General features: G+C 45.9%; 1 protein-coding gene across 1 annotated transcript; it reads right to left on the reverse strand.

Moving 5' to 3' along the window:
* Positions 1 to 19,500: 19,500 nt before the first annotated feature.
* On the reverse strand, positions 19,501 to 39,852 carry LOC118834834 (trichoplein keratin filament binding). Its single transcript, XM_036742275.1, has 13 exons — positions 39,767 to 39,852; positions 29,287 to 29,477; positions 26,983 to 27,193; positions 26,375 to 26,431; positions 25,710 to 25,778; positions 24,715 to 24,888; positions 23,004 to 23,116; positions 22,794 to 22,860; positions 22,245 to 22,417; positions 21,149 to 21,230; positions 20,792 to 20,977; positions 20,568 to 20,711; positions 19,501 to 20,097 (listed from the first exon to the last, which is right to left on the reverse strand). The coding sequence occupies exons 2-13, from the start codon at positions 29,475 to 29,477 to the stop codon at positions 20,065 to 20,067; spliced, it is 1,500 nt and encodes a 499-aa protein (XP_036598170.1). The 5' UTR covers positions 39,767 to 39,852; the 3' UTR covers positions 19,501 to 20,064.
* Between the last annotated feature and the right edge of the window lie 12,984 nt (positions 39,853 to 52,836).

A 52,836-nucleotide genomic window follows, 5' to 3' on the forward strand; every position in this document is an offset into this window, starting at 1 on the left:
TTTTAGGTTTCATGGGACCTTTGGAGGTGGGCTGCTTCCAGATAGGACTGTACCTACACTCCTAAAACTGGAGTATGGGTTCAGGGTTCTAGATCAGACATCTAGAACTAGAAGGAACCTTAGAGCCTACAGAATCCAACTCGCTCTTTTTATAGATGAGGAACTGAGGCCAAGAGAGTTTTTATTTATTTGTTCATTTTTAGTTTACAACATTCAATTCCACAAGCTTTTGAGTTCCAAATTTTCTCCCCCTCCTTCCTCTCCCCCCTTCCCAAGACAGCATGCAATCTGATATAGGCTCTACATATATTCACATTAAACATATTTTCACATTAGTCATGTTGCGAAGAAGAATTATAACCAATGGAATGAATCACGAGAAAGAAGAAACAAAACAGAAAAGAGAGAGCAAACAGCATGCTTCGATCTGCATTCAGACCCTGTAATTCTTTCTCTGGATCTGGATAGCATTTTCCATCATGAGTCTTTTGGAGTTGTCTTAGAACCTTGCATTGTTGGGAAGAGCCAAGTCTATCAAAGTTGCTCATCGCACAGTGTGGCTGTAACTGCATACAATGTTCTCCTGGTTCTGCTCCCCTCACTTGGCGTCAGTGCATATAAGTCTTTCCAGGTTTTTCTGAAGTCCATCTGCTCCTCATTTCTTATACCACAGTAGCATTCCATCACAATCATATACCACAGCTTCTTCAGCCATTCCCTAATTGATGGGCATTCCCTCAATTTCCAGTTCTTTGCCACCACAAAAAGAGCTGCTATAAATATTTTTGTACATGTGGTTTCTTTTCCCATTTGTATGATCTCTTTGGGATATAGCCCTAGAAGTGGTATGCCAAGAGGGTCTGACATGCCCATGGTCACATAGCTAATAAGTGTATGAGGCTGGATTTGAATCCAGGTCCAGCGCTCTATCTACTAAGCTTTAATTAATCACCCAAAGCCCATGTCATGCTGGAAGTAGTTTTCACAGCTCTGATGTTGGAAGGTAGAGGGAAAAGGCCAAACATTTCACACTGTGGAGCATTGTGATGCGCTGAGCGCTTAGGAGAGAGCTTAGTTCAGATCCCACCACTGATATCACATGAAGCTATACAACTTTGCACTGATTTGGGCCTTAGCTTCCACACCTATAAAATAGGAATACGAATGATTACCTAAAGTGTGTCTGTCTCACCAAGGTGTTTGTAAAGCCCTAGAGAAATTATTATTCATATTATTGTTTCTTAGCATTTCCTGTGCTTGTCCCCAACACTAGACAGGGATTTTGATCATCATGCAGGGTATCCCAAAGGTTGCTGGACATGTGAGCTTCCTGGGGCAAGGTTAGCCCTATGGGCACCAGGTGACCTAGTGGATGGAGGGCTGGACTTGGAGTCAGGGAGATTGGAGTTTGAATTCTGTCTAGGAAGCTGTGTGACCTTGAGCAAGTCACTTAACCTCTGTAAACCATCTGTAAAATGAGGAAGTTGGCCTTGCTGACTTGTAACGTCTCTTCCATCTCTAAATCTATCCTGTGATGACACAGTGCATTGGCAGTCAAAATGGGCTCTTAGCACTAAATTCAACCAAGTGCCCTTGAAGAGTTTGGCCTTTGTTTCCTTGATTAAATTAAGAGTCCTTGACAACCTCCTTGCCTCAAGTGAAAGCCTAGTTTACATGGGTTTGAATGACATTTGACATCAGAGGCTTTTAGACCACGTGGGTTTAAGTCACATTTTTGTGACGATTTTAGGTCACGTGGGTGAGTCGCATGTGTGACTCACCCTTGACCCTGAAAAAGATATAAAACTAGAGGTCGGCTCTCTCTTTTTCTGGGGCTCTGACCCACAGCAGTAGTGGTGTACGTGACTCTGGGCCAGCTGTTGTTAGGAGCTCCCTGGCTGAACTCAGATGTTGGTAACTATGAATTGTACTTGGTCTGTCTGTCGATGTTTGTAATTTGTATTTGCTCTGAAGTTCAGGGTGCTGGCTTTTTCCCCTGAACTAAGTGAATGGTATTTGTACGTTGGATTAAAGTAAGATCGTCAACCCCTTAACGTTGCTTTCCTTAGTAAAGCAGATCAAAAGAACCTTAGCTTGCAGCGTTCTGTGAGCTGGTTGTTGTTGGTTTTTCACCCCCACAGCAGCTGCTAGCTGGATTGTTGAAACACACAGCCGAATCCACTCCAGTCCAGATGTACCACTTTGGGGTGAGAAACAAAGGAAAAGGAAGAAGCATTTATATAGTGCCTACTATGTGCTAGGCACTATGCTAAGAACTTTACAAATGTCATCATATTTAATCTTGCAAGGTAGGTCTGTTACCTCCATTTTACAATTGAGGAAACTGAGGCAGACAGATGTTAATGACTTGCCCACGGTCAAATAGCTAATACATCTCTGAGGCTGGATCTGAACTCAGGTCTTCCTGACTCCAGGCCTAGAGCTCTATCCACTGAGCAATCCAGCTGCCTTGGGTCTTGTCCACCCTGACAATGCATCCACAACTCCTCTGCCATCCACTCTGACCTACTGCTGGGAGTTCTGCCCTCACCACTCTCAACCCCAAGGCTGATGCTGTCCAGCTCATGGCAGCACAGAACCTGTACTGGAAGGGACCTCGGGGCTTCCCCATGTGGTTAGTACTGACTAAGAATGTCCTCTTGAGGGGCCATCCACGCTCCGCTTGGAGATGCCAGTGAGGAGGTGCCCCTACTTCCCAAGGCAGCGGATCTACTCCTTGTGGGAGTCCCTCCTAGCACCCAGACAACCACGGCCTCAGCAACATGCCCCTGGCAGCTTTCAGTTCTTCCTTCTAGGGCCAAGCCCAGCAATGCCTCTCCTACTCCCAGTCCTTCCAGTGCCTTAAGGCACAGCTCCTGCATCTCTCCTGAGTCTTCTCCAGGATGAACACCCCGAACTCTTTCAGGCAGTCTGGCAGCTAGGAGCCAAACAAAGAAGGCAACAAGCATTCATTAAGCACCGACTATGTGCCAAGCACTGTGCCAAACACTAGGGAGAAAGAGGGCGACAAGCATTTATTAAGCACCTACTATGTGCTGGGCACTGTGCTAAGTTCTGGGGATACAAAGAAAGACAAAAGCAGGGGGCCCTGCCCTCAAGGTGCTCATAGTCTAATAGGGAAGACAATGTGCCAGCAACTATGTTTGAACAAGATGAAGAGAAAATAGATGAGACATGGTCTCAGAGGAAAGGCAGGGAAGAGGAGTGAGTGTGGAGACTGTTTTCATTCTTGGGAAGTTTTTATATCAAGCTGAAATCTTCCTTTCTGCAACTTCCAACCATCATTACTGGTTTTTCCCTCAGGGGCCAACCAGAAAAAATTGAATCCCCGCTTCCAAATGAGTGTTCCGATATTTCAAGACAGCCGCTAGGTGGCGCCATGGTGCATGGGGCGCTGGGCAAGTCAGGAAGACTTCTCTTCTGAATTCAAATCAGACTTCAGACATTTACTAGCTGTATGACCCTGGGCAAGTCACTTCACCCTGTTTGCCTCAGTTTTCTCATCCGTAAAATGAGCTGAGCTGGAGAAGGAAATGGTAAAACACCCCAGCACCTTTGCCAAGAAAACCCCAACTGGGGTCATGAAGGGTCGGACACAACTGAAAAACATCGTGTCTCCCTCCCTATCACCCTAGCCCCAGAGAGTCATTTGCATATTGTCTTATTAGACTGTGAGCTCCTTAAAGACAGGAGCTTTTCTCTGCATCCCGAAGTCAGTGCCTGGCACATAGTAGGCAATCAATTAATCAATGCTTGTTGCCTGTATGTACCTAGTGATTTCCATGTTGTTTTCCCCCATGATAGTGTGAGCTCCTTGAGGGCTGGGACCACTGTTTTTTTCTTTCTTTGTATCTCCAAGGCTTAGCACAGTGCCCGGTACATAGTAGGTGCTTAATAAATGCTTGCTGAAGAATGCTTTCAGAAAAACCTAGAAAGACTTGCACACACTAATGCAAGGTGAAATGTACTGTGCACAAAGTAACCGCAAGACAACTCTGAAGGACTTATGATGAAAAACACGTCCATCCCCAGAGAAAGAACTGATGCTGTTTCAATACAGATTGAAGCACATATTTAAAAAAAGTAGTGAAGTGAGGAGAACCAGGAGAACATTGTACACAGTGGCAGTAATATTATAAGGATGACCAGCTGTCAAAGACTTGGTTACTCTGATCAAGCCCATGATTCAAGACAATTCCAAATGTCCCATGATGAAAATGCTATCTCCCTCCAAAGGGAGAAGTGATGAACTCTGAATGCAGAGTGAAACAGACTTTTTTTAGACTTTCTTTGTTTTTCTTGTTTTATTTTGGTGTTTTCTTTAGCAACATGACCAATATAATATGAATGACATATTCACCAATATGTGAATGACTTTATATATATAATCCGTGTCAGATTGTTTACCTTCTCAAGGAGAGGGGAGAGGCAGGAAGGAGGGAGAAAATATGGAATTCAAAAGTTTTTAAAATGACTGTTAAATTTTTTTTGCATGTAACTGGGAGATATTTAATGAAATATGTAACAATTTATTTAAAAAAAGAAAAAATAAATGCTAGCTCACTTTTTTGTATCCCCCAGTGCTTAGCACAGTGCCTGGCACATAGTAGGTGCTCAATAAATGTTTGTTGATTTATCCCCAGTGATTGGCACAGTGCCTAGCATATAGTCAGTGCTTAATAAATACTGCATTCTTTGTATCCTTGGTGCTTTGCACAGTGCCTGGCACATAGTAGATGCTTAATAAATGCTTATTGACTGACCAGCTGACTGAAAGGTTGAGCACGATGATTCCAATAAACATGGGAAGTGATATGCAAGGGAAGAAAAGAACCAAAGAAATCTTGGTGTGGCCCACAACCATGTTATAAAGACAACATGAAAAGGCAAAAATTCATGTGCTCCAACCAGGAACAAAGGCTGGAAAGGAATAGGAAAACAAGGATGGGGTGGGGGGACTGGCAGAGTCACATTCATGTACACATCTCTAGGGGGTGTAATGGACAATAGCTAAGTGGCAGCTGGTACAGACAGACACACACAGACACACAGACACACAGACACACAGACACACACACACACACACACACGTTTAGTCAGGTCCCAACCTGGTTTCTTCTTATTTTCTTTCCTTAGGCTCTTCTTTTCTTTTTTCTTTTTCTTTTCTTTTCTTAGTCTTCATTGATTCTTTTTTTTTTTTTTTGAGGGGGAGAAGGCAGGGCAATTGGGGTTAAGTGACTTGCCCAAAGTCATACAGCTAGTAAATGTGTCAAGTTTCTGAGGCCGAATTTGAACTCAGGTCCTCCTGATTCCAGGCGTAGTGTTCTACTCACTGCGCCACCTAGCTGCCCTGGCTCTTAGTCTTAAATGGATAAAAAAATAAAATTTACCTTTGACAAAATGAAGAGACTGGACAAAATGCCCTCTTTTGTTTCTGCCAATAGTAACGCAGAATTATGGAGAATGCTGGGCTTGGAGATAGGAGGAGCTGAGTTCAAATCTCACCTCTGACACTTACCGGCTGTGTGACCTTGGGCAAGACAATGAGCCTCCCTTGTGAGGAGACAGTCCTACCTGAACATGACTTCAATATAATAGGGACTGATTCAGAGGTAGAAAGAACTTCCAAGGCAGGTTGGCACCTTTTTCTCCACTTATAATTTCAGAGTGTTGTCTAGATCACTGAGAGGCTGTGACTTGTCCAGGGTCACACGGCCAGGATGTAGAGAGACAGGACTTGAACCCAGGTCCTCCTGGTTCTATGGCTCCCAATACACTGCCTCTGATGACTACAATAATGTAAAGGGCTGTTCTTCTTTTGGCTCATATTGGAACCCTTGAATGATGCCTGAGCATTGTCCAGTAGCACATTTATCATCTGATGCTCATGCCCATCCTGAGGGTTAGATATCATTATTATCACTATTTTACACATGAGGAAACTGAGGCACAGAGCAGTTAAGTGACTTGTCCTGGATCACACAGCTAGTAAATGTTCAAGGTAAGATTTGAATTCAAGTGTTCCTGACTTCACATCTGACACTCTATCCATTGCACCATGGCATATACTATTACTCGGTTTTAACTAGTTGCCTTTATTACAAAGGAAAGACCCCTAGGAATGAGGAGAGGGGCAGGGAAGGAAGTTGTATATTTGGAAATTACTGTCATGTGAAAACAAATTTTTGTTATTTGGGGTTTTCTTGGCAGAGATACTGGAGCGGTTTGCCATTTCCTTCTCCAGCTCATTTTACAGATGAGGAAACTGAGGCGAACAGGGTAAAGTGACTTGTCCAGGGTCACACATCTAGTTCATGTCTGAGATCACATTTGAACCTAGGAAGATGAGTTGGCCTGGTTCAAAGTCCAGGGCTCTGTGCACTATGGCGCCCCCTAGCAGCAAGGCATCAATAAACTATTTTGTTAAAAGGAAAAAAACAAAACCAAAAATACTTAGTCCCTATCTGAGAGGCTTCACTCTTTACTGTCTTTATCCCATAGCCAAGCTGGTGCCAAAGTCTCTAAATTTCACCTCTGCAGCATCTCTTGTCCGTTGCACCTTTGCCACATCTCTGGTCAATGTCACCTCTGCAGCATCTCTTGTCCGTTGCACCTTTGCAACATCTCTGGTCAATGTCACATGGCATCTCTTGTCCATTTCACCTTTGCAACATCTCTGGTCAAGTTCACCTCTGCAGCATCTCTCAGATGCTCCCCATTCTCTCATCCAGTGCTGCTATCACCCTGGTACAGGCCCTCATCACCTCATACCTGGATTGTTGCAATAGCTGCTGGTGGGTCTGCCTGCCTCCAGTCTCTCCCCACTCCAATACATCCTCTATTCAGTCACTAAAGGAATTTTCCTAAAGCACAGGGCTGATCATGTCACCCTCTCCTCAATAAACTCCAGTGATTTCCCTATCAGCCCCAGGAGCAAATACAAAATGCTCCCTGTTCAAAGCCCTTCATAAGCCACACCACCCCCAACCTTGTGGTCTTCTGATCCCACTGAAGCTGGCCGCCGTGCTCTTTATCTTGAACACCACCCTCTATCTCCTGTCATGGCTGACATCAGGCATGGCATTCTCTTCCTCCTTCTCATCTCAGTATCCTACATTCCCTGGCCTCCCCCAGAACCCAGTGAAAATCTCACTTTCTACAAGAAGCCTTTCTGGAGCCCCTTTATTCTGGTGCCTTCCCTCTGTTGATTGATTATCTCTAACTTATCCTCCGTGTAGCTTATAGTTGTTTGCATGTTATCTCCCCCATTAGACTGTGAGCTTCTTGAGGGCAGGGACTGGCTTTTGCTTTTCTTTGTATCTCCAGTGCCTAGCACAACATGGTACGTAGTAGGTATTTAAATGCTTCTCGACTTCTTTGTAATCCCAGTGTTTAGTATAGTACCTGGCACATTAGGTAGTTAATAAGTGTTTGTTGACTTCTTTGTAGCCTCAGTGCTTAGTACAGTGCCTGGCACATAGTAGGTATTAGTTTTGTTGATTTCTTTGTATCTTCAGAGCTCAGCAAACTGCTTGACAAATAGTAGGGACTCAATAAATGCTCGTTGACTTTGTACAGTTCCTGACACATAGTTGGTTGGCTTGTTGTCCTTTGTCCTCAAAGAGGACCAAAATTACATCACTATGTTAGAGTCAAGGTACAGTGTGTCTGACTGGCGGATCAGACTGATACGAGCTTGGAAGGTGGGGGGAGATGTCTTTAAATTTACACATCTCCTGTTTCATGTTTTTGAGCTACTGGTACTTAATAAATGTTTATTGATTGATTGACTCCTTCATTTGATACAGGAGGAAACAGATCTGGCAAAGTTAAATGACTTGCCCAAGGTCACATAGGTAGTAAGTGGCAAAGTCAGCATTCAAACCCAGGTCTTTTACCTTCAAAACCCAGTGTTCTTTCCAGGGCCCTTCCAAAAAAGAAAAACAAAGTCCAACATTTTCCCTGGTCCTCCTCTGAACTAGCTATTGAGGTACTCTGCCTCTGTTCAGAGGAAGTTACATCAGGAAACAGGAAAGCAGTTATTCAATTAGTGGCAGAATGTAACTAGGGCACAGGCCAATGTAACTTAAATATTGAAAATGAGCCACTAAACCTGGGATTCACCTTAGGACTTACAGCAGTCAGATCCCTCAGCCCTGGAGGCTGGAGAGTCCGGTGAAAACTTAGCAAAATAGGAATAGAAATAGGTTAACTATAGTTACTTTGCAAACCAAACCCTGTCCTGCCTCAGGACCATTCCTCTGCACATCATTGTCTTTCTGCCTTTTTTCAGGGACTTTTCCTAAATGGTTAGAATTATATGGGAAGAGATTTGTCACTTTTGGGCTTGTCAGAGCTTTAACAAGGGTAGGTTGGCTAGAGCTATGACCTAGGGATGCCAAAACTTAGAGGGCACTGTCAGCACTTGTATAGGACTAAAAGGGCTTAATGCCTGGGTAGCAAGAATAATGAGTTAAAGGGAGCTTCCTCTTCAGCCCAGCCCCACCCTGCATTCCCTGGTCAGCTGCCTCCATGGCTGCAGCTTTTCTGTGTTTTAGAATTTCTCTTTTCCCAATGAAAAGGGTCTCCCCAGACAGGGTCTTGTGTCCCAGGGCCTGAGGCTCTCCCCACTTTCAAAATGTAATTTACATTAAAACGTTGATTTGAGAGTTCCTTCCACATTGGTTGGACCAGTAGTGTTCTGTAGTATTTGTCCCAGGCACAAAAATCCTAGTTATATCTCTGGTGTTTCTTATACAGTCATCATAAAAGTTATCATTTTTTGACATGCGTGCCCTTACAAAATGTTACCATTTTCCTTGCAAACTATTAATAACCACATGGAAGTATGCTCCAAATCATTGTGTTTGTCCTTCATTTTCGAGGAGGACCATAGCATCAGGGAAATGATGACGTGACTTTGATTTGAGTAAGGGAGGGCTGTGCAAGGTCACCAGCCTCACTTTCTCCTCCTGAGTCATCGGGGTCCAGTGACCAGATATTCATCAGGATGACTGGAGATGGCCCAGGATGCATTGGGAGACCCTGGACCTTTTAGGCTAAGGCCTTTTGGTGTACTCACTTAGAGTGAGGTAACGCCCATTCGGTGAATAGGTCCAAATCATTTCTTTTTTCAAATCATTAATAATAAGAGAAACAACCCTGAGGTTTTGCCTCATCCCCAGCAGACTGGCAAAGATGACAAAAGATGGGCATAGTCGATTTTGGAGGAATTATAGAAATGGACAGTCACACAGTCAGTCCACCAGCTTTAATCAAGCATTTCCCATGTGCCAGGCACTGTGTTAAGTGCTGGGGATACAAAGAAAGACAAACACTAATTCGTGTTTTTACATTCTGGAAAGTAACTTGGAATTGTGCAGATAAAGTTACTAGACTGTCTACACCCTTTGACCCAGAAATTTTACTGTTAGGCACAGACCTCCCTGGACATAAGAACCAGAAAGTTCCCATGTGCCCATCGATTGAGAAGCAGCTAAACAAATTGTGGTCCGTGAATATCATGGAATGTGCCATAAGAATCGATGACTATGAACAATTCAGAGAAGCACAGGAGACTCGTGTGAACTGATTCATAGGGAAGTTAGTGGAATCAGGAAAACAATACATTGTATACGCTAATTACAACTATCAACTGAAACTATAGGATAAGGAAAGTGAAGGTCATGTAATTATAAGGACCAAGTTTTGACAGGGGGGGGGCGGGGAGAGGGGGGGGGAGTTGAAAAAACTCACCTCCGTCCCTTCTTTGCAATCAGCAGGGGACTTTGGGAGTGGAATATTATATATGCATATATACATGCTACCTATCACATAACATATATAACGCACATCTTTCTCTTTACATGTATATAGCAGTGTATCTCTGTGTCTAAGCTTATCCTCAGCCATTCCTTGTAACAAAGATTTAAAAATGAAGGGATTTCCCTTGGCTTGGCTCGTCCAAACTCAATATAGCATTTTGCTCTCAGGTTCTTAGAGGAGAATCCAGCCTGGTATTCTTGGTTCCTTGCCAAGCAGTTTTCTCCTCCTGTCTGGGGAGCATTTTGTGCCCATTTAAATCATTCTGGATGATTGGATAAGGTGTGCTTGTGCTATAGGCACATGGCTTGGCTTGTGCTATATGTGCATGGCTTGGCTTGTGCTATATGTACATGGCTAGGCTTGGCCCCACCATGGCAGTTGAGAGGGCAGGAGAGGGAGCAACTTGCTGAATGATGGGCACATTGTCCTGAAGAAGAGAATCAGGTAACAGAAGACCTGGCCTAGAAAGGAGAAATCCTCTGGGAAAAGGAGGATATGTAACTTCAACCGGAGGTAGTAACAGGGTTATCAGAAAGAGAAAGGAAGCAAGGCCTAGGGGCTTAGGCACTGGGGGCTGGGGTGGGAGGCTGGGCCATGAGGAGAACTTTGGATAATGAATTTGTTTCCAAATGTTGCCCTGGCTTAGCCTTACCTGAAAAGGGCTGAGGGATCCAAACTGAGGGAAAGTGTCTGGATTCCCAAGCTTCCCCTTTCACCTTTGGTAAAGGAGCATGTGGCTAGGAGAACCAGGAAGCCCTTAGTCAGTCAATAAGCATTTATTAAGTGCTTACTATGTGCCAGGCACTGGGCTAACAATAACAGCAATATTGTTATAATAATAATATAATAATAAAGAATAATAATAATATTATTTTTAGCACTCTCAAAGCACTTTACACGTTACCTGATTTTATCCTTATAAAAACCCTGAGAAATAGATGCTATTATTATCCCCATTTTGCAGATGTGGAAACTGAGGCTGAAGGAGGTTAGGTGATTTGCCCAAGGTCACACAGCTACAAACATAGGTAAAAACATGGTCCCTGCTCACAAGGAGCAGGGATGAATTCTAACAGGGAGGAAGCAATGTGTAAATAACCAGGTAGCTATAAGGCAGAAATAGAGAAGGTGGAAAGAACTCTGAGAAAGGAAGGCATTAGCTGCTGGGGGGGATGGGAAAGGGTTTCTGCAGAAAGTGGAGGTGGCCAGGGAAACTATTAGGTGGAGATGAGGGAACAGAGCATTTTATACACAAGAGCTACTTAGTGGAGGGGCTGGGGGTGGGGGTGGGGTCAAGTGTAAGAAGACTGGAAAGATAGGAAAGACTTTAAATGTCAAACAAGGATGTTTATCTCTGATTCTGGAAATATTTAGGAGCCAGTGGTGCTCATTATGGGGGAAGGGGGAGATGACACAGTCAGATCTATACTTTAGAAAAATCACTTCGGCAGCAATGGATCAGATGTGAGAGAGGGGCTATCGGGTGTGGGACAGTGGAGGTTTAGCCAGAGCTAGCGTCAGCACTGAGTCCTGAGCTGAAGTGGTGAGGATGACCTAAGCCTGGACTATGTCCTGGGTGAAATCTCACTGTTCATTGATGGAGAAGAAAGGACACACCCTCCCCATCTCCTCCTCCTTTCTCACTTTAGACTTCCTGCTTCCCTCTGGACTGGAGAAATGTGAGCCTCTTTTTTGTTTCCAAGCTTGTGTAATATGTGATTTAAAAAAAAAAAATGTTCATGTACCTAAACGTGAGCTCAGTTTCTCATATTTTATTTATTGATCATATTTAGAGATGAAAGGGAGAGAGAGCAAGCATTCCTTGCTTTCCACATGAAATATTTGATTTGCATTAAAAGGTCTGGATCTCAAGGCTGGTGCCATTAGGTCAAAGTGGAGAGGCCCATATTAGACTGTGGTCCAATGGCCACCATTTCCTCTCCTCTCATCCACTTTTCAACCCTTTTCACTCTGGCTTCCAACCTCATCATACAATGGAAACAGCTCCCTCCCAAGTTCCTGAGGAGCTCCTAATTTCCAAATCCAATGGCATTTTCTCAATTTTCTTTACTATTTGAAGGTAGTGACCCCCTTCTCCTAGCTTCTCTTTTCTCTCTGGGTTTCTGTGACACAACTCTCTCTTGGTCCTCCTAACTGTTCCTTTTCTAACTCATCATAACCTGTCCCCCCAACTGTGGCTATTCTCTAAGGCTGTCCTGGGCCCTCTAATTTCTTCTTTGTAACCTATGTATTCTATATTTCCTATTCTAGAGAATCTCATCAATCCCAGGCCTGGAGTTGGGAAGACTCATCTTCCCGAGTTCAAATCTGGCCTCAGACATTTACTAGCTGGGTGACCCTGGGCAAGTCACTTAACCCCTTTTGCCTCAGTTTCCTTATCTGTAAAATGAGTTGGAGAAGGAACTGGCAAATCACTCCAGTATCCCTGCCAAGAAAACCCCAAATGGGGTCATGAAGAGTTGAGCACGAAAGGACTGAATGACAAAATGCAGATGACTCCCAGATCACTGTCTGTTAGACATTTCAAACTGAATGTCCCAGTTATCTCAAATCCAATATATTTACAAGGCTCAGTGCCATGATCACCACCCAAGTTCACCTCTAGCCTTCTCATTAATCTCTTCGCCTCATCTTTCCCCTTGCTAAGCTAGCCTCTGTGCAACTGCCAGAGTGATTTTCCTAAAGCATAGGTCTGACCATGTTAATTATCTGCTCAAGAAACTTCAAGGCTCCCTCTTGTCTTTGGGATAAAATAAAAACTCCTCTGGTGTTTGTGTTTGAAACCCTTCACAACGTGGCCCCAGTCTGCCTTTTCAGACTTACTATGGCTAATTCCCTTTCCTGAATTCAATCAGAATGGCCTCACAAGACATGCCGATCATCCCCCTTTGCATGAGCTGTACTCCAACCCTGGGATGCCTTCCCTCACCTCAGTCTCCTTTAAGGCTCAGCTCAACTCAGAACCAGGAGAACATTATACACAGTACCAGCAATATTGTACGATGATCGACTGGGAATGACAGACATTCTCAGCAATACAATGATCCAAGACAATTCTGAAGGACCCATGATGAAAAATGCTATTCACCTCCAAAGAAAGAACTGATGGAGTCTGAAGGCAGATTGAAGCAACTTTTTTTTTTTACTTAATTTTTGTTTGTTTTTTTTGGGGGGGGGTCTGTTTCCTTTCAGAACATGACTAATATGGAAATGTTTTCCAAAACTGCACTTGTATAACCTATATCAAACTGCTTGCCTTCTTAATGAGGGGGGAGGGGAGGGAGGGAAATGTCCGGAGCAGAACAGAGGTCTGTACACAGCATTCGTTCACCTGACCAAGGCCTTTGATGCTGCCAGGCACAAGGGCTTGTGGAAAATGTCAAAATTTAGTTGCATAGAGAAACATGGTAACATGTTTGCATGGGTTCTGGCTAAAGGACAATGCTCTCATGATTTCCTAGTCACCAATGGAGTGAAGCAGGGCTTTTTAGCATGATGTTTTCAGCAATGCTGTCAGACACCTTCAACAAAGACTAAATGGCATTATGGTCAGGTACCCAACTGATGGTAAATTATTTAACTTCAAAAGGCTACAGGCCAAGACTGAAGTGGAGGGAGAGTTGGTGCATGACGTTTTGTTCGCAGTGCACTCAATGCAGTCTTTGAGGCTGAGATACAACCGAGTATGGATTGATTCTCCGGCTCACATGCTAATTTCAGCTTTAACAGTTAACGCCAAGAAAACACAAGCGCTCCACCAGCCAGCACCACACCTCCATATGTGTAAACATTGGTTACAGCAAATGGAAAAGTTTTGAATGCTGTGGATAAGTTCACTTATCTTGGTCGTATACTTTCCAGGGATGAACACACAGATGATGCGGTTGGTGCATGCATTGCCGGAGCTAGCTCAGTATGGGAGAGAAGAGGTATGAGACTGACTACAAGACTGAAGGTCTACAGAGCCATTGTGCTGACCTCATTGCTGGATGTCTGTGAAGCCTGGACACTTCCATTTGAATTGTCTTAGAAGTGATACAAGGATACTCTCAAGGTCTCCCTGCAGAACTGTGGAATTGATTGTGAAATATGGGAGACACTGGTACAGGACTGCCCAGCATGGGGTGCCCACATCAAAGAAGGTGCTCTATGAGCAAAGCAGAATTGTAGAAAATTGTAGAAAAAGAAATGCGAGATACACAAATTTAGAGACATCTCCACTCCAAATATTCACATGCACCATTTGTGCCCAACCTGTGGTAGAGCCTTCTGAGCTCATAGTAGTCTGATCGGCCATGGACGAGCACACTGTAACTTGACTTCAAACTAGTGGTGTCATTTTGGTCTTCATGAATGAAGGACAACCACCGCCAACATGGAAATGTTTGCTTGCCTTCTCAATGGAGGAAGGGGGGGAGATTTGGAACTCAAAATTTTAAAAAATGAATGTTAAAAAATTTAACATGTATTTGGGAAAAAAATAAAATGTTAAAAAGAAGCCTTAGTTCAGCCAACTTTCCTTTAAAATGAAGCTTTCTTTTCCTCATTCCCAGAGTTCTGGTACACATCCTGACTATCATTATTTATGTATGCGCTATCTCCTCCAACAGAGTGTAGGCTTCTCGAGGGCAATCACCATTCCTACTCGGTCTCTTACCTCCTTGCACCTAGCACAGTATCTGGCACATGATCTCATCACCCTTCATCATCCTCCAGATGCCAGAGCGCTCCACCTGGAGATAAACCAGAGTTCACCAATGTCCTTCCTCGAGTGTAGGCCGTGCTCCTGATGTAGCTTTCTAGGGGACAGTACAAGGAGACTCAAACTTCCCATAACCTTGGCAGACTTCTGGCTGCCATATATATCCTGATCGGTCCTGAGCTGGAGGTCCACTGACACCCCCAGATCATTTTTAAAAGGAACTGTCTGGTTATACCTCCCCTATCTCGTACTTAGGGAGTTTTGGAACACAAATGTACAATTTCACAAGTCTCTTGTTGAATTTCATCTAATCAGATTCGGCCCCAGCACTTTAGCCTGTCAAGGCGTTTTTGGCTGCTGTGTCATACAACGTGGCTTAGCTGTTACTTCTTTATTTTTTTTTAAATTTATTTTTATTATTAGTTTACAACAAACGGTTCTACATAATTTTGAGTTCCAGATTTTCTCCCCTCCCTCCCCCCTCCCTTCCCAAGATGGCATGGAAGCTCATATAACTACCACGAATAACTTCGCATTGAATTAATTTATACACTAGTCAAGTTGCGGAGAAGAATTATGACCAATGGAATGAATCATGAGAAAGAAGAAACAGAACCAAAAAAAAAAAACCAACCCAAAAACAAAAACAAAAGACAAGAGAAAAAGGCGAGCATGAAGTGTGCCTCTATCTGCATTCAAACCTCACAGTTCCTTCTCTGGACGTAGATAGCATTCTCCATCGTGAGTCCCCTGGAGTTGTGCCTGCACCTTGTGTTACCAAGAGGAGCGAAGTCTGTCAGGGTTGGTCCTCACGGAATCCATACATCTGTGGTTATGTACAGTGTTCTCCTGGCTCTGCTCCGCTCACTCAGCATTATGTTGTGTAGGTTTTTCCAGGTTGTTACGAAATCCTTATCATCCCCATTTCTTATGGCACAATAGTATTCCATTACCTTCATACACCACATTAGCTGTCACTTCTATCAGGAGGTAGGTAACATATTTTCTCATTAGTCCAATGGAACAGTGTGTCGATCGTGGTGCTGATGAGAAGTCAGCACAATAATATTCCATTGCATTTATATTTTTTTTATTGATGCCCCAATTTAAGGGCACTCCTCCCTCAGACCCTCTCTTTGCCACCTCAAAATAAGCTATAAATATTTTTGTACATACTTAAAAGAGTTTGTTTTTTACTTGGTACTAATAACTCCCTTAATCTACCTTTTCTGATTCCCCCACTTTCTCTCCTTTTCTTCCTATTTATTGTTCAGTGACATTGATTTCTGTACCCAACAATGTGTATTCCATTTTTTCGCTAGTTTATATGAGTGAGGTTCAAATGTCAGCCATTCCCCCTTCCCCCCATCCTTCCCTCTTCTAGGTAAAGATGTTTAACTTGTACACGAGGTTGTGTAAGATAATTCTCCCCAGCCTTCCTTTCCCCTCCTGCTCCGCCCTCCTCTCCGGTGTATTCCTCTTCCTTCTCTCTTTCCATTCTTTTAAGATCAAGATATAATAGAACCACTCCCAAGCTTTCTCTAATTGGACTCCCTCTATTGACTTCAGATGACGTTAGTTAGGGTTCAGAGGGAACACATGTATCTTCTCCCACTATTTCACTGTAAGCAATTTGTCTTTGTTTAATCCTTTATCATTGCTCATTCATGTTTATCTTTTTATGTTTTCTGCCGGCTCTTGTGTCTGAACTTCAAAGATTCTCTGGTCTTTTCATCAGGAATGCTTGGAAATACTTTATTTCATTAAGGATCCTTTTCCTCCCAGTAGAACCAAGTTTTGCTGGTTAAGTTATTGTTGTCTATAAGCCTACTTTTGCCTTCTGAAATACTCTGTATTCCAAGTTCTCTGCTCCTTTATAGTCATGGCTACTAAATTGTGTGACCCTGATTGTGGCTCCTGGGTAATTGAATTCTTTCTTTCTGGATGCTTAAGTATCTCAGAGTACTTTTCCTTTGACCTGGAAACTGTATTTTGGCTATGATATTCCTGGGAGTTTTCCTTTTGGGTTCCTTTTGGAAGGTGACCCGTGGATTCTTTCTATTTCCTCCTTGCGCTCTGGTTCTAAGGGATCTAGGCAGTTTTCTTTTAAGATATCTTGAAATAGGATGTCTAGGCTCTTTTTCTGGTCATGGCATTCAGACAGTCCAACAATTCTTAAATTTTTTCTCCTCAATCTGTTTTCCAGGTCACATCTTAAATTTTTTTCTATTTCAGTTCAGTCTTTTGACTTGGTTTTAATACTTCTTGTTGTCACATGGAATCACTGGCTCCTACTTGGTTCATTCTAAATTCCGGGAAGTTTGTTGCTTGGATAAGGTTTTGTGCCAAGGTGCTGACTGCATTTCTACTTCTTTCTTCCACAGCTCTCATTTCTTTTCCAATTTTTTTCCTCAAGTGCTTTCATTCCATTCATAAAAACATCTTATATTCAGGAAAAAAACCCTTTTAAAATAAAGTTTCATCTCTTTTGTAGACAGTCTAGTTGAGTTTGTGCCCAAACTGTTTTTCCCTGAGGCTTTGCTCGTAGATATTTTGGAGTCATTCTCTTCTTCGGGGTTTTTATCTTGAGCTTCCCTGCCACCAGAACAGCTCTTCATGGTGGGTTCTATTTTGTTTGCTCATTTCCCCAGCCAGTTCTTGGCTTTGTACACTTGATTTAAGGGCTGAACTCTGCAGCACTTGTGGAGGGAAGGTCGGGGCTGGTCCTGTGGTTTTCTTGGGGGTAGAGTGTTGGGTTATTATAAGATGTCAGAAACAACTCAGGTTAGGGATCTGCAAGATTTCAGCGCTCCCAGAGGGATCTAGAGCAAAGTCTGACTGCTGCTGCCCTAGTCCGACCCAGGTTTGGGTCTGAGCAAGAGTAAGTGGAGCCAGACTCAGCCCTTACCAGCCAGCTAGAAAAGTGGGAGAAATGTAGCCCTCCCTTTGGTCTGAGAATTCTGCCCTGGTTCTTCCTCTGTCAGCTGGGCTAGATGTTGGAATGTGCCACCCTGCTCTGTGCCTGGGGTCTAAGCCTGTTTGCTTCTAACCTCCTCCTTTCTTGGCACACAGCCCATGGCCTCCGTACCCAGGAATGACATCCCTGGACACAAGTCCCCTTCTCATTCCTTTCTGGATCTGTGATTTGGAGCTGGGTAGTGAGTGAGTCAGTGCCCCAGTACGGGTCTGGGAGCTCCTCTTGCCCTGGTGCACAGTCCCTCCCTGGGCACTAAAGTGCTTACAAGTGACACAGTCCTGGATTGACCCATTCCCAGCATCTGCAGACCCAGACCTCATCTGTCTCTCAATGCCAGGCTAGGATAGACAACTGACTCACTGTTCTGTTTTCTGTATTTCCTCATCAGCAGTTTGGTGCGTTTTCTAGATCTGCTTAAAGTATTGTGGAGGGGAGCTCCTGGTATCGCTTTCTACTCTACCTTGGCTCCTGCTGTTTCTTTTCAGCCTGCTCCAGTGACTCCTATTGGCTCTAGGATCTAGTACAAGTCCCTCAGTTTCCTAGCCTTGACCCATCTCTGCAGCCTCAGGGACACAGTCTCCAAGCCAGACTCCTCTCTGTCCCTCCAACTCCCATCTCTATGACTTTGTGCGGGCTGTGACCCACACCTGGAACCTTCTGGAGCTCCTCATCTCCCTTCACACACCTCATCATTTTCTTTAGGACAGCCCCAGCATGACTTGCTATGAGAAGCTTTTCTTGACCCCAAGTGTTAGTGTCCTGTCTTCCAAAGTACCTTTCATTTAACTGCTTTGAATCCAGTGGTATTTATTACTTGCATATTTATGCTGCAAATATTTTTCTACGGACTTGTTGTCTCCCCTTAGAAAGTAAATTCCTTGGGAGCAGGGATGATTTCATCCTTTGCACTTGTGTCGTTAGTGCCTAGTACGTGGTGCCAGAATGTAGGTGCCTAAAAAGTGATTACTGATTGATTGATCTTTACCCAAATGCTCCCCATAATCCTCCCCTCTTCTGGTTCCTAGACTTCTCCTTTTAAAATTCTGTCTTTTTACTGAAGAGGTCTTTATTTTCTCTCCCTCCTGAATTCTTCATGAGGTCACACCCTAACATACAACACTACACTTTCTCCTCCCTTGCTCTCTACCCTCTTCCTTGGCATGAGCTTCTTGGTTTCAGAGCCGTACTCTGGTCATGAGCCTTCCTCCCTCAAAGCCCAATGATGAGGTCTGTGTCTAGGTCACCTTGCCTGTTCTCCGTGGTCACCCGAGGCCATGGGTTTTATTGCTAGTTCTTTTCTTAGATTTTTGTCTCTTGCTGATGTCTGGGTCCTCTACCATGCTACTGCTTGTGGTACCTAAATTTGGTTCAGGTATGGTGGCTGCTTTTTAACCTCTCCTTTCTTTTTCAGTTTAAAGTTCTTTGGACTGAGCTTTCAAGATCCCCTGTAAATGCATTCTTTATAGACCTTTTATGGGTGTTTTCCATCTCTGATCAGGAACACATCATTCCTATCATTTAATTGGCGGTCCAGAAATACAAATGCCATTCTTTTTGAGAAGTCTCTGGGGCAGCATCTTATTTTTAAGTCAAGGGACATCATTCAACACCTACATATACAAAGAGATTGGATCAAAATAGCTTAAGGATAAGGGTCAGCATTGGAACAAGAGCTTATTTTCCCTTTCTTAGGTTCTTGGCATGTGTTGTGTGGCTGGTTTAGCCTTAATCCACAGCTTCTCTAGGTAAAATGTCTCAATATTTCAAGGTTCTCATTGTTTAACTCACCCTCCTTTGATACAATTGCAATCATTTTTCCCAGTAGCTCTGCCCACTTGAACATTCCTTTAGTGACCTACAAGGGATCTTAAATTGAACAACTGTAGTAAACCGTACAAAGACCCTTAGCCTATTACTAGCAACAGAAAGAATACATGAGATGAAATACTAGATGTTCATTTAAAAAAATTTATTGAAAAATACCTCCAATAAATAAGTGCCTTAATTATGTTTAAACAATAAGCCGACCATATCACTAACATTACATTTACTAGTAACTGTTGGGGATTTGAAATTGAGCATGAACCAATAGGAAAGACACAACCTGTTTTGTGTGTTCTGTCTTAAGAGTTTACATGGAAATTCTTCCTGAAAAGTCAAACTCCCAGCACTTAATAATTAAGAACTTCAGAACTTTCTGCTATTTATAAATAAAGTTAGTTTTCATAGAAAGCTATTTGAAAATATTCTAAATGTTTACCTACATTTCATTACATTTTTACAACTGAAAAGGCCTAAATTTTTACATTAGCTGGCCTGCATCCATCCCCAGCTCCTTAGAGTCTGGCCCCCTCCTCTTCCCAGTTAGTTCACTCTGAGCAACGTCACCGTGACCCTTTCCAAATGGTGAGCATAATATAATGTTTATTTTTAATCCCCGGAATACCTGGTTAGGTTTACTAGCAACACAAGTCACACCTCAGCATCCTTGGTCCTAGTGCTTGCTGGGCATCCAGGTTCAGTTCCAGGCAATTTTGGGACGACCATATGGCTAGAAAAGAGAGAGCAGAGACACCCCTGAGCATTCCCATCATGGGCATTACAGAACAATTCTCCTTAAATTCGAGGTAAAGAAAACATCCAGACAACACAACCAGGACGGTGGAGGGGCTTATCTGCAAGGACTGGGAAGGTTCAGACCAGAGAGAAGCTGGGGCGGGGGCAGGGTTGTTATGATAACTGACTTTGAGTCTGTGAAGGGCTTTCACATGGAGGAGAGATTAGCCAGTTTTGCTTGACCAGGGAGAAAACTGGGCACAGTGGACAGAAGTTGCAAAGAGGCCAATTAGCCTCGACTTGAAGACTAAGTGACATTAAGGAGGAAGGAACATTCTGCAAATGACCCAGCACACGCACCACAAAATCGACCTTGTTGTCAACTTTTCTAAATCCAAAACCCCAACACTAGATACATTTACTGGGCTGGGCTGAGCTGCAGGCCTGGCCCCTAGCAGGCTGTACCTTAGACTGAAAGCCATGCTTGCTCATCAGGCGCGCCTCCTGCTGCACGAGCTCCTCCGATAACTGGTCCGCGAGCCAAGCCTCTTCCTCCTCCTTTCTCTGCTGCTCCAGTTCTTCTTGTTCCTGGAGATGGCGCTCTGTGACCTGAGTAGCAGACGATGATAGTCAGACTTCTGGGCAGCCCCTCGGGCCTCCCTGACCCCTGAGCTGGGGGCCACGCTCACCTGTGCCTCCAGCTCCTGCTTACGAGCCATTTTCAACTCGGCCTCCTCCATTCTTTCTCTCCGGGTCTCTTCCCTCGCCTCCTCCAAGCCTCGAATCAGCTGCTCCCGGTACTTCAAGGCTTCCTCCTGCGCACGCCGATTGAGTTCGATCTTTTCTTGGAGCTGATGCTGTCTCTCTGTAAGAACCTGTTCTCAGACAGAAGGAGGGAACAAGGAACAAGCTGTAGCCTCCTGTCCAATGGACAGCTCATCAGAAAAGCCTGATTCCAGAAAATGGCGGAGCAGAAACCCGGCAGCCAGAAGGGCTTCAGACAGAGGAGGTGAGTCTGGCCAGGCTCATCCGGCCGCCTGACCTACCTCTTTCATCAGTCGGTCTCGAGCCTGCCTCTCTCTCTCCCACTCAGCCTCTCTCTTCTCCCACATTTGCTTGGCCTCTTCCCTGGAGAAAGAGAAAAGGCAGGAGAAGATGAGTTTTAGCATCCCCAATCCTGATCAGAGAACAAAGGAGTTCAAAGAGCATCATTCCTGGGATCTGTTTTACTTCTGGGCCCACAAAGTCGACTTCAATCTCCCAATCCTGAAATCAAATATCCAAAGGATAAAACTGTGAAAACACCCGGCTTCTTCAAAGAGGTGCCAGTGTCACACGTGTGGACACAAGAAGCATTTGTGATCAGCAAGCCCACACAGGATTCCCTCGAGGAGAGTTCACTTTTCTATGTGGTTTCTCAGCGTACAGAGCACTTTCCTCAAAACAGCCCTGGAAAGCAGCCAGTACAAACTGCCATATTCTGATAAGGAAACTGAGGCTGACGAGGTTAAGTGACTTATCCAAAGTCACATGGCTTGGAAATGGCAGAGCTGGGTCTTCTGCATCTTAGTCCCCTGCTCCTTCCAGCACAATGGGCTGCCTTCCCCTTTAAACAATCTAAAAATAAACAAGCAGTTATTAAGGGCCAACTGTGTACAAGGCATTGTGCTAAGTGCTAGGCATCTGATGGAAGGCAAACGGACAGCCCTGTCCTCAAGGAGCTCCCAGTCTAATGAGGGAAGGGGGCTCGGGAAGGTGGAATCTGAGGAGGGACTTGCCCTGGGAAGGTAGGAGGGCTGGGTCAGGAAGGGCTCTGAGTGCCAAGTGGAGCATTTTGTATTTGCTGCAGGAGGCCACAGGGGCCCTTGGAGTTTACTGAGCAGGACGTGATCAGACCTGTGCTTTAGTGGCTCAGCGGAGGATGAACTGGGAAGGGTTGGAGGGGGGAGAGCCTCGAGGCAGCAGATCCCCCAGCTATGGCGATCATCCAGGGGAAGGAGGAGGGCCTGCACCGGGTGGGGGCAGGGTCAGAGGACGGTCCAAAGGTGAAACTGGCAGGCCTTGGCAAATGAGGCCTCCCTCTGCAGGAAAAGGAGCCGGCAGTGCCAAACACAGAGCCCCAGGGGAGACTCAGCCCCTCACCTGTACAACAGCTGCAGCTCTGCCTCTCGGGCCTTCTCCACCTCCAGCTGGTCCTCAATGACTTGTTTCATCCATGCGGCATCTGCGGCCGCCTGCTCCCGCCGGGCTGAGTCCCGCCTTTGGTCCTCGTCTTCCTTCTCCAGAAGGACTAAGAGGATCCGTTTGTCTGCCTCCTGAGGAAAGGAGTGATGGGCTTCAGACCTTTGCCCTGCCAGCGCTCTGCAAGGCCACAGACTCTACAGGGACAATGCCCCTGTCTTGGATGTCTCCATATCTCCCAGGGTGCCTAGCACTGTGCTGCACACACTAGGGATTTAGTACATGAATAAGCCAATGGTTTCCCAGCAACGTGCCAAGAATGAAGAGCCCTTTGGAGCACCAAAGAGGGAGCTCTTCACCAACCCCAACCTCAGCCTTCGAGGCTTTGCTCCCTTTCCTTCGGTGAACGACTAACAGGGAATGCGGGTATCACTTGACAATCCCGGAGGTAAAGAACAGGGAGGCCCCATGAAGGGAACCGCTACACGGAGGCTGCGGGGCTTCTCTTACCAGCTCCTCTTGGATCTGCTGCGTGCGTCTGTTCAACTGAGCATTGTACTGGTGTCTCAAGAAGCGCCTGAATAGGAAAGGAAACATAGACAGCATCAAGCATTGTGGAATCAGTGTTGCCATTCTGTCTGGAGTTCTGGGGAGAATCCGAGCTTTGCTATTGTTTCCCTGGCACGTGGCCCCAGCTGCTGCCCCTTCCCCAGCACGTACCCCAGCTCCGCCTTCTTCCTGTACTCCTCCATGTTCTTCCTTTCTTCCTCCAGTAAACCAAGTTCCCACTGCTGCCGCAACAGGTTCTCCTGTTCTTTCTTCAGTTTTGTGGCCTGTGAATAATAAAAATAAAATGCAGTGATTTCTATTTCCCCTCTGCAATTGGCTCAGTTGTTAGCAGATACCAAAGGCAGCAGCATCTGGGCTGGGCTGCCAGAACCAGACCATGCCAGCCGGGGGCCAGGGCAGCAGGGTGCCCTCCGAATGAAAGGGACCCTGCCCCCTTCTCTCTGACCTGACACAAGCAAGGTCTCAAGAACCTGAGGTATCTAGAACCGTGAGTCAGACTATTACCAGGTCTCCCAAGGAAAATCTCTCAACACCGTCCCTATAAGCTTTTTCTGGCCATCAGGGGTCCCATGATCAATGTGAAGAAAAGCAGAATAAATCACATCTACGTGGCACTCATTTGGGAATTCAAGAGTGAAAAGAGAACTGTAACAGCAGGTTTCTAAATACACCGAAGGAATTTGATATTAACTCCATTACATTAATATTCCAGCATCTAACAACAATAAGTGTGTGTGTGTGTGTGTGTGTGTGTGTGTGTGTGTGTGCATGTAAAACAAAGGAACAGAAATATTGTACCAATGCAAATACAGGCTGAACATGGATCACGATACTAGCATGAGATATTAGGATGTATGCACTTTTATGTATGGATATGTCTGTGTGAGTGTGTGTGATACAGACACATGTATATGTGTTTAAAAACTATACTTGGACTTCAAGGATCCATGATTTCACCAGTATTTCCAATACTGAGCAGGACTGAAACCCTCCAATGCTGGTCAGAGAGCTGGAGAAATGCATGCATGTTTGCTTGTGCACACGCGTGTATACACACACACACACACACACACACACACACACACTCCTCTAACAACCTCCTTGTGGGCTTCATCATGGCCCAGAAATGACCCCAAGGCTCCTGAAGGCCAGGCCAATGGAACACAAGTTCAGGAAATTTGTGATTAACCTGGAAAAGCTTTGGACGTGGCGCAGCAGCCAATGTGTGTCTACAGTCTGAGGACCAGCCTGATTAGGTTCAGAAAGCGGTATTACCAGAGCCATGAAATAGAGGAAAGTTTTGGGCTATAGCTATTGTCAAACACTATCAACTTATGACATGGAGGGTTTGTGATTTGTGTCAATAGAGGGAGACCCCTCCCCCCAATGAAATTGTAGAAAACTAAAGAAATGAATCATATGCACATGCACATCCATACACGCACAGAGAAAGGACAGGTACAGGTGAGAATGCCTCCAGGTTCGAGGCCCCCTCAGACTGCTCCAAGCTGGGTGTGGGGGCAGGGGAAGGGAGTGTGAGTATCTCACATTGGGCACACAGGGCCAGGCCTAGCCACAGGCTCCCACTGCATGAGCCTGCAGGCCACCTGCCTCACTGGGCCTGGGGGGAGGGGAGCGTCCACATGTCACACTGGGCACCTGGGGCCCGGTACAGCCACAGGCTCCCACCGCATTGGCCTGCAGGCTGCCCACCTCACTGGGCCTGGGGGTAGGGGAGTGTCCACATGTCACACTGGGCACCCGGGGCCGGGTACAGCCACAGGCTCACACCGCATCGGCCTGCAGGCTGCCCGCCTCACTGGGCCTGGGGGGTGGGAGGTGGGGGGCCGCACCCCTTTACCTCCATCTCCTTCAGCCTGAGCTCTTCCATCTGCTGAAGCAGTGCCTCCGCCTGCTGCTTGTCCTTCAGACGTTGCTTCTCTTCCTCCTGTTTCATCCGCTGTATAGCTTCCCTTCTGGCAGTTTCATACTGGTTTTCAAACTGTGCTTTTTCCTCTTTCTCGGCAGTCTCTTGCTAGAACAAACAACCAACCGGGTGAGCCAGGGGCCAAGCAGGGCCCCAGCAAAGCCTGACACGACAGATGCTGGCAAGCTAAAGCTAATGTGCACGGCCAGATGGAGGGGCTGGGATAGAAGCCCACTCCCTTGCCTTGGCAGCGGAGGCCGTACCAGAGGAGCTCAGCTTTCGGCCTGTCTCAGTTTCCTCCCCAGAGGCAGCATTCTGAGGAGGACACTGAAGGTGCGGGCCTGTCTCTGTCCCTTCTAATGACGCCCAGTCAAGTTCCCAACTCTCTGGGCTGCAACGTCCTCCCTTGTCAAATAAGGGGAACACTCCTTTGGCTACCTTCCCTATGAGGTGGAAAACACTTGGTACACCTGAAAAGGTCACAGACGTGTACGCTGTTTCTTCCTGCCCAGGAAGGGGAGGAGGTGGAAGCTTCTCACTCCTACAAGCATCCCCCTCTGTGCCACAAGGACTCGGGTCTACTTGCTCCCCAACACCCCCATGGACAGGAGGCCTTGGTCCGCTTCTGGCACCTTAACCTAACACTGTCTGTGGCATGATGCACCTCAATACAAGCCCGATCTGACATGACCCAAGTGCCTCGAGGTTTGTGGGGGACTTTCCAGACGCACAAGGCTCACGTGGCACCCATGGCCCCGTCTAGTATCATCTTTGTTTTACAGGGGAGGAAGCTTCACAGGTCTCTCCTGACTCTGTGTCCCCCACGTAGCCTCTGCTGTGTCCCTCCCTCCTCCTGCTCCCTGCCTCCAAAGCTTGGGGTGCGCTCCGAGAGGCAGACCTAGGCAAGCTGAAACCCCAACCCTCAGCACCTGTTTTCTTTCTGACAGCTGAGATTCCCAGGAGTCGACCACATGTTTCCTGTGAAGAGCTGACTCAATCTGGAGAGAGGAGAGAAACAGCAGACATTGTCAGAGGGCGGCTCCACCCGCCCCTCAAAGCGTCCAAGAGCCCCCTTTGGGCTCGTCCTCAACCACAATGGCTTTCCAGGGGGATAAGAACTGTTTCTGAGTTCTTCCTATGCCAAGAAACAGTGCTTCAGAAAGGCAGGTACAAAGTGACCAAAAGCAAGGTCTGGGCTGCCTTGGGAAGCCATGATTTGTTACAGCCTTGAGCTCAAGGATTTTAGAGAGGGGATTCATAGACTGGGTTTGGGGCCTGTGAGGGGCCTTCCAACATAGAGACTCCAAAACAAGAAATGAATCAATAAAAGGACAGCCCCAAAGGGAGACTCCAAGTCTGTCATTCTACAACTGCAAATGTGCACAAAACCCATCAATTCAGATGTGACTGAAACTTAACTCACTGATGTAACTAACCCAATGTTCACTTCAACACCTTTTTCGAGGCATACCATTCGAATGTCAGAAATTCTGCTACCTGACTCAAACTAGCAAGATACACAAATTAGAGTAAGTCGGGCGAACTCAGTCTATCTGTGCAGGCAGGAGAACAGCATGGTCCCCTCAGCTCTTACCTGGCGGATTCTGGGATCAGTCTTTTTCCAGTGTTCATACAGAAGTTGTTCAGCAACCTGTGAAAATCATGCCAAAATGAGATGCGGTAAATTCCCAAATTTCAGCAAACTAACACAAACATCAGCTAATCTGGGGGCTTTGGGAAAGATCTCCAGCTCCCATTTTACCTACTGCAACAACTCCTTCATCATACAGTCTATCTCCTTCATTCTAGTCTGGAATCGACGATACCGACCTATCTGTGCAGGAGATTCCTCAGCATTCATGAAAGGGCCTATTCAACGGTCATGAGAAAAGGTGGGCTACCAGTCTGGCCTAACACAGATGCCCTGCTCCATTTGGAAGTCTTTAAAGCACTGAGCAGGAAGCAAAAATACCTAGGGCTAGCAAATCACCACCGGATACCATCACCCTGGGAACACTGCAAATGGGAGCAAAGAGAAATTATTCTAAATGTCATTATGTAAACCAGATGTTGCCAGGAATACTTTGGTTGGCTCTCCTCTGGAAGAACTCGGAATCTACAAGTGGAGGGCCCAGGGGCTGGTAGGAGCTGGCAAGGCCTGCTGCTGGCACCCCCCTCCCCTGTCCGCCCTGCCCCCGGTACCGTTTTCCTTTCTTGTTCTCTCGCTGACTTCAGTTTCTCGCTTCTTTCTCTCATGTCGCTCTCTCTCAAAGCCACATTTAGCCTCTTTTCTTTCAGTTCTTTGGTGAGCTGACTCCTCTCCTCTGCCAGGAGTTTACAGAGACGCTTTTGTCGTTCTGCCAAACTCTTTTTCTTTTCCTCCTTCAGTTTCTGCTGTTCGTATGCTTGCATGCTACTCAAAAGAAAGATCGTCACGATTACAATAGAATTGTGCAAACTTTTCTAGAGCAGTGGTCTCCAAAAAGAGGTGCACAGGCCCTGGGGAGTGCTCAAAACGGTCCAGCAAGGGGCGAGAAGGAAATTAAGAAGAAACTTGAATTCTCATCAAGCATCATTAAGATCTAATATAGATCGTCCCTGGTGTCTCCCCTCGATCCATGTCAGAATTCACATATAGAAAATTCATGAGGAACCATGAGAAGAGGAGTTTCATGATGCATATGGGCCGACAGAGGCACCTTCATGTGTTCATCGGCTGTCTACATCTTCACACATATTACAGTGACCATGTTGTGGTCAAATGGATTTAAAGATTATATTGTATAAATTTAAGTCAGTTACCATGTTTGTGGTCAAATGGATTTAAAGATCTTATTATATAATTTTAAGTCGTTAACTCATTAACCCATGAAACTAACAAAATGGACACATAATTTAAAAAGATTTCTGCAAAGAAAAGTGATTGGACAGATACTACTAATAATACAAGCCTGTTCAAAATCAGAAAATGGCAGAGCTGACACTTCCTATTTTTAGTACGGGCCCATCAGCCATACTGCAGGGCACGAACAACAGTAACCTAATCAAATCTGACAAGGTCGGCCAGAAAATCTGGAAATTATCAAGATTATCTAAAATATTTATATCCCCTATCATTAACAATGAACTTGATCCGGAGTGTAGGTCACGTCTTGAGATACAACTAATGGTAATACAAAGTCATCAGGATCACAAGACGTTTGAAAACCAGGATTTTGCTGCTCAAAATGTCACATGTCCCCTATAAAAACAGATCTGCTCATTTAAACTTGGAAACAGAATTTTCTGATCAGTTTAAGAATCATCCGGACAATTTCAGTGGGCTCGAACCCATTTGTTAAAGTGTCAAAATATGAGACCTTCTGATCGATTTACCAGGACCAGTGACTGAGCACCAGGAAAGATGGAAATGCACTAGTTGAATTACAGCAATAACTGGTGGATGGGATCAGAAAAAGTGGGCGGTCACGTAACAGCTGGAGAAGCTGAGGCGGAGGGAGGCATAGGGACTTGACCAAGGTCACCCAGGCAGTGTCAGAGGCAGGATCTAAATCCAGGCCACCGCTCTTCCCACTGCCATCCCTCTTCCATTGGGATCAATGTATATTTGTGAGGTGTCACTTTTCACAAGGTTGAGCAGCACAACCAAGTAACAGAATGAACCGAACTTAGAACCAGACTTTCAAGTTGCAGAATCACAAAGTATTAAATCAAGATTTTTTAAGATACTCTTTTTTATTGTGAACGTAACAGTCAACAGAAACATTTAAGTATACAAATACAAAAGGGCTGTATTAGAAACTGTGGACTTCTGCTACATATAATTTTCTTTTTAAATATAGATATATTAACTTTAACACGGTGGTAACCCAACTGCTCTTTTATTCCCTTCTGTGCATTTTTGAATGTTTTACTGATGCTGTTTTGGGGCTGTCTCTATCACTACCCATTTTCTCGGCCGCCTTCCTCTAGAGAGCAGCTTTCCGTGGCAACAAACACGTGCAGTCAAACAAATCGATGGCATCAGCCACATCTGAGAACATGTAGCTCATTCTGCACCCTTCTCTGCCGAGAAGCTGGAGGCAGGTTTCATCACCAGCCTTCTAAAGTCACGACAGGCCACCGCCCAAATTAGACAAACCAAGGCTGTTCCAAAAAACGAAGCACATGCAATCAAACTGATCTCACTGAAAATTATTCGAATAGTGAGGGCAATAAATTCTTAATAATTAGTGAGAATAAAAGGTTTTCTGTTCCACTGATAAATAAAGTGATTTTAAAGTGTCATTTATTTCATCTTTATTTCAACACTTCAATTCCTTTTGTGTCCACTTTAAAATGCACCATCTCTAGTAGTAGAACCATTTATAAATCATCACATGCACCTATACCGGGGTAATCCTGACGGGGTGCATGATCGCAACAGTTTGAAGGGCACTGCTCTAGAAAAGGCGACCTCCCCTTCACGTCCAGGGTCTCCGCCAGGCCAGAACCACCCATGGTTACCTCTGCTGGTAGCATGTTCTCGAGCTCCACTGGGCCTGCTTAGAGCTCCAGACATCAAATTCTTTGAAATAGCGACTGTTGACATCCCACTGTTGCCGAAATCGGGCTTCTTGCTCTCGGTGACGCACAATCTGCCTTTCCAGCATTCTGTTGCGGGGCGGCCAGCAGGAGGGCATGGTAGGTAATGCCATCTGGGTAACGAGGACAATTGAAAGGAGGGAGTTAATTGCTGCAGGCCTGACCCTATGCTCGCCACGTAAGTCTTGTCTGACCAAAGGAAATGGGAGATCAAAAGATTTGGATGGTTTGGTGGCCTGCGAGCTTGAGAGGAAGTGAATGTGACCCAGCAGCCCCCAAAGCCACTGCGCTCTCAGGCCCCGGGCACTGCACAAGGAAGGTGACACTCCCACTGTCCCGGGACCTGGTCAGACCATGCTCAATTCCAGGAGCCCTATCTTAGGAAGGGCTCTGACAAACTGGAGGGTGTCCACGGGAGGCCATGCTCCAACGTGTAGATGGACAATGTCCATGAGCCTACGCCACATAAGCATCTGCTTAAGCAAGGGAAGAGGCTGAGCCTGACAAAGAAAAGCAGAGCAGGGAGACCAGGAGAGCCATGCTCGTGACCAGAGAGGCTCTTAGGAGGAAGAGGGAGCCGAAGGACTGGTCCCCAGAGGGCAGAATCATGGTGCAAAGAGAAGGAAGCTTTGATTCAATGTAAGGGAAAAAATGCCTCGGCCATCAGAGCTACCCAGACGTGGAACTGGCCATCTCAGGAGGCAGTGACAACATGTCACTAGATATCGTCAAGCAAAGCTTTGTCAGGGATGCTGTGAGGGGCTCCTGCACATGTATGGATGGGATCAGACAGCTCAGTCTGCCGCTACCTCGAGCAAAGAAAAAGACCTCATGTGGTCTGCCACTTCTGCTCTTCACAAGCATTATAAAGCTGTGCCAGAAGTGAAAGGAAGAATGGTCCTGCTTTCCCCATGACACCACTTAGGCGATTTCTGGTATTTATTTTTTCTTTAATTAAATGTCCTTAAGTTACCAATTTATGGCAAAAATCAGAACATCAACATGATCATTATACACCTTAAAACTATACTACAGTCTGAGAAAAACCAGTATTTCCAGTGACCTGAAAGGCAAAGATGCACAGAAGGCTGATGGGAAATGGTGTAAAAGACATGATGTCCCAGACATGCAGACTGGAATAAAAGGGGGCAGAACTTGGGTAAGAGAATGGAGATAGTCCCAGTGCCACACAGGGGTCCACAGAACAGCAAAAGAGCCAGAAGAGGTCATTGGTGGCATGGACAGACGCTCTGTGGGTTATTTAGAGAGGGGTCTGGGCAGAACCCATCCATGGTGAGGAGTGAAGTCATGAGTCACCCACAGTGAGGAGCAGAGGCCCTAACATGTGAGCGCAGCACAGAAGGCTCTGTGAGACCCTGACATCCAACACCTATGAGACACATGCAGATTGGAGGTAAATGGACCAAAGTGATTAAGACCCTAGCTGAGCACTCCCCAAGGGGCTAACTGACTCAGAACCTGTACGGTCTGACTCATATTTCTGAGGTGACTGGGGAAAAATGGCTTAAGCCTAATCGAATCAAGATGTGGTACTCGGGGCAGTCCATGGGGAACCATCCCCTCTTACTGCCTATGAAGGTGAAGCATCCAGCTGTATCTTTCTCAAACAGTGCCTTTTGGGCTCCCTGCCTCCAGACTTCGAGGCTGGCCTCCACCTTGATTGAACACCTTCCCTGGCTGCCCTCCTCCCCTGCCCCTACCTTCACCTGTTAAGTAATCCCCTCTTTCTCCAATCCCTCCCTGACTGGGTACTTATTCCATTCTGTTTCCTCCTAGAGTTATCATTCGAATCTGGTTTCTGCTACCAGGCCATAAGTTCCTAGACAGAAAGAATCCCATCGTGTCGATCTTTGTTTCTCCTCTCAGGACCCAAAAAGGGCTTTGGATATAGCAAAGAAGCAAGACGTAGTGGAAAGAACACTGTGGACTGGAGTGGGACACCTGTGTGACTGCAGCAAGTTACTTTACCTCCTGATTCGGTTTAGTCTTTTACAAAAAGGGGACCCTAAATGCACAGGGACCCTTGTGAGGAAAGCCCTCATGATACAGAAATGTGAGCTATTATTACGCACATGTTGTGATATTTTTTCCAAAGTATTGAAACTCTAGTTAAAAATGAGACATGTAAGTAAAAGAGACTGTGTCTGCTGGGGGTGGATGCAGAGTTGTGGTTAAATATTGAAGTGATTTTGTGGGGAGGAAGGGGTTTTTGGTTTGTTTTTTGCGGGGAGGCTCTGGTTTCACAGGTCTGGGGAATCCCCTCCCAAGCCCCTGAGAATTCCCTCTCCCAATGCAAATGAGCGCCTGTTCCCCAGCTGTCTCAGAGCACTGTCTGGCACACTGAGAGGCACCCAACAGCTCAGTGCATATAGGCCTGAAAGTCTGAAAGCCCTATACGTGCATCATCTCATCTTATTCTCCTAAAGAAGCCTGGGAGGTAAGTGTGGTTGATGTGGGGGGACAGGACCTATGATTTCACTGATAGAGTGAATTCCCAGGAAAGAAATTCCTTCTGGAAGAAACATGGGGCAGCTAGGTGGCGCAGTGGATAGAGCACCGGCCCTGGAGTCAAGAGGACCTGAGTTCAAATCCAGCCTCAGACACTTGGCACTTACTAGCTGTGTGACCTTGGGCAAGTCACTTAATCCCACTGCCTTCCCAGCCCCCTCCAAAAAAAAAAAAAAAAAGAAACATGACTGGACATCCACTCTGTAACTTACTGCCTGTCACAGCCACAATGTCAGAGCCCCTTTCCTGAATGAAGAAACCTCTGCCTTACATTTACTCTTCTCAGTAACTCTGGGGAAGACTGGCATGCCTGTCCTCACTCTTGGCTGGAGCCCCGCCCCGCCAACTCCTCCACACCAGCTTTCTTGCCTGGCACTCTGATATCTTCTCCTCCTGCTGCCCCCCGCCCTTTCCCAGCTCTCCTTTATGTTTTCTTCTCATTGGAGAAGTTTTCTTCTCATTAGAACGTAAGCCCCTTGAGACTAGGGTATACGTTTGTATCCCCCACATTTAGTGCAGTGCCTGAAATATAAGTGCTTAATAAATGCTTCCATCCTTCTCCAGTGCCTGTCCCTACCCCCTAGCCCCACCTCTCTCTGTAAAGGAAGTACAGGCCAAAATACTGTCTCCTGATCACGTGGCCTTCCAAATGGCTGGAAGAGACCCAGGAAGAGATCTGGCTTTGAACCCAGGCTGGATCGCTCACTACCCATGTGTTAAGTCCATTTCCTTCTCTGGGTCTCGGTTTCCCCATCTATTAAAGCAGGAGATTGGACTAGGTGAAGCCTAAAGTCTATTTCAACCACAACATTCTGTGTTTATAAATTCTAAGTGCTCTCCCCTGCCCCACAAGACCAGACCTTAAACACATTTCTTCTCGGGTACCCCCATCTCCAGGCTACAGGAGCTGGCATGAAGGTCCCAAGCCCAGGGCCATCCTAAATGGGCCTCTGAGGCATCTCAACGCTGGATATTCATCTGCTAAGAAAAGTACCCTGAGAGCCTATACATCATCTAGTCCCGCATTTTACAGATGAGGAAACTGAGGCCAGGAAGGCAAAGTATCTTGCCTAAAGTCACCCAGGCAATAAGAGAAATGGGATTTGAACTCAGGTCCTTGGAATCCAACTGTAGTACTCTTTCCTTTAGGCCACAGAGTCAGCCCAGAATCCGTCCAAATCCCTTGGCTGTTTCTCACCAAATACTTCAAGACGTGAGTTAATTTTTCTGTGCTGGTGTTAGATTCCCTCCTAAAAACGCGTGTACTCACCTGATGCTAAAAATGGCCTCAAATACTCATAAAGCTTTATACATTTTGTCTAAGGGGCATCACTTCTTTCTAATGAAGCAAAAGCGCAGTACGTAAATAATGGTGTGTGTATATACGCATACATATGTATACACACATACACACATATCTATGTCTGTCTCTCTCTCTATATATATATATGTATGTTTTAAAATCACAGTATTTGAGAGCCTGAAGAGACTTTCTCTATCAAATTCAATCCTTCATTCTACAGATGAGAAAGTAAAATCCAAAAAAGGGCCAGTGACTGGTTCAGCATCATAGAGGGAGTTGGTGGCGAAGCCAGGCCTAGAAGAATAGCCGCCATTCCCATTCCTTCTCTCTGTGTTCTCCTCTCACCAAACCTAAACCCTGCACTTCTCCCTTCTGCTCCTTCTCACGAGCTCTCGAAGGCTGCTGGAGGAAGCCTCACAACCCTGACTGCTGATTGGCATGTCACAAATTCAAGTTATCCAGCCTCAACTGGGCCCTCACTGCAGCAAGGCAGTCCTTTTACTCTTCCTTAATTGGTTCCTTTTTAGACCCTGGACAGAAACTAGTTTAACCTCCTTTCCTCTCACATTCTCTCTCTCCTTTTATGCTCAGCTAAGGACTCACCTGCTACTACTGAGAACTCCTTCTTCTCCCAATTACTTAATCTCAAAATCCCTTGACATCATGCTCTCCCCTACCTCCTTTTTCCCATCTTCTCCTCCCTTCTCTAGCAGATTACATCTTCTATCTCATTCCCCCTTTCTGGACTCTTCATCTTCTATCAACTGGTTCCCTCCCTATTATCTTCAAACACACCTGGCTTCCCACCCAAAAAGACTTTTAAATGGAGGGGATATGGGAAAACTGGGACACTAATGCATTGTTGGTAGAGTCGTGAACTGATCCAACCATTCTGCAGAACAATTTGCAACTATGCCCAAAGGGCTATCAAACCCTGCGTGTCCTTTGGACTGGATATGGATCCTTTGGATATGGACTGCTAGGTCCATATCCCAAAGAGATTAAAAAAAAAAACGGAAAAATTTGTACAAAAATATTGATAGCTGTTCTTTTTGTGGTGGCTAAGAACTGGAAATTGAGAAGACGCCCATCAATTGGGGAACGGCTAAACAAGCTGTGGTATACGACTGTGATGGATTATTATTGTGCTATAAGAAATGATGATCAGGATGAGTTCAGAAAACCCGGAAAGACTTACAAGAACTGATGCAAAGTGAAGTGAGCAGAACCAGGAGAATGTGTCCTACACGGTAACAGCAATATTGTTCGATGAAGAACTGTGAATGACCTAGCTCTTCTCAGCAATGCGGTGATCCAAGGCAATCCCTAAGGACTAATGAGGAAGCATACTTTCCATCTCCAGAGGAAGAATTGATACTATCTGAATACCGACTGAAGTATGCTATTTTTCACCTTCTTTCATTTTTTTTTTGAGTTTTCTTGCACAAAATGATTGATATGGAAATGTTTTACACGATTCCACATATCGGACTGCTCAACTTCTCAAGGAGGGAGGAGAGGAGGGAAGGAAGAAAGAACAGAATTTGTAACTCAAAACTTTTTTTAATGTTAAAAAAACTGTTTTAACATGTAATTGGGGGGAAAATATTATTCAAAAAAAAAGACCTTCAAAAGAACCCACTGGCCCAGCTAAAACCTCACCTTCTACAGGAAGCCCTTCCCAGCTCCTCTTAATTCTAGTGCCTTCCCTCTGTTAATCATTTCCTAGTTATCTGGTACATAGCTTGTTTGCACATATATATTTACTTGTCATCTCCTGTGACCTCTTTGAAGTCAAAGACTGTCTTTTGTCTCATTTTGTATCCTCAGCTTAGCACAGTGCCTGGCACATAGTAGGCTCTTATATATGTTTACTGACCGACTGAAATGCAGATCTTGTTACGTGATTTCCCTCCTCAATCAGCTCCAGTAGGTCTCTAATGCCTCTAGGATCAAGCAGAAACTCCTCCTAGCTTTGAAAGCCTGGCTCCAGCCTGTTTCCAGCCACACTGGTCTTCTGTCCCTCACACAGGACACTCCATCTCCCATCTCAGTGCCCTCAGGACTGGATGTGCCCCACACATAGAATGTCCTTCCTCAGAGAATCCTCTGGCTTTGAAACCTTTCTTTATGCCCTTAACCAGTGGTTCTCCCCCTCCCAAGCTACCTTGTATTTAACTTCTGTGTATGCGTGTATTAACTTTATCTTTAGGCTGTATGAACATTTTAGATACCCATGTTGGCTGCTCCTCCCTTGACCAGGAAATGTTTCATTTGTATTTTTAAGTCTACTAACCACTTTCCTCACAGTCCTCCTAGTGAGGAAGGTCATGGAAAGTGCTCCCAAACCTCTTTTAGAGATGAGGAAACTGTATTCCAAAAGGCAAAGGGACTAATACACATAAGCCTGGGGAGCTCCCCTCCTCCAGATTACAGCCAGCCTATTACTTAGTTTCAATCAATTAATAAGCATTTGTTTTAATCAATCCTAAGCACAGTGCTAAGTGCCGGAGATTCAAATGCAAAGAAAGGCAAAAAAATAATAATAACCTGCTCTCAAGAAGCTCCCATTCAAACAGGGAGACAATATGTGAAACAGCATGTATACAGGATAAACTAGGCATAATCCACAGAGTGGGGTGCCTCATAAGAGGTCAGGTAAATTTAAGGAGGGATTCCTTTAGTGGGATGGGGGTTGGACCAGACGGCCACTGGGGTCCCTTCCCATTCTGAAGTTCTGGGAACATCTACTCTACCATGCTGCCTCCTTTACATTAATAGAGGGCAATTTTGGGGGGGGGTCCAGACTTAGAATTTTGTCAATGTGGGGAACTTTTGGGGGAGGCTTTGTTTTTATTTTAAAAATCTGTCTTTTCTATTCTAAATGTTCTCCTTTCCTCCAGTCCCTCCCCCAGCCACTGGCAGGGTACTCCTAATATGGGAACTCTGTGCCCACTGAGGCAGATCAGCAGTTCATTGCTAATTTACAATCTTAAAGAATCCCAGTACTGAGAAGTGACTTGCCAATGGTCTCAGCATGTGTCAGAAGCAGGACTGAACTTTTAAAAATCTTCCTGACACCAATGTCAGTCCTCCAACATACCATCGGTGGGTCAAACTCAAGAAATCTCTACCAGCAGCATATTGACTTAGGAAACTTCAAATTAACATCTTCTAGGTTCTGTTGTATTTTTACTGTTTTGTTAGACATTTCCCAACTACATTTAAGTTTGGCTTACGGTGAGTTTGACATGTACCCATGCTGCCTCTTAGAGCCATTCTATTATGAGATATGATATAATGTGATGATACAACATAATTTAGCATAATATGACATAGTAGGACTGAGATTCTCCACTCTGCCATTCCACGTCAGAACAGAAGAAACCAAGCCCTCTGGTCCGAGCCCCTCTGTGCCTAGATTCCAGGCACTTAGGCTGTGTCCCATTCCCTCAGGGCCTTTCTCTCAGCTGGCCATCCCAAGCTCCAAAGATGTCAGGGCTGGAAGAAATCTCAGAGGCCATGTCTTCTAACCCTCTTCCTTTTACGGATGAGAAAATTGCTAACTGGAGAAAAGTGACTATTAAATGCTAATATTGGGCAATACTCAGAGAGAGTAAACAGGATGCACACTCTTCCAGCTCTGACATTCCATGCCAGACGAGAGGAGACTTTAGAAGTGTAGTGTCAAATTCAAAGAGAAATGATCTCTTCAGCTGCATTTTGGTTTAGAAAAACACAAATTAACATTATCGCTGTTCTAGTGCATTTTTATTTGTTGTGTTAAACATCTCCCAATTAGATTTTAATCTGATTCTGGCCAGTCCTGACAACTCTGCTTTACAGACTCTCCAGTCCAAAGGTTTGTAATGGAATCCTTTGGCAGTCATTATGGTGAAGCTTGTAGAGCTCTTTTCAGAATTATGCATAAAATAAACTGTATGGATTTAGGAAGCCAATTTTATTGGCACACCTGACTCTGGGCACCTCTCCTTCCCTGGGGATCCTCTGCCCGCTAGCTGTCACAGGGTCCTGTGTGAGGGCCCAACTGCTCTAAACTCCACTCTCCTACAAAGAAGGTAACCCAAGGACAAGTGACCTGCCCGAGATCATGAGGGAGGCGTCAGCATGTTGTGTTGGTCAGAGCACTGACCCTAAGAAAATGGTGAGCAAGACACTAGGCCAGTCACTGCAAACCCTGGGCGAGAACCCAAAGCTGCAAGAGGATGAGATCTGGAGTTAAGGTCTGGCCACTCAGGCCCACATTTTACAGATGAGCAATCTGAGGCCCAAGAGATGAAGTGGCCTCTCCCAAGGTCACACAGCTGCCAAGAGCTCAGAGAGAGCAGATGACCAGGGTTATCTCCACACATCCAGAGCAGAACTTCAGCCCTTTCCCTTCTCTATCTGTCAAGGTCTGGGCCATTCTTCAGTCACCTGGCCCTGTCACCTCGGTATCATCCTCAGTTTCTCACTCTCCCTCATCCCACAGAGCCGATCAATCCGTTATGAAGACTCGCCATTCCAGCCTGCACAGCCCCCAGCACCTGGCACTTCTCTCCATCCACATGCCACTCCCTGCTTCTAGCGTACAGCTGCCAAAATGATTTTCCTTAAGTGTAGATCTGACCATGTCACTCCCCTACTCGATAAACTCTAAAGGGAAACTTCTAAAAACCCTTCACAACCTGGCCCCAGATGCCTTTCCAGTTGCATTCTTCAATCCTGCCAAACTGGCTTTTTCTGTCCCTTCCACAGGATGCTCCATCTCCAGTCTCCAGGCCTTTGCACTGGCCATTCCCCATGCCTGGAATGTCCTCCCTCTTCCCTCCCGCCTCACATGAAACATTTTCTTATACTCCCGAGTGCCAGTACCTCCACCCAAAAAAACTACTTTATGTTTCTTCGTATTTATTCCCTTGAGATTTATTCTGCAAGAGAGTTGTCTCAAGCACTGAGATATTAAAGGAGTCACCCAAGGTCACACTGCCTTTATCCACAGGAGACTGATTGTAGGTCTTCCTGTCCTGAGGTCAATTTTCTTTCTTCAAGCCCTGCTTCTTCTCCCGCAAAGAAGGTACTGATCTGCACTGCTAGAGGGACCTCCTCCTCGGGGAGTTCCCTGTGAATTCCTAGGTCCATCCCTAGCCCTACACTTGTACAAGGTGCCCCGAAAGTCTTTAATAAACTTCCTAGGCTACAGATGTACAAACAGCACCGGAGGACAGCTAGTTGTTTGCAGTTCTTTTACGCTGATTGTTGTGAATGTCACATAATCAGTTTTTCATGTTCACAGACGGCCCCATTGTTAGGCACGGCACGTGCAACAGTGTCTGGGTGACACCTCCTCGGCCCAGGGGATCTGTGGAGGGGCCCCTGGTCTCTGCATTGGACCCTTTCATGTCAACATATCCTGGATGCTCCCCAGCCTGGCTCTCAGATGACTCGAAGGCAGGCGGACACGCGTAATCTTTTCCGTCACTGAGCAGCGGCTGACGGAAGTTTTCACAAAGCTCGAAAATCAGCTAGAGCTAGTGACAGGACGTTTGAATTTTACTAAGAAATGCAACAATATTTTAAAATTTTTAATGACTAACCTCTCAATTTTTTTGATTAGTTTGCGGTACTTAATTTTCTTAAGTTACTAAAGCTTAATAAATGCTGGGATATAGACTAAGGGAGGATTCGAACCCAGGTCCTTGGACTCCCAAGTCTGTTTCCACTACACCTGCCTCTCAACATCCTCCAGTCTGACACTGAAATGAGCCTCTGAGCTCAGCCTTTCCATTTGACAGATGGAGAAACTGAGGCACAGGGAGATGAGCCACAGGGAGATGAGGCGGTTTGCTGATCAAGGCTTTACCTCTGACCCCAGGGATCTATCCCGTGTCCCATTCCTGCCCTCCCTGCGTGTCCTTTCTCTGGGCCTCAGTTTCCTCCCCTGTAAAACGAGAGGGTTGGATTAAGGCAGCTCTGAACGTTCCTTATGGCTCTGGTTCAGGGATCCTAGACCCCTCCCCCCGGGCCTCAGTTTCCTCCTCTGTAAAATGCCAGCGAGGCTCGCTGGCCCCGGCAGCCCCGGCTCCAGGTTTGGATCCTACACTAACTACTCTGTGCCTCAGTTTCTCCATCTGTAAAACAGGGGGTTGGGCAGGATGTGACCTCTGAGGCTTCTTTCAGGTCTAGATCATTAACCTATTACTTCTCTGTGCCTTGGTTTCCCCATCTGTAAAACACCTGGATGGGTCTTGACAGCCCCTCCCCCCTGCTCTCCGCCCAGGGCCCTCCCCCTGCGCGGGCCTCAGTTTCCCCATGCGTAAAACGCCAGGCTGGGCCTCCACAATTCGCCTTCGCCAGTACCCTCCCCCTCCCGGGCCTCGGTTTCCCCATCTGTAGAATACCTGGATTGGCCTTGACAGCCCCTCCCCCTCCGTGGGCCTCAATTTCCCCACCCGTAAAACCAAGCTAGGCCGCGACTCCCCCTCCCTCGCTCGGGTTCGCCCCCCTGCTTGGGCGGGCGCTGGCCCCCCACGAGGCTCTGCGCGCCACCCCCGCGCCCCCCGGCCTCACCTTGGCGCTCCTCCCGCGGTCTCGGCAGCCGTTTCAGCCGGCTCCCGGCCTCCGCCGCCAAGCGGCGCGCTCTCCGGGCCGTAGTCAAGGGGACGGGTGACGCAGGACGGCTGGCGGCCGGGGACAAACCTCGCGCGGACGCGTTTCCTTTGGCTGGGTCACAGACGCGAAGCGGCGCGTTGGCCGCCACAGCGCCCCCTGGCGGGAGGTAGCCGAAGGAAAAGGCACCGGAAAGGAAGGACGACTAGCAGTGAGGCGGGACTGGCGGTGCTCCTTCTCCAAGACATTCCATCTCCCGACTCCGCACCTTTGCACAAGCCGTTCCCCATGCCCCAGTCCAGGAGTGGGGAACCTGCGGCCTCGAGGCCACATGGCCAGATTTTACAGAACAAATCCTTTTATTAAGGCGATTTGTTCTGTGAAGTTTGGATTCAGTCAAAGGGCCTCACTTGAGGACCCAGAGGGCCACATATGGCTGTCTCAGTCTGTCTTCAATCAACAAGCATTCATTAATTCAATAAATATTAAGCACCTACTATGTACCAGGCACTGGGCTAAGCTCTGGAGATACAAAAAGAGGCAAAAGAAAGTCCCTGCCCTCAGGGAGCTCACAATCTAAGCACCCTCGGTATCAGAAAGAGGCTGTGTGGTGTAGGGGAGAGACTGAGTTAGTGCTGGGAGTCAACTGTATGCCTTTACTCGTGACGCTTAACCTCCCTCCGCTTCAATTTCCTCATGCGTCTGCAAAATGAGGGGGGTGGATTCAGGAGCTCTAAGGCACCTTCTACCTCTAAATCTCTGATCTGTGTGTTATGGGAAGGAGGGGTGGATGGGGTGTTCAGGAGGACTGGCGCCTCTGGTGGGAGGGCTGCTCACCCACCATCCAGCTCTCACCGGGGGCTCCAAGAAGCTGCAGCTGCCACACCTGTAACACGGTCTCAGCCGACGGAGGGACTAAACCAGGTGGAGGGCAGCCAATGGGCCTCGGACCTGTCGGTGAGTTATTGGGCATCGAGCAGTGGGCAGGTAAGAACAACTTGTTCCCATGGCGGCTGAGGCAGGCGCTGTGGAGCGCTGAGACCTTGGTCAGGCGCCAAAGACATCAGGTCAGCCGCTGCACCCTGAGGCATCACCGTCATCTTGACCTTTGTCTGCTGGATTTCAGTGACTCTGGAAAAAAAGAATGAGGCTGACCACTGCACCACTTTTCAATCCGATTCACATACAAGTCAAGACATCACCCATTACATGATGTCGTGGGCCCTCTTCCAAAACTGACAAACAACAACATAGGACAGAAAAGGAACAAACATTGATTAAACACCTATGTGTAGGCACTGTACTAAGCGCTTTACACACATTATCTCATTGGATTATCACGGTGTAACAGATAGAGAGAACTAGCCTCGGAGTCAGGCTAGAGTTTAAACCAGTCAGCCCATCAACTAGCATTTGTTAAAGGCCTACTATGTGTCAGGCACATGGGAATATAAAGAAAGGCGAAAACCAGTCCCTGTCCTCAAGGAGCTTACAGTCTAGAGGGAGACAACATGCAAATTACTAGGGACAAACAAGCTATAGAGAGGAGAAAAAAAATTGGAGATAATCCCAGAAGGAAGGCATTAGCATTAAGGGGGATCAGGGGAGAACTCTAGAAGGTAGGCTTTTAGCTGGGACATGAAGGAAGCCAGGGAAGCCGGGAGGTGGAGATGAGGATGGAGAGCATTCCAGGCCTCATGGGAGACAACACATCTCTGTTGATGCCACCGACTCACAAGAGGGATCCTTAGATTCTCAAGAAGATTCCTCACAGGACGGAAGCCCCTTGAGGGCAGGGCCTGGTTTGGTTTTGTCTCTGTATCTGCTCAGGTGCCATGCCTGGCACACAGTAGGTGCTTAATAAATAAATAAAATAAAAATTTAACAAAAAATGTTTGTTTAGTTGAGTCAAATCCCTCCAGATATCAGAAGGAGAAAAAGCCCTGATGCTGAAATGAATGGATCCAGGATCAAATGCTCCCTCTAACTCTTAGCACCTCTGTTACCTTGGCCAAACCACTCCATCTCCTTCACCTGTTTCGTCATTTGGGAAGTAGCTGGCCTGCGACGTTTCTTCCAGCTCTGAATCTGCGACCTCGAGATCCCACAGAGTCTCAACTTTGCTATTTCTTTCTCTTGTTAAAGATCTGATTCCTTCATCTGTTTGTAGAACCAGGGGTTGTAGACAACAGCCCGTAGGATCCCTTCTGGCTATTGCATGCCTACTGTGTGCCTTCCTGGCCTCCTTCACCTTAGCACCTTTCCTCTTTTGATCATCTCCATTTACCCAGGATATATGCTGATTGTTCATCATCTTCCCCCCTTAGACTGTAATCTCCTTGAGGGCAGGGGTTGGTTTTTGCCTTTCTTCCTACGCCCCCACGTTTAGCAGAGCACTTGGCACATAGTAGTTGCTTAATAAATGCTTGTTGACTGACTTGCCAGAGAGAAGTAGAGGAGGAGAAAAAAAAACGAAATAATGGTAACTTACATTATTTATATAGAGCTTTAAGATGTATAAAGAAGTATTTACCCTTTAATTGTGGGCAGCAGTGACCCCATTTAGGGTTTTCTTGGCAAAGATACCGGACTGGTTTGCCATTTCCTTCCGCAGCTCATGTTCCAGGTGAGGGGGTGATGGCTGGTTCGTCATGGGTAATCCTGAGTTCTGGGGTACCCAAGGGCCAGAGAGCTCTTGAGTTGAAGAGTAAAGTTCATGCCTCAGTTTGCAGCTGAAGGACTCACACCGAGCCACGAGGGTCCAGGAGGTCCTCTGTGTTATTTCTGTGTGTTACTTAGGTGGTGCAGGTACAAGGTGAGAGGAGATCATTCACAGAGTGTCTTTACTTTCTGCAAGGTGTCCAAAGAGTCTATTGGACTGTTTGAATGTTTTATATTTCTGTATTTGTTTGTGGGATTCTGAGCCCTTTGCATTTTGTGTTTTTTCTATGGTGAGAAAACAAAAGCTGTCCCATAATTCAGTCTGTCAATAAACATTTATTAAGCACCTACTATGTTCCAGGCATGGTGCTTGATACCCAGATGGCACGTTGAGTGCCAATGGTGGGGGGAAGGGAAGAATTTATTAGGCACCTACTATGTGCCAGGCACTATGCTAAGCACTTTATGAGTATCATCTTGTTTGATCCTCACAACAACCCTGGGAGACAGGTGCTGTTATGGTCTCCATATTAAAATTGTGGAAACTGAGGCAGACAGAGATTAAGGGATTTTTCTAAGGACACATAGCCAGCAAGTGTCAGAGTCCAAATTTGAACTCAGTTCTTCCTGACCCCAGGCCCAGCATTTTATCCACTGTGCCTCTAGAGAGGGACCCTATGTTACACACATTTGGGAAGACCTAGGCATAAAGCATGTTTAAAATATATTTTAGAAATTCCCTTAGAATTTTACTCTGGGATTGGAGCAACAAGTAAAAGAAATACAGTAACTCCTTTGGGCTCGGGCCTCCAGGATCAGATATGGGTCCACACGAGTCCACAGTCCTTGGGAATATCTGGACCATGGTTGACATATTGGGGATCCTTTATTGGAGAGTTTTTAAGTTAGTACTCTGTTCTACTGAATCAAATGCTTTTTTTTGTAGTAAACAAAAAAAATTTGTACTATTTGTAGTAATTTGTACATTTGTTGTAAATGTGTAGTAAACAAAAAGTAAGCACCCTGGGATTTTCTATCTGTAAATGCATTGATATCTAAACTGGCTTTTCCTTTGACTGCCCTATCTCTTTGCTAGGTCAAGTGCTGGGGCAGCTAGGTGGCACAGTGGAGAGGGTACACCATCTGGAGTCAGGAAGACTCATCTTCCTGAGTTCAAATCTGGTCTTGGATGCTTACTAGCTGTGTGACCCTGGGCAACTCACTTCTTAATTTGTCTGCCTCAGTTTCCTCATCTGTAAAATGAGCTAGGGAAGGAAATGGCAAACCACGTCAGCATCTTTATCGAGAAAACCCCAAATGGGGTCACAAAGGGTCAGACACAGCTGAACAACAACAAAAGGCCAAGTGTTCGCGGAATAAGGTGGTTTTTAGGTACTTTTGGTCTACTCATCGGTTAAACTTTCCGAGTGAAGCTGCTATGATCGGTGCCAATGTCCTTTCTTCCATCTGTTACCCATATTTTGGATATCAATTACTTGTTTAAATAGGTCAGATTAGAATTATTTTAATTTCAGTCCTCTCTTTCTCTCATTTCTTTTTAATCTCAAAGCTTTGTATTCATTTTGATCTTTCCTCTAACTAGATGATAGTCTGATTATAAAGAGACAGCTAATTTAGGGGTGACTCCCATATTAGTAACAAACCATTTCCCAATAACAAGCTTCAGTTTTTGTGTTACTTGGTGCTCCTCATGTTCAATGCCCACTGATTCTTTTCTCAAAGAAAGTATTCACAAATGTATTGGTATCGATTTTTTGTACAGTCTACACTATTTTCCAACATATTTTCCCACTGCTGTTGATTATTCCTATCTTTGCATTGAAATAGTCAATGAGTATTTAGATTCCATTGGAAGAGTCTCTTTAGTCCTTTATAAATTTTCTCTGTCTCCTCACTCTTTTCAACAGACAATGACAACCAAGCTGCAGTTATTTTTGTGGTAGTCTTTTTTGCAAACACATTTTAGGAGTCCTGCAATATCACGTGACCAAACGTCCCACAAAACGATGTTTCTCATTGCCTTTGAATGCCCAACAAACCAATCCCTCCAAATCCTTTGATCCATCCCGTGATCCATCCTTTCATTTAGATGCAGTTTTCTTTTGTCCTCCAGAAGATGTATTACCATCTTCTTTGCCTGTGACCCTAAGGACCATGAGATCTTTCCATCTGATTTGCAGGTATTGTCTTCCCCTTTAGAATGTGAACTCCTTGAGAGCGCGTACCATCTCTGCTTTTCTATCTGTATCCCCAGCATTTATCACAGAGTATGAACATAGTAAGGACATACTAAACACTTTTTTCTTTCTTTATTCATTTATTCCAGTTTCATTAATAGCAAGAATGTCAAGATGAACACGATTCGGTTCCACTGCTAACACATCCACTCATTGGTCATTGGACAAGGGTCTCACATTGAGAGACCCACAATTAATTACATTAATATTTGTATTACATCACATTAGTATTTATAAATGTAATATTACATATTAACATTATGTAATCTTATTAATGTTATGTAATATTGTATAATTATGTTAATATTATATAATATGTAATTACATATTAATGTATTATTACATTAATATTTATAGATGATTCTCCAAACTGCGTGAATCATTTTGCTTTCGACCCCTGACTATTTTGTAATTTTCCTAGGTTGCCATAGTCAAAGAATCCATCACCAACTGGCCAGCTTAGGGGCAACGAGACTGATCCTCAGAAAGGACCACTTGCAAAGACTTTAAATTAGGCCCTTTTTTGCTTGTTTGCATGATAGAGACTGAAGAAGCCTGAGCTCTGCTCTCTAGGCTTTGAGCAGCCTGGCTACCTTCACGTGAAGATGAGGCATCAGAGCAGAACTCTGTGGAGAAACTTGGAACGTAGAATATAAAATGTCAGAGCTAAGAGGGACCTTCTCAAATCATCACACAGACACTTGTGTGTATAGGAGATTGTTTCTTCCTAGGAAAATTTAAGCTCCTTGAGGGCAGGGATTGGTTTTCATTTTGACTGTGAATCCTTTATGTCTAGCACGATGCCTTACCCATATAAATATTATGTCCAATAAATGCCTATTGGAGTAATCAGGTTGGACCCAACTAATCCAACTCTTTTATTTTATAGGGAAGGAACTTGAGATGCCCAAGGTCCCATATTCCTTCTATGAATACCTGGTTATGAAACTCTTGGCTAGGGAATAAAAGCCACCGTAGCGTATGTCCATGCCTAACTCCTGGTGTCACCTGAGTACCTGGGTTTACTCAAAATGCACAACTCTCTGATTTTATTTTTTAAAGCAACTTCAGGCCAACCCAGCTGTACAGCCAAGACTTAGAAAGGACAGCAGCCGCAGCCAGAGCTAATGAGCCTGGCGATCCTGAATCGCATGAACTTCTGACTCGGCTAATTAATCATTCCAAAACAAGGTCAAGGATGTCAGAGGAGGGAGATGGACCCTGTCCGGCTGAGGCAGGCACCCAGGTTCAACCCTGCAGTCTGACGGAATTCAAGATCAGGTGTGCTGATCATATTACATGGTGGTTGAAACCAGAGGCCTGTGATTTTCTCTTTTCGGATCTTCTTCTGAACCATCCGGTCAATCATAGTCCTGGTTTTGAGCACTCCAGAGAGGCAGTAGAAAGAAGTGGATAGATAGTATGTGCACCTGGGGGCGGCGAGAGCCGGGTTCAATTCCTACCTTTAACATTGACTAGTCGTGTGACTGTGGGCAAGTCTCTTTCTAGCCCTCAGCTTTCCTCCCCTGGAAAATGTGTATAATTTACCTTTACCTTTCGTACTTAATTCATGGGGCTATTATGAGACTCAGATAAGGTAACGTAAAAAGTGTTGGGGAGTTTTAAAGCCCTGGATAAAAGATTAAGATGAAAGAGAAGCATCTGTGGGCTAGCAGCAAACTCACTGACCTTGGAGGGAGAAGGGCTGGGTTCTAGACCTGGCTCTGGGACTGGGGAGGTGCGTTCATCTGGACAGGTCGCTTAGCTCTCCTCTCAGGGTTTCAGTTTCTTCTGTTGTCAAACAAAAGGTTTGGAATGATCTTTAAGGTCTCTTTCTAGACCCAGTGTTCTAGGTAGCTGGGTGGTACAGTAAATAGAATACTGACCTGGAGTCAGAAAGACCTGAGTTCAAATCCTATTGTGGATACATTTCAACTGGGGAACCCCAGGCAATTCTATTGTGGATACATTTCAACTGGGAAACCCCAGGCAATCACTTCTCCTCTGCCTGCCTCAGTTTCCTTCTCTGAAAATGGAGGTAATAACAGCATTTACCTCCCAGGGTTGCTGTGAGGATCAAATATTTGTAAAGTGATTTGCAAACCTAGTAAATTAGGAGATGAGTTCTACTCAATCGACAAGAATTTATTAGCACCTACGGTATTCATTAAGCACCTCAGCTCACTTAGTCATTCTACAAACATTTTAAAGTGACTGCAGAGAGGAAGGTCATTCATTCAGCAAACACGTATTATGCACCTTCTCCACGCCAGGAACCGGACCAGGCTCTGGTGACACCCAGACAAATGACAAAGCCGTCTCTGACCTCCAGGGGTGTCTGGGGTACAAAGAGAGGTAAAGAGGAGGTGATCAGGGGAGGGAGGGCTCCCGTCAGCAGGAGCAGCCAGGAGATGCAGCCGGGCTGGCACCGACTTGTATGGAGGTGCTTCTTTTTCCAACCTGGAAACATCTGAAAGCCTTTTACTCATTTGAACAGGAGAATAAAAGTGAGGAAGGGGTTGGCACCTCCAAGGTCAGAAGAGGGAAACTGAGCTCCCAGGCTGGTCGCGGTGCTAGTTTTGCTCAGTCACTGCACAGTTCAGGAGCAGAACTGAGCTTCTCAAGGGTCCTGTATGTCCCATTTCACAGAAATAGAACAAAGGATGTCAGAGCTGGGAGGGAGCTTAGAACAGGGAATGTCAGAGCTGGGAGGGAGCTTAGAACAGGGAATGTCAGAGCTGGGAGGGAGCTTAGAACAGGGAATGTCAGAGCTGGGAGGGAGGCTTAGAGCAGGAAATGTCAGAGCTGGGAGGGAGCTTAGAACAGGGAATGTCAGAGCTGGGAGGGAGCTTAGAACAGGGAATGTCAGAGCTGGCAGGGAGCTTAGAACAGGGAATGTCAGAGCTGGGAGGGAGCTTAGAACAGGGAATGTCAGAGCTGGGAGGGAGCTTAGAAGAGAAAATGGCAGCACAGGGAGGGAGCTTAGAACAGGGAATGTCAGAGCTGGGAGGGAGCTTAGAAGAGAAAATGGCAGCACAGGGAGGGAGCTTAGAACAGGGAATGTCAGAGCTGGGAGGGAGGCTTAGAGCAGGAAATGTCAGAGCTGGGAGGGAGCTTAGAACAGGGAATGTCAGAGCTGGGAGGGAGCTTAGAACAGGGAATGTCAGAGCTGGCAGGGAGCTTAGAACAGGGAATGTCAGAGCTGGGAGGGAGCTTAGAACAGGGAATGTCAGAGCTGGGAGGGAGCTTAGAACAGGGAATGTCAGAGCTGGGAGGGAGGCTTAGAGCAGGAAATGTCAGAGCTGGGAGGGAGCTTAGAACAGGGAATGTCAGAGCTGGGAGGGAGCTTAGAACAGGGAATGTCAGAGCTGGCAGGGAGCTTAGAACAGGGAATGTCAGAGCTGGGAGGGAGCTTAGAACAGGGAATGTCAGAGCTGGGAGGGACCTTAGAACAGGGAATGTCAGAGCTGGGAGGGAGCTTAGAAGAGAAAATGGCAGCACAGGGAGGGAGCTTAGAACAGGGAATGTCAGAGCTGGGAGGGAGCTTAGAACAGGGAATGTCAGAGCTGGGAGGGAGCTTAGAACAGGGAATGTCAGAGCTGGGAGGGAGCTTAGAACAGGGAATGTCAGAGCTGGGAGGGAGCTTAGAACAGGGAATGTCAGAGCTGGGAGGGAGCTTAGAACAGGGAATGTCAGAGCTGGGAGGGAGCTTAGAACAGGGAATGTCAGAGCTGGCAGGGAGCTTAGAACAGGGAATGTCAGAGCTGGGAGGGAGCTTAGAACAGGGAATGTCAGAGCCGGGAGGGACCTTAGAAGAGAAAATGGCAGCGCAGGGAGGGAGCTTAGAACAGGGAATGTCAGAGCTGGGAGGGAGCTTAGAACAGGGAATGTCAGAGTTGGGAGGGAGCTCAGAACAGGGAATGTCAGAGCTGGGAGGGACCTTAGAAGAGAAAATGGCAGCGCAGGGAGGGAGCTTAGAACAGGGAATGTCAGAGCTGGGAGGGACCTTAGAACAGGGAATGTCAGAGCTGGGAGGGAGCTTAGAAGAGAAAATGGCAGCGCAGGGAGGGAGCTTAGAACAGGAAATGTCAGCGCAGAGAGGGAGCTTAGAACAGGGAATGTCAGAGCTGGGAGGGAGCTTAGAACAGGGAATGTCAGAGCTGGGAGGGAGCTTAGAACAGGGAATGTCAGAGCCGGGAGGGACCTTAGAAGAGAAAATGGCAGCTCAGGGAGGGAGCTTAGAACAGGGAATGTCAGAGCTGGGAGGGAGCTTAGAACAGGGAATGTCAGAGCTGGGAGGGAGCTTAGAACAGGGAATGTCAGGGCTGGGAGGGAGCTTAGAAGAGAAAATGGCAGCACAGGGAGGGAGCTTAGAACAGGGAATGTCAGAGCTGGGAGGGACCTTAGAACAGGGAATGTCAGAGCTGGGAGGGAGCTTAGAAGAGAAAATGGCAGCACAGGGAGGGAGCTTAGAACAGGGAATGTCAGAGCTGGGAGGGAGCTTAGAACAGGGAATGTCAGAGCTGGGAGGGACCTTAGAACAGGGAAGGTCAGGGCTGGGAGAGACTTTAGAATAGGGAATGAGGAGCCTGCCCCTAAGATGTGTGTGGTCAAAAAATCAAAAATGTGGGAAGATAGATTACATCCTGCCATCTTCATTGTAGTCGATCATACAGAAAAGCGTTAAATACAGGTCTAGGTCTCCAGCAGTCTGGTATTTTTCAGGCCTTTATTTGAGTCTGATCACCCAGTGTGAGAGTTATTCCCCATCTCCCTCAGTGCCTTCTGCCAGTTCTCCCAGGAGTGAGCAGAGGCAGAGAGTGGAGCACCCATCATGGACCAGAAAAAAAGTAATGTACAAGGCACTGGGCTAAGTGGTGGGAGAGGTACCGGGGATTAAAAGAAGACGAGCATCATTGACCTCTGGGAGTTCCAGCGGGTCACCGGAAAGACCAAATTCTAGGTTATAGAGTCATCGATTTAGAGCTGGAAGGGCCTTTAGAGGCATCTAAACCAACCCCTGGGTCAGGGCCAATTCTATCCCTGGGCAATTGTCTGCCACCTCCTCTTATTGGCGCAAAACGCCCTAGTGTATGAAGTACCTTAGACTGAATGTATAAAGTGCTTGAAAGCAATATATAAGTGGTAGTAGTAGTAGTAGTAGTAGTAGTAGTGATGGTGGTGGTGGTGGTGGTGGTAGTAGTAGTAGTAGAAATTCTGAGGGAATGAGAACCCCTTCACTGTCTCTTACAGCATGCTTTGGAGTCTGGACATAGGTATAGGAGAGTTATGAGATGATAATAATGATGATAGTTAACCTCTACAGAGCCCTTACAACGTGCCGGGCACTTCACAATTATTATCTCATCGGATCCTCACAACAACCTCGAGAGGCAGGTGTTTTTAATCTCCCCATTTTACAGGCAAGGAAACTGAGGAAGCCAAAGTTAAGTGTGTACCCACGGTCACTCAGCTGATAAGCGTCTGACGCTGGATTTGAACTCGGATGCCAGCAGGATGAAGTGACTTGCCCAGGGTCACACAGCTCAGATGATGAGCACATAGTAGGCTCTTGATAAATGTTTGTTGATTGGTTGATTTCCCGAAGCCATGCATCTCTTAATGTAACTTCAGTTCACAGTAGTTTTCTTAGCTGCAGTTCATTAAAACCCCCAGATGACCTAGGATGGGCTCCAGGAAGGAGGGGGTGTGCTGTTTTAACAACCGGCTTTCCAAGACCAAAATGTTGGTGGGACACATTTTGAAGTTTAATCGGCATTATTAATGCTTGATAATGTTTTGATAAAGCATGTAAACAAATCAAGTTCTGATTCGTAGCTTTTGCCAATTTCTAAGGTGTGAGTAGACATGCTGAAAATTGAACAGTTGGCTCTCAGGAGCCAGATGGAAATGCTTCCAGCTCACGCCGGCTCCCAGGTTTACTACTTACTCATGAATGTGATTTTGGGAAAGCCCAGTTCTCTTTGGCATTCAATTTCTTTATCTCTAAGAGTTGGGTGGCCAAGGGGCACCTTAGTGCATCGAGCACCAGTCCTGCAATCAGGAAGACTCCTCTTCCTGAGTTCAAATCCAACCTCAGACACGTACTAGCTGTGTGACCCTGGGCAAGTCACATCACCCTGCTGGCCTCAGCTTCCTCATCTGTAAAATGAACTGGAGAAGGAAATGGCAAACCATTCCAGTATCTCTGCCAAGAAAACACCAAATTGGGTCACAAAGAGTCAGACATGACTGAACCACCACAACAAAAGATGATGGAGTTGATCTCTAAGGGGCCTCCCAGCTTCACATTCCTTTGATTCATTCATTCATTCAATTTAACAAGCATTTATTAAACACCTTCTGTTTTCCTTCCTAGGTGCTATGCCAGGCACTGGGAATACAAGTATAAAACAATCCCCCCACCCCAGCACCTTTATATTTCATGTGTAAGAAAATAGCATGTACACAGAAAAATAACTATATTACATGTAATATAATTACATGATAATTATATTATTATAATTTATACTATACTATATATTATATTAATTTTATTTTATAATATAATTATATAAACAAAGTAAGTGCAAAATGTTTTCTGGGAGTGGGCATTAGTGTCTGAGGGGACTGGGATAGGCCTTGTAAAAGATGGCATTGGAGCTGGCCCTTGAAGGAAGCCAGGGATTTTAAGAGGCAGAGTGGGGAAGGAAGAGAGTACCAGGCTTGGCGAAACAGTCTGAGCAAATGCAAATGTTGGAGGTAGAACTGTTAATCCAGTTTGGTTGGAACAGAGGACCAGCCTAGAAAGGAAGGCTGGAGCTAAACTAAGAAGGGCTTTCAATGGCAATCATTAAATCAACAATTGTTTATTTTAATTAATCAATAAACATTTATTAAGCACCTACTATGTGCCAGGCACTAAGTGCTGGAGATACAAAAAGAGGGAAAACCTGGTCCCTGCCCTTAAGGAGCTTACAATCTAATAGGGGAAGATGATATGCAAACAAAAATATCAAAGCAAGCTCTGTACAGGATAAAAAGGAAATAATTAATAGAAGGAAGGCAGTGCAATCAAGAGGGGGGTCCTGTAGGAGGTAGGATTTCAGGTGGGAATCAAAAGGAATCAGGGAAATCTAAGACAAAAATGGAACAGTTTCTATCATCAAAGGCTTTCATTCAAAATGGTGACATATGAGTCTAATCCAGACCCATGGGGGTTGAAGTACCATGCCACTCCCTGATTTCTGCCCAGGCATGTGGTTTGGACTGGGTTCAGTCCTGCGGAGCCTAACTCTAGGGACCAGCCAATGCAAAGGCATGTAGGTAGGAAATGAAAGTCACATAGAGAACCAGCAAGTAAACTAGGGTGACTAGATTACAGCAGCATAAAGTGAAGGAAGGCATCATATTTAAATGTCAAGTAGAGGCATTTATATTTGATCCCAGTGGTAGCAGAGAACCATTGAAATTTACTGAGTAAAGGAGTAACATGGTCAGCTTTGGGGAAAATCACTTTGGAGGCTGTGAATTGGGGTGGGGATCATTTGGAGGTTATTGCTGTAATCCAGCAAATAGGTGAGGAGGTGGTGATGTAGGGGCTGGATGAGTGGAGAGAAAGGGGAAGATCTGAGGGACAACAGATTGGATCCATAGGTGAATGAGTGGAAGAGGGTACCTTGGCCCTGCACCTGGATGACCAGAAGGATGGTGGTGTCCTTGACAGTAATAGGACGTTGATAAGGGTCAGGATGAAGATCTTAAGTTCTATTTTGGACACATTAAGTTTGAGATGCCTCCAGCACTGCTGGTTCTAGATATCCAGTGGGCAATTGGAGATTCAGTAGCTTGGGAGAAAAGACAAGGGCTGGATGTATAGACCTGGGAATGTCTGCATAAAAATGTTATGTGAAACCCTAAGCAGGAGTGGGGATCCTGTGGCCCTCTAGGTCCTCGAGTGTGGCCCTTGACTGAATCCAAACTTCTCAGAAGAAATCCCCTTAATAAAAGGATTTGTTCTGTAAAACTTGGACTCAGGCAAAAGGCTGTACCTGAGGACCTAGAGGGTCACATGTGGCCTTGAGGCTGCAGGTTCCCCACCCCTGCCCTAGG

Source organism: Trichosurus vulpecula, chromosome 1, assembly GCF_011100635.1.
Source record: "Trichosurus vulpecula isolate mTriVul1 chromosome 1, mTriVul1.pri, whole genome shotgun sequence".
NCBI classification, from domain to species: Eukaryota; Metazoa; Chordata; class Mammalia; order Diprotodontia; family Phalangeridae; genus Trichosurus; species Trichosurus vulpecula.

Excerpts from the sequence above, each read along its gene's own strand:
- LOC118834834 (XM_036742275.1), bottom strand. The coding sequence starts at position 29,477 with ATGGCATTACCTACCATGCCCTCCTGCTGGCCGCCCCGCAACAGAATG. Across the intron at positions 26,432-26,982 it reads GAGAACAAGAAAGGAAAACG|GTTGCTGAACAACTTCTGTA; the intron begins GTACCGGGGGCA and ends TGATTTTCACAG. Across the intron at positions 22,418-22,793 it reads AGCAGATCCAAGAGGAGCTG|GAGGCAGACAAACGGATCCT; the intron begins GTAAGAGAAGCC and ends TCCTTTCCTCAG.